Genomic DNA, 72,089 nt, shown 5'->3' with positions numbered 1-72,089 from the left:
TAAACTGTCAATACATCCTGGTACAAGTAAAATGTACTATGATGTAAGAGCTGATTGTTGGTGGCCTGGATTAAAGAGAGACATTAGAAGATATGTACAGGAATGCTTAGTATGCTTACAAGTCAAAACAGAGCACCAAAAGCCTTACGAAACCCCAGAAAGTCTTAGTGTTCCTGTATGGAAATGGGAAGAACTGTCCATGGATTTTATTACCAAATTGCCAAAGACTGCTAGACAGCATGATAGCATTTGGGTAATCGTCGACCGCCTGACTAAAAGCGCTCATTTTCTTGCCATGCGTGAAACGGCTTCAATGGAGAAATACGCACAAGTATACTTGGATGAAATTGTTGCAAGACATGGTGTGCCACTAAAGATCATTTCCGATCGTGATACTCGCTTCACTTCTCACTTTTGGGCAAGTATGCAATGTGAATTGGGATCTCGAGTTGCTCTCAGCACAGCTTATCATCCCCAGACAGATGGTCAGACGGAGAGAACAATCCAAATAGTAGAAGATATGCTTCGTGCATGTGTCTTGGAGTTCGGTGGTAACTGGGATAAATACTTACCTCTTGTCGAATTTTCGTATAATAACAGTTACCATGCTTCAATCAAAATGCCACCATATGAAGCATTATATGGTCGCAAGTGTCGTACTCCATTATGTTGGCGTGAAATAGGACAGAAAATCCTTGGAGGCCCTGAAATGATTCGAGACGCCACCGACAAGATTCAAATTGTACGAGAAAGAATGAAAGCCGCCCAGGATCGACAAAAGTCCTAAACGAAAAAGAGGAGGCGACCAATAGAATTCCAGGTGGGAGATTTCGTAATGTTGAAGGTTTCCCCATGGAAAGGTCTTATGCGATTTGGAAAGAAGGCAAAACTAAGTCCTAGATTTGTTGGTCCTTTCAAAATCATCCAGAGGATTGGTAAACAAGCATACCGCTTGGAATTGCTTGAAGATTTGGCAGGTATTCATGATGTCTTCCATGCGAGTTATCTGCGCAAATGCTTGAGCATCTATGATGAGACAGTTCCATTATCCGAGGTGAAACTGGATAATAAGTTAACTTATGTAGAAGAGCCTGAAGAGATCGTAAACGAAAGAACGACTAAGCTACGTAATAAAGAAGTAGAGTTGGTGCCTGTCAAGTGGAAACACCATCAAGGCCCGAACTATACTTGGGAGAATAAGAATGAGATAAGAGCGAAATATCCCCATTTATTTTAATCGATGTAATTTCGGGGACGAAATTCTCAAAAGGAGGAGGTATTTGTAACATACACGTTTTGAAATCGTGTTTTAAGTAAATAATATTATGAAATATTATGTGATATTGAGTATAGAGTTCTAACAGATAGTTTTTACTAGAAATGAAGTAAAACTATGTTTAGAATCACTCGGAAAATATTTGAAGTCTTATGAGATTCCAATTAAAAGTTAAAATATCGAAATTTAACGAAAATATAAAATTTGAAATAAGTAAAATTTTATTATTGAAAGTTGTAGATAATCTCGTTAGAAACATTTAGGCGAAAACCTCATCGAAATCTGAGTTATAACGGAGAAGTGAGTTTTTGATAAACTACTTTTTAGCCTTAGTGACGTAAAAAGTGAGTTTTTGATAAACTACTTTTTAGCCTTAGTGATCTGAATGAAAGTCGTAGTATTCGTTAAACCGAGAATTTTGATAAAAAGAACGCCAAAATCTGACTTCGTATGAGGAAGTTATGATTTTTCTAAGTTTCAACTTAGCAGTAGACAACTAAAAACTCGAATTTTAGATCGAGTGATTTTTAGCCGACACAACCTAAACGAGAATCGAAGGTCTCGTCAATAGTAGTACAACGGTATAAAGTCTGACGAAAACGGACGTCGGATGAAGAAGTTATGAATTTTTAACGGATTTTCCTGTCCCGATCTGTTAAAAATAATAATATTAAAAATAAAGTCAAATTTAGCCGACAAAGTCTAAACGAAAGTCGTAGAGCATAATTTTCCCTACGCGTGCATATAAAGAACGTCAAAAACGGAGCCCGTATGCGAAAGTTATGGATTTTAGAAGGATTGGGTGCAATTTTCGAGAAATCCGCATGGATTGGAGCCGGTCACGTGATCCTCGCATGCATACCCCGTGCCCGACATGTGTGTCGCTTGCTGATTTGACCGAGGGTGTGGTCCAATGACCTTCCGACGTGCCTCGCTTCTGACTTCGCCCCGTGTCCGAAGTGCTAGACCAATCCGAAGTTGGCACGCAGCCATCTCGCATCCGAGCCTCGCCCATGCTGCCATGTGTTCCGAGCCTCGCAGCCACCTGCCCTCTCCCCCTCGCTTCGGCTCCGGACCTCGCTACTATAAATAGTAGCTACAAACCCTCCCGAGAAAATGTTAGAAAATTGGCAAATTTCACCCCTTAGCCTATATTTCGTACATTCCGACTTCCCCCGAAGCTGCGGTATTAATTCCAACGCCCGAAACACGCCCCGAAATTCCCGAGAAGCCCGAAAAATTTATCTTTTTGGTTTCGAAGCCCAACCCTCGCAGGGCCCGGTTTTCAAGAAAACTTCTGATTTTCAACGAAGAAAGCTAATTATAGTAACGAGGTGCTGCCCAAATTACTATTTTAACCCCCGGTTATTTCACGGTGAGTTTAATATATAGGAACAATTGTATGTTATGTGTTATATGTGCTATGTGCTTTTCCATGTTATCATCTCGTGTTATTATTTCTGCTATTTTTATAGCAAGGTTATACCTCTAACCATGAAGTGTGTATGACATAGGCATCACTTGGGTATTGGTATGTACCGTTGACCATCAAGTGTATGACATAGGCATCACTTTGGCTTCGGCAGTATGCTAAGATAAGGCTGAAAGCCTGAATATTCTAGCAAAATGATATTCCTGAGTATTTTCTCTGACAATCCGAAATTTTTATCTTATACACTTATTCAAATCAATGAAGGTTAGACTCGTTTTTGCTATTTTATAGCACTGTTTAGAGTCAATTAGAGTGTTTAAAATATAGTATAATCAGGGTAGGAGTCGTGGGATGAGTTTTGTGAGTGTAACACCTTGCAAATGAGCCAAACACACCAACACAAGGTGTGTGCAGCCGCACACCCGAGTGTGCGGCCAGCCAGCCGCACACAGCCGACCGCACACCCATCCCAGCCGCACACTCCCACCTATATATAGAACACTTAGTCATTTTTGAACACTTTTCCACTTCTTCAAAGCTAGAACTCGAAATCCTCTCAAGTACCATCCAAATCTTCATCTTGATCTTCATAAAAAGGTAGTAATCCTTCCTTTTATTTGTTCATATATGACCTTAACTAGCAAAACCCTTTGGTTTGATCCATGAAAACATCCATTTTTAGTCAAGAACACCAAGAACACCAAGAACACACACTAGTTTTGGACCTTAATCACCCTTTCAAGCCTCTATAACGTGTATACTCTTATAATAACTTGTTATATGCTAAGAACACTTGATGATATACTACAAAATCACGATTTTATCACCTTCATAAAGGGTGTGCGGCCGCACACATCATAGTGGCCGCACACACCCTTTTTAGGTCCAAAAATGGCAATGAACTCCATATAAGGCTAAAGCATGGAGTAAGAAACCTTCCTAGATGAGTTCTAAAGTCTTAAAATACGTTTTGGCACATTCCATAGGGAGTGTGTGGCCGCACACACACCCTGGCCGCACACCCTAGCCGCACACACTCAAAAGTTGTGCATTTTGACCATACACTCCCTTGTATAGCCATATACCCCTTATATACAATCATATATGGTGGTAACACTTCAAAATAAGTGTTTACTAGTCCCTAAGGTGGTCTCAATTCAATTAATTAGTTGTTTTAAGCACTAATTATATTCATATATGTATCATTATATGTTAAATAGGATCCGCGTGTGTGTTCAAGTCTTCACTTGACACTTAGCATCCTATACCATCCGTGCATCCAAACCACTCACTACAGGTGAGTTCATACCCCTTAATTAACCTTTTAAATGTTTTTAAATGCTTTTATGGGGGGGGGAGGAATACAGCTTGAACTATTATAGTTATTATATCAATCACATGTGATTAATAACTACCAAACAAGTGGATTTCTTACTTTCCAAACTGTGTTATCAAACTGTTTTTACTTCAAACTGTTTTACAAACTCTTTTACATGTCAATTACTTTTATTAAACTCTTTTAAACTTATATCCTGATTAATTGTGTATCTATATATATAGTTATATAAGTAGGATTGAAAGGACTTAGGACTGATAGCTCACCTCACTTCCTGTTCCTTGTTTGGTTGTGGACTTAGGGTATTCAGGTTATTTGTCCGAAGGTCGTTTGAATCCTAGTTATATATTATGTATATTTCATAGATATAAAGGTTCCTTCTTTCATTCAGTTCAATACCTTTGGGTAGCAAAGGTATACACACATGTTCATACATTCAAACAACATTACTAGTAAGCTATAATAGGTATAGTTTAGGGAGATACTAATACTATTACTAGAACAGTGAAACATACAAAGAGTCGGTTCATACATGAGTCAATACCATACAGAGAGAACATACAATACCATACAGAGAGAACATACATGCTAGACAGGGAGAGAACACACAATACAGCTAGCACATACATATACTAGAACATTACTACAGTTATGTGAGCCACGTAACGGGGCATGGCATCACCTGTCATGGCCCGTTTTGTATCTAGAATCTCCTTAAGTGGGGAGCGTCTGAGTTTGTGTATAGATCTATACTGGATTGACTATCCTACACCTTGATGCTCGCTACAGTGGGACTTGCAAGTCTACGGGTGCCAAACGTCATTTCTTCCGACGTCTTACATCGTCGTGTTTATAGTCGGTAGCAGGGTACAGGTCGATCACATGGTACTTTAAATAACAATTGGTTTAAGGTAGTTAGTACAGCAGTAGTTACTTAATACAACACTACAGTACTATTTTATTTCCCCATTGCATTCACTTTGTGATCTTCACACAAGGAACTGTAATGCAAAAAACTATATTTTTGGTTAATGATAGTCAGATTTGGGAAAATACACACTCTTACAAGAGACACACACACAGTTACTTGATGCCTTGGTAGAAGGCTACTTTTAGTAGGAAACATAGGGTTTTCTAGGAGATTCAAACCTTTTACAAACATTCACAAACTTTTACAAATTTACACATCACATACTTACAAGCACTTTCATACAAATACAGACACTAAAATACTTATGATCTCACCAGCTTTAAAGCTGATACTCTCTTTCAAAATAACTTGTATCTTCAGGTCACCAGTAGACAGGTACCGATGCAGGGTTTAGACAAGATGGAGCTCGTTCAAGACTCATCTTTCATTTTGATTTATATTTTGGTGTCTATTAAACTTGACAGAACACACTTGTATTAAAATTATATTATTAATGCAATGGATGATGTTGTTGCTTGTTTACTACTATTCATTGTTGTGATACTGTACATGACGTCCTCCGCCCCAGAACGTTTCTGCCGTTCTTGGTTTTGGGGTGTGACATTTTCTGTGCCACTTGTGCTGAAACTTTATTGATTGTATATCAAGTATGGAAATTGTTATGTCTCATTGATTGATATGGAAATCTTTTCGCATTATGCCTTTGTTGTTCCTTGTTCCTCTTTGCTTCTGCCATATTGAAGTATATATATGGCATAACGTTATATTGTATCTATTATTGGACTCACTAAGCGTCACCGCTTACCCTCTCAATGTTTAACAAATTGCAGGAGATAAGCATCCAGTATATTTATATATTGATAGAAGATTTTTGAATAGTTTGAAACTATTGTATTGATAGAAGACTTTTGAATAGTTTGAAACTATTGTATTTTGTACTCCCATATGTATAAAACTGTAGAATCCTGGGAAGTTATGTAATATATAACACTTTGAAATAGTTGGTTTGTATCCAGTAGTTTGTAATCACTTTATCAATATAAAATATTGTTTTTATGAATATGCACGTAGCATGTTTCGGAGTAACAATTGTCAAATATGAAAGTGTGGGTCTTTCAATCATGGTATCAGAGAAGTGGTTTAAGTGAACTAAATTCCACGGATTGGGATTTAGACTTAAACTATTGGAAGTTCAATATATTAACTTAATCATTGTAAGTATAGGGATACAAACCATAGGAAATATTTAAGTAAAAGTATTAGGTAATAATAAACCCTAATGTTCTATAATACAAAGTTACTCCATATTGCAGAGCAATGGCTGAACAGGTTAGTAGCCATACCCCTGAGGTTGGTGGAGGTCCTCAACCTGAGGAAGTGAATACTCCAGTATCTCCTCGTGAGGAGCGACTTTTGAGTAAACTTGCCGGTGTTATTCAACAGACTCTCGAAGAACACAAAAAGAATGGTGATAAAGGAAAAGAGAAAGCCACTGGAGAATCCTCAAGAAGAGAGGTGAAGCGTCCCTCGTTCAAAGATGTCGGAGTTTATAGTGAATTGAGTATATCAACCCATAAAAGATATACAGACTATAAATACAATGGGATTAAAATACTCTGACCAAGAGTTTATACTTTTAAATAATAAAATATTTAACTAAGTATACATGCCTGCATTCATACTAAAATCAGTGTCACTAGGACAGAACAAAAGTATTACGATTGTTGGGCAGCACAAGTAGACTTAGAGACATATAGTCAAAGCTGGGAAGATATAGCCTGATCAACTATATTATCCGAGGATTGGCTAGCACGTGCCTAAGTGTGGTTGTGAGGTTGCAACAAGTCTAAAAACTTACCAACACTACCACAACGAAAACCTTAGAACAGAACATAAACCTAAAATACTATAGGGGTATTTTGCGTTACTATAAATTACTTATGTGCTTATTTTTATATCCCTTTTCTCGCGTAGATAATATGGTTGGATTCCATCCCCACGGCAACTTGTACATCCCTAACCAAGGTAATGAAGGAGGGTTTGAAGCCGAGCCAGAAAATGATCACCCAATCCCTGTGGATGGTCACCAGGCTGAAGGCTTTGTAGATGGTTCTGACTCCGAGCCTGAAGTTGAGAACCTACCCCCAATGGCTCTTGTCCCAAATCCTAACCCTCGTCCGGCTTTTCAAGGCCCGAAACCTCCATGGGTAGAAAGCTTGGAAACATGGAGCCAAGATCAGAATCAGCCCATACCATTCAACGGAGACCGAAGCTTTTATGACCTGAGCGAAGGAGGCTCAGCAGACCGAGTCTTGCCAATCCTGGTCCGCGGAGTGGCCAGAAACGAGATTCAAGGCAGGACAGCCCTCCATCGAATCACGAAAGTTGACACCAATACGAGAATGCATACAATCCCCACCATTCGTCTGGAAGATGCTCGTGAGAGATCTAGAGTAGATCATGAGACCCTGCAGCAAGAACTAGATGAAACTCGAGCTGAAGTCATAGAGCTCAGAGTACGCCAAAGGGTGTACGAAAGGTACCTACTTGATATGGAGCGTCAGCTGGCTGAACTAAGGGTTCACCCACGGGATAACCGTCCCCAGTAGGAGATATTCTACCTTTCTTTCCCTGGTTGAAAGAATAGTCTTCCTATATATGCTCTAAGTACCACTTTTCTAAGTAACTAACTTTGTACTGTAAGTACTTTCTAGTTAGGCCAGTATGTAGTCAAAACTTTTGCTACTTCGGATATGATGTAAGACCTACTCCAAGGTCATTTTTCCCAAACGTATTACATCTTAAATATCAATGATATTGACAGTCGGCAAACTTATGTGCCAATCCTTGTTCAATTACTTCCGTTTTGCTATCATTAGAATCCTATCTAAACACTCACTTCGTCAAATTATTGAGCTGTGGTGAATTAGCTCAATGATTTCTTCCAATTCTTGTCAAAAGTCGGATCCAGTTATCCACCAACCAATGATAGTCTAGTGCGAAATAGCAATTGTCTAGTAAACATTCTACGAACTTACTTCAACTCTTTTCCAGGACTGCACCATAGGGATGTAGGTCAAACCCTCGAGAACTTACTCCTACTCTTTACATGAATGGTCGAAATACATCTAAGTTCAACCATAATCACTCACGAACTCATTTTCTTTTGCATAACAGAATCATGTCGTCACCCAGAAATAACCAGCCGAGCAACGAAACCCCTATCCTTCATATCGACGCCGCTACTTTCCAAGCCGCGGTATCAGCTGCCATGGCAGCTGTCCTTGCAAACCTCAGCACTAACAACGCAAGCAAGGCTGGCAAGGGGGTTGACAATTCTGATCGTTGTATCAACCCGGGAAGCCAACAAATGATAGCAGTCACAGATTTGCAAAGCCGTAAAACCGAGAAAAGGAAACAAAAGCGCCGAGCCCAAAAGGAGCGCAAGCGATCCTAAAGACTTGCCATGCAACAGCAACAAGTGGCAACCACTGCCATCCCAGAACCGATCAGACCATACGAGGGAAAACTTCTGAAGTGTGACAAGTGTAGCTTTCATCATAATGGGACTTGCAATGAAATGCAATGCTGTAATTGCCACAAAATAGGGCACCATGCTCGTAGCTGTGGGGCACCGACACGACCTATCGCTCAAGTCCCTGACATCAGAGTCAACCAGGCTTGCTCTGGTTGCGGTGAAATCGGACACCCTAAGAGGAATTTTTCGAAAAGGAGGAGAAACGAAAGCAACCGTGTCCACATAAATCCGACCCGACAGATCACTTCCACCACCAATGCGTGTGCAAGCCAGATATGTCATTTATGTGGTGAGATAGGACATCTCAAGAAGGATTGTCCAATAACGAAGAACTCAGGCGCAGACGGGAAGATACTAAGGATCACAGCTGCATGAGAGACTACTCCGGACCCATGTTGAAATATTAGGGCGTTTCGTTTTAGTAGACTTAAAAACTGATAAAAACTAGTGCAACTCGAGTCTTATCTTTTTGCGAGACCCCGTCAGTCAAGGGACTCTCGTGCTGCGTGTACTTGCTTTTTGTAGTATTCCTGTTCGCAGCAGTAGTCTTATAGATAAAACTAAAGTACTTAAACTCTGTAAAAGTTGCACCGTTATGTTTTGTAACACCTTTATCATCTGGTCTAACGCCCTTTTATTCCGAGTAGTCCGACATTATCGTTTAACTTGAGTAAATTCGATCCTCACAATGCCAGTTTCATGCGTAGATTCTTTTCTCCAAAATCGCCTTTCTAGCGAAGCCGTCATTCCAGAACTCCGAGGTACTCATGCAGAGAGTACCTTATGTCTCGTATCCTTCCCGAAGACACTTCAGCAAAACTCCCCGAAGTACCACTCGTACAGTACGTCAAGTTCAACCCGAATATCCATAAGGTTGATCTATCGCTGGAGAAGGTATACGCAAGGGTGGTATATAATCAAGGTTCTAAAGGCTTAGAATTGATGATTCTGCTTTAACTTCTTTTCCTTGTTTGGATGTGAGCTTAAGGAAGAATCATTTATTCGACTGCCTTTTTAGTCTTAATTATATACGACTCGTATACACGAAGCTGTGATTGATGAACCAAATATGACTTCTGATATGAACTCTACGACGGAGACTGCCCAAGACTACGAGTGATCGTACTGCCATGCGGATAAACTTAGAATCCAATCAGATGTTTTTCCCACCAATCGAGACAATAGATTCAAATAGAACAGAAAACCCCCAGGATTACCTCCGCAACGTCAAGTCAAGTTCAGAATCGACTTAGTTCCAGGGGCTACTCTAGTAGCCAAATCGCCCTATCGTCTAACACCTGCAGAGATGCAAGGACTGTCGTGTAAACTTAATGAACTGCTCAGCAAGGGCTTTATAAGACCAAGCTTCTCACCCTGGGGAGCTCTAGTCCTGTTCGTCAAGAAGAAAGATGGATCGTTTCGTATGTGCATCGACTACAGGGAACTCAACAAACTGACCGTCAAAAATCGTTATCCTCTGCCTCGTATAGACGATTTGTTCGACCAACTGCTAGGGGCGAATTACTTTTCGAAGTTAGATCTGAGATCCGGGTATCGCCAGTTGCGAGTCCAAGTGGAGGATGTTCCGAAGACAGCCTTCCGAACTCGTTACGAACACTACGGGTTTGTAGTAGTACCATACAGATTAACTAATGCGCCCGCAATATTCATGGAATTAATGAATAGGGTATGCCGTCCTTACTTGGATCAGTTAGTCATCGTCTTCTTAGATGACATACTTATCTACTCTAGTAGTAAGGAAGAGCATAGTAAGCATCTACGTCAGGTTCAGATGAGATGTAGATGGATCTTAAAAAGCTATACTGGTGGCCTAACATGAAAGCAGAGATTGCTACCTTCGTGAGTAAATGCCTTACTTGCGCCAAGGTCAAGGTCGAATACCAGAAACCCTCCGGTCTTCTACAACAGCCGGAGATACCGGAATAGAAGTGGGAGCGGATCACTATGGACTTCATAACCAAGTTGCCCAAGACAACGGGTGGACTTGATACCATATGGGTCATTGTCGACAGATTGACCAAGTCCGCCCACTTCTTGCCTATCAAAGAAACAGACAAGATGGAGAAGCTTACAAGAACTTACATACGGGAGATTGTACGACTGCACGGTGTTCCCATATCCATTATCTCAGACAGAGATAGTTGGTTCACTTCGAGGTTCTGGCAGTCGCTACAAAGTTCCCTAGGAACTAGGCTGGACATGAGTACAGCCTACCATCCACAGACCGACGGGAAAGTGAGAGGACTATCCAAACCTTGGAAGATATGTTGCGACCCTGTGTGATCGACTTTGGGAAAGCATGGGATACTCACTTACCCCTTATCGAATTTTCCTACAACAACAGTTATCACACGAGCATAAAGGCTGCTCCATTCGAGGCCCTCTATGGCCGAAAGTGCAGATCCCCTCTGTGCTGGGCTGAGGTGGGTGATACCCAGTTAACTAAAGGACGAGTTCCTGAAAGCACTCTCACGGGTCCGGAAATCATTCGGGAAATGACAGAGAAGATCGTTCAGATTCGTGAACGATTGAAAGCCTCTAGAGACCGACAGAAAAACTACGCTGATAAACGAAGGAAACCGTTGGAATTCCAGGTAGGCGACCGTGTTCTATTAAAGGTCTCACCCTGGAAGGGATTGATACGCTTCGGAAAGCGTGGAAAGCTAAATCCAAGGTACATAGGGCCTTACGAGATTCTTGCCAGAATCGGCCCTGTAGCTTACAAACTTAACTTACCGCGCGAACTCAGTAGCGTACATTCTACTTTCCACGTCTCGAACTTGAAGAAGTGTCTGTCCGACGAGACTCTTGTAATCCCACTCGACAAGATCGAGATCAACGAGAGCCTCAACTTCGTGGAAGAACCTGTAGAGATCATGGACCGGGAGGTCAAGCAAACGAAACAAAGTCGTACCCCAATAGTGAAGGTTCGCTGGAACGCCAAGAGAGGACCTGAATTCACTTGGGAGCTAGAGGATCAGATGAAACTGAAATATCCTCGTTTTTTTACTTAGTTATTTGTAACTACTTATTTGCTTAAACTCTAATTTCGGGACGAAATTCTCTTTAACGGGGGGATGATGTGACAATCCGAAATTTTTATCTTATACACTTATTCAAATCAATGAAGGTTAGACTCGTTTTTGCTATTTTCTAGCACTGTTTAGAGTCAATTAGAGTGTTTAAAATATAGTATAATCAGGGTAGGAGTCGTGGGATGAGTTTTGTGAGTGTAACACCTTGCAAATGAGCCAAACACACCAACACAAGGTGTGTGCGGCCGCACACCTGAGTGTGCGGCCAGCCAGCCACACACAGCCGACCGCACACCCATCCCAGCCGCACACTCCCACCTATATATAGAACACTTAGTCATTTTTGAACACTTTTCCACTTCTTCAAAGCTAGAACTCGAAATCCTCTCAAGTATCATCCAAATCTTCATCTTGATCTTCATAAAAAGGTAGTAATCCTTCCTTTTATTTGTTGATATACAACCTTAACTAGAAAAACCCTTTGGTTTGATCCATGAAAACATCCATTTTTAGTCAAGAACACCAAGAACACCAAGAACACACACTAGTTTTGGATCTTAATCACCCTTTCAAGCCTCTATAACGTGTATACTCTTATCATAACTTGTTATATGCTAAGAACACTTGATGATATACTAGAAAATCACGATTTTATCACCTTCATAAAGGGTGTGCGGCCGCACACATCATGGTGGCCGCACACACCCTTTTTAGGTCCAAAAATGGCAATGAACTCCATATAAGGCTAAAGCATGGAGTAAGAAACCTTCCTAGATGAGTTCTAAAGCCTTAAAATACGTTTTGGCACATTCCATAGGGAGTGTGCGGCCGCACACACACCTTGGCCGCACACCCTAGCCGCACACACTCAAAAGTTGTGCATTTTGACCATACACTCCCTTGTATAGCCATATACCCCTTATATACAATCATATATGGTGGTAACACTTCAAAATAAGTGTTTACTAGTCCCTAAGGTGGTCTCAATTCAATAAATTATTTGTTTTAAGAACTAATTATATTCATATATGTATCATTATATGTTAAATAGGATCCGCGTGTGTGTTCAAGTCTTCACTTGACACTTAGCATCCTATACCATCCGTGCATCCAAACCACTCACTACACGTGAGTTCATACCCCTTAATTAACCTTTTAAATGCTTTTATGGGGGGGGAATACAAGTTGAACTATTATAGTTATTATATCAATCACATGTGATTAATAACTACCAAACAAGTGGATTTCTTACTTTCCAAACTGTGTTATCAAACTGTTTTACAAACTCTTTTACATGTCAATTACTTTTATTAAACTCTTTTAAACTTATATCCTGATTAATTGTGTATCTATATAGATATAGTTATATAAATAGGATTGAAAGGACTTAGGACTGATAGCTCACCTTACTTCCTGTTCCTTGTTTGGTTGTGGACTTAGGGTATTCAGGTTATTTGTCCGAAGGTCGTTTGAATCCTAGTTATATACTATGTATATGTATATAGATATAAAGGTTCCTTCTTTCATTCAGTTCAATACCTTTGGGTAGCAAAGGTATACACACATGTTCATACATTCAAACAACATTACTAGTAAGCTATAATAGGTATAGTTTAGGGAGATACTAATACTATTACTAGAACAGTGAAACATACAAAGAGTCAGTTCATACATGAGTCAATACCATACAGAGAGAACATACAATACCATACAGAGAGAACATACTATACCATACAGAGAGAACATACATGTTAGACAAGGAGAGAACACACAATACAGCTAGCACATACATATACTAGAACATTACTGCAGTTATGTGAGCCACGTAACGGGGCATGGCATCACCTGTCATGGCCCGTTTTGTATCCAGAATCTCCTTAAGTGGGGAGCGTCTGAGTTTGTGTATAGATCTATACTGGATTGACTATCCTACACCTTGCTGCTCGCTTCAATGGGACTTGCAAGTCTACGGGTGCCAAACGTCATTTCTTCCGACGTCTTACATCATCGTGTTTATAGTCGGTAGCAGGGTACAGGCCGATCACATGGTACTTTAAATAACAATTGGTTTAAGGTAGTTAGTACAGCAGTAGTTACTTAATACAACACTACAGTACTATTTTATTTCCCCATTGCATTCACTTTGTGATCTTCACACAAGGAGCTGTAATGCAAAAACTATATTTTTGGTTAATGATAGTCAGATTTGGGAAAATACACACTCTTACAAGAGACACACACACAGTTACTTGATGCCTTGGTAGAAGGCTACTTTTAGTAGGAAACATAGGGTTTTCTAGGAGATTCAAACCTTTTACAAACATTCACAAACTTTTACAAATTTACACATCACATACTTACAAGCACTTTCATACAAATACAGACACTAAATACTTATGATCTCACCAGCTTTAAAGCTGATACTCTCTTTCAAAATAACTTGTATCTTCAGGTCACTAGTAGACAGGTACCGATGCAGGGTTTAGACAAGACGGAGCTCGTTCAAGACTCATCTTTCATTTTGATTTATATTTTGGTGTCTATTAAACTTGACAGAACACACTTGTATTAAAATTATATTATTAATGCAATGGATGATGTTGTTGCTTGTTTACTACTATTCATTGTTGTGATACTGTACATGACGTCCTCCGCCCCAGAACGTTTCTGCCGTTCTTGGTTTTGGGGTGTGACATTTTCTGTGCCACTTGTGCTGAAACTTTATTGATTGTATATCAAGTATGGAAATTGTTATGTCTCATTGATTGATATGGAAAGCTTTTCGCATTATGCCTTTGTTGTTCCTTGTTCCTCTTTGCTTCTGCCATATTGAAGTATATATATGGCATAACGTTATATTGTATCTATTATTGGACTCACTAAGCGTCACCGCTTACCCTCTCAATGTTTAACAAATTGCAGGAGATAAGCATCCAGTATATTTATATATTGATAGAAGATTTTTGAATAGTTTGAAACTATTGTATTGATAGAAGACTTTTGAATAGTTTGAAACTATTGTATTTTGTACTCCCATATGTATAAAACTATAGAATCCTGGGAAGTTATGTAATATATAACACTTTGAAATAGTTGGTTTGTATCCAGTAGTTTGTAATCACTTTATCAATATAAAATATTGTTTTTATGAATATGCACGTAGCATGTTTCGGAGTAACAATTGTCAAATATGAAAGTGTGGGTCTTTCAATCATGGTATCAGAGCAGTGGTTTAAGTGAACTAAATTCCACGGATTGGTATTTAGACTTAAACTATTGGAAGTTCAATATATGAACTTAATCATTGTAAGTATAGGGATACAAACCATAGGAAATATTAAAGTAAAAGTATTAGGTAATAATAAACCCTAATGTTCTATAATACAAAGTTACTCCATATTGCAGAGCAATGGCTGAACAGGTTAGTAGCCATACCCCTGAGGTTGGTGGAGGTCCTCAACCTGAGGAAGTGAATACTCCAGTATCTCCTCGTGAAGCGCCCCTCGTTCAAAGATTTCAAGAGTAGTGGTTCTACAGAGTTTTCTGGTGTTCTTAATCCCATTGTTGTTCTTACCTGGATCCAGAACACAGAGAAAGTGTTTTGTATTTCTCATGTGGATAATGAAGACAAGGCTAATTATAGTTTTGTAATGCTCATCGGAGAAGCCTTGGTCTGGTGGGAAGCAACCTATGAAGCTCTCAACGGGTTTGACCAGGAGAATTTATCCTGGGAAATGTTCAAAACTCGTGTGCTAGAGAAGTATTGTCCTCTAGACATGAGGAGGAGATTGGAGAAATAATTCCTCGAGCTTAAACAGGGAGGAATGACTGTGAATGAGTATGAAACTCAGTTTAATCAAAGAGCAAGGTTTGGTACAAAGTAAATCCCAACTGAAGACGAGAAAATTCAGTTATTCATGGAGGGACTACGACACGAAATCCACGATTTTGTTGCCAATCGGGAGGTTCTATCATTCGATAAAGCCGTTGAGTATGCTCGAAGGCGTGAGCATGACTTAGAGATACGTGGTGCCACTCTTAGTGTTCCGAAACATCCACGTACTGAAAGGACTGCTCCTGCTTCCTCTATTCCACCAGCTCAATCCGTTCAATCTGAACCTAGCAAGCAAGTACAATCTCAGAGTGCTTTTCGTGGTCGCGGCAGGTCACAATCTTTTTCTCTTCAGTCGCCAGCTTGTCGAAATTGTGGAAAGAATCATCCAGGTGAATGCAGAATAGAGGAAGGATATGTGGTCTGTTATGGATGTGGAGAAATAGGCCACAAGAGGCCCGTATGTCCAATGAAAGGTGTTACATGCTTTGCATGTGGTGTTACTGGCCACATGAAGCGTTTCTGCCCTACTCTTACTAGTCAAAGGGCGGGGAGTCAAGCTTCTGTTCAACAACCGGCGAGAAGTCAAGCTCCTGTTCAACAATCAAGGGGTACTCTAACTAAAAAGGAGGAGGTTCCAAAAGCTAAGGTTCGTGCATTCCAGATCACCACAGAAGAGGCACGTGAGGACCCGAATGTTGTGATGGGTACATTTCTTGTTAACTCTAGACCTGCTCACATCTTATTTGATTCTAGTGCCTCAGATTCTTTTGTGTCTTATGAATTTGCGCATTCTTTTCAAATTGCTTGCTATGCACTCGCGCAACCATTTCACGTAGATACTGCTGGAAGTATATCATTACTTGCCGATAAAGTCTATAGGAATTGTGTTATAGAAATTGAAGGCTACAATTTTCTTTCTAATCTAATTCCTATCTCCTTGCCCAACTTTGACATTATTCTCGGCATGGATTGGTTGTCAAAGAACCACGCAGAACTCTTGTACTATGAAAAGATAGTATGTATTCCCATTGAAGGGGAGAATCCTATCTATGTCTACGGAGAACAAAGAACCTTAAAAATAATATCTTTCCTCAAAGCTCGTAAATTCATATCGAAAGGGTGTTCTATCTATCTGGCCTACACAGTCGATGTCTCAAAAGAGGAGAAGAAAACGGTGAATGATGTTCCCATTGCTAAAGAATATCCAGATGTTTTTCCCGAAGAATTGTCTGGACTTCCTCCGGACAGGCAAGTAGAATTCCGAATTGACCTTGTGCCTAGTGCTGCTCCGATTGCAAAGACTCTTTATCGTCTCGCGCCAGCAGAGATGAAAGAAATGATGATCCGGCTACAGGAATTACTTGACAAAGGCTTTATTCGACCGAGTACCTCTCCCTGGGGTGCTCCGGTATTGTTTGTCAAGAAGAAGGATGGATCGATGCGGATGTCCATTGATTATCGTGAGCTGAATAAGGTGACTATCAAGAACAAGTACCCACTACCTCGCATTGATGATTTATTTGATCAACTTCAGGGTGTTAGCTATTTCTCAAAGATTGATCTAAGATCTGGCTATCATCAGTTGAAAGTTCACGAGCAGGATGTACCGAAGACTGCTTTTCGTACTAGATATGGGCATTATGAATTCCTTGTCATGCCGTTTGGTTTAACAAATGCTCCTGCTGTATTCATGGATATGATGAATCAGGTATGCCGCCCAATGCTCGATAAATCTGGCATCGTATTTATTGACGATATTCTAATCTATTCCAAGTCTGAAGCTGATCATGCCATTCATATTCGTGCGGTATTGGAACTTCTTCGAAAGGAGAAACTATATGCTAAATTCTCTAAATGTGAATTTTGGCTTCGCCAAGTTTAATTTCTCGGCCATGTTATTTCTGGTGACGGTGTATCCGTAGATCCTACTAAAATTGAAGCTATTCAAAATTGGGAAGTGCCCCGTAATGCTTCCAAAATTCGTAGTTTCTTGGGTCTCGCGGGATATTACCGGAGATTTATTAAAGACTTTTCTCGTATAGTCGTACCTCTCACGAGTCTTACACGAAAGGAAGTGAAGTTCGAATGGGGTGAAGCCCAAGAAAAAGCTTTCTCAACTCTAAAAGATCTTTTGACTCATGCTCCAATCTTATCACTTCCAGAAGGTGATGATGATTTCTCTGTATATAGCGATGCTTCAAGATTGGGACTCGGTTGTGTGTTGATGCAACGTGGTAAAGTGATAGCCTATGCCTCAAGACAACTGAAAGATTATGAAAAGAATTATCCCACTCATGGTCTCGAACTCGCTGCAGTGGTATTTGCCCTAAAACTTTGGAGACATTACCTTTTTGGTACAAAATGTCAATTGTATACCGACCACAAGAGTCTCAAGTATATATTCAGTCAGCAAACTCTAAATATGAGACAACAACGAGCCATGGAGCTGATCAAAGACTATGACTGTGAAATCCTATATCATCCTGGAAAGGCTAATGTAGTTGCCGATGCACTTAGCAGAAAGGTTTATCGTAATAGTATGTGTTATGCTATTACTCACACCACAGTAAAGTTCACTATTCTAGATGAACTAGAGAAATAGCAAGTAGAGGCCCTAAAGCCAGAAAATGTGAAGAAATAAGGGATGATACATTATACCGATGTTTTACTTAATGATCCCCAAGCATTGAAGGTATTCAAGAATCGACTATGGATTCCAAAGATTGGTGGATTAAGAAAGAAGATTTTAGATGAAGCCCCTAAGTCTAAACTGTCAATACATCCTGGTACAAGTAAAATGTACTATGATGTAAGAGCTGATTGTTGGTGGCCTGGATTAAAGAGAGACATTAGAAGATATGTACAGGAATGCTTAGTATGCTTACAAGTCAAAATAGAGCACCAAAAGCCTTACGAAACCCCAGAAAGTCTTAGTGTTCCTGTATGGAAATGGGAAGAACTGTCCATGGATTTTATTACCAAATTGCCAAAGACTGCTAGACAGCATGATAGCATTTGGGTAATCGTCGACCGCCTGACTAAAAGCGCTCATTTTCTTGCCATGCGTGAAACGGCTTCAATGGAGAAATACGCACAAGTATACTTGGATGAAATTGTTGCAAGACATGGTGTGCCACTAAAGATCATTTCCGATCATGATACTCGCTTCACTTCTCACTTTTGGGCAAGTATGCAATGTGAATTGGGATCTCGAGTTGCTCTCAGCACAGCTTATCATCCCCAGACAGATGGTCAGACGGAGAGAACAATCCAAACAGTAGAAGATATGCTTCGTGCATGTGTCTTGGAGTTCGGTGGTAACTGGGATAAATACTTACCTCTTGTCGAATTTTCGTATAATAACAGTTACCACGTTTCAATCAAAATGCCACCATATGAAGCATTATATGGTCGCAAGTGTCGTACTCCATTATGTTGGCGTGAAATAGGACAGAAAATCCTTAGAGGCCCTGAAATGATTCGAGACGCCACCGACAAGATTCAAATTGTACGAGAAAGAATGAAAGCCGCCCAGGATCGACAAAAGTCCTATACGAAAAAGAGGAGGCGACCAATAGAATTCCAGGTGGGTGATTTCGTAATGTTGAAGGTATCCCCATGGAAAGGTCTTATGCGATTTGGAAAGAAGGGAAAACTAAGTACTAGATTTGTTGGTCCTTTCAAAATCATCCAGAGGATTGGTAAACAAGCATACCGCTTGGAATTGCTTGAAGATTTGGCAGGTATTCATGATGTCTTCCATGTGAGTTATCTGCGCAAATGCTTGAGCATCTATGATGAGAAAGTTCCATTATCCGAGGTGAAACTGGATAATAAGTTAACATATGTAGAAGAGCCTGAAGAGATCGTAAACGAAAGAACGACTAAGCTACGTAATAAAGAAGTAGAGTTGGTGCTTGTCAAGTGGAAACACCATCAAGGCCCGAACTATACTTGGGAGAATAAGAATGAGATAAGAGCGAAATATCCCCATTTATTTTAATCGATGTAATTTCGGGGACGAAATTCTCAAAAGGAGGAGGTATTTGTAACATACACGTTTTGAAATCGTGTTTTAAGTAAATAATATTATGAAATATTATGTGATATTGAGTATTGAGTTCTAACAGATAGTTTTTACTAGAAATGAAGTAAAACTATGTTTAGAATCACTCGGAAAATATTTGAAGTCTTATGAGATTCCAATTAAAAGTTAAAATATCGAAATTTAACGAAAATATAAAATTTGACATAAGTAAAATTTTATTATTGAAAGTTGTAGATAATCTTGTTAGAAACATTTAGGCGAAAACCTCATCGAAATCCGAGTTATAACGAAGAAGTTATGACCAATCGAAGATCTGCGACAAAACCGTCACGGCGCTGAATGACGTAAAAAGTGAGTTTTTGATAAACTACTTTTTAGCCTTAGTGATCTAAATGAAAGTCGTAGTATTCGTTAAACCGAGAATTTTGATAAAAAGAACGTCAAAATCTGACTTCGTATGAGGAAGTTATGATTTTTCTAAGTTTCAGCTTAGCAGTAGACAGCTAAAAACTCGAATTTTAGATCGAGTGATTTTTAGTCGACACAACCTAAACGAGAATCGAAGGTCTCGTCAATAGTAGTACAACGGTAAAAAGTCTGACGAAAACGGACGTCGGATGAAGAAGTTATGAATTTTTAACGGATTTTCCTGTCCCGGTCTGTTAAAAATAATAATATTAAAAATAAATTCAAAATTAGCCGACAAAGTCTAAACGAAAGTCGTGTAGCATAATTTTCCCTACGTGTGCATATAAAGAACGTCAAAAACGGAGCCCGTATGCGAAAGTTATAGATTTTAGAAGGATTGGGTGCAATTTTCGAGAAATTCGCATGGATTGGAGCCGGTCACGTGATCCTCGCATGCATACCCCGTGCCCGACACGGGTGTCGCTTGCTGATTTGACCGAGGGTGTGGTCCAATGACCTTCCGATGCACCTCGCTTCTGACTTCGCCCCGTGTCTGAAGTGTTGGACCAATCCGAAGTTGGCACGCAGCCATCTCGCATCCGAGCCTCGCCCATGCTGCCATGTGTTCCGAGCCTCGCAGCCACCTGCCCTCTCCCCCTCGCTTCGGATCCGGACCTCGCTACTATAAATAGTAGCTATGAACCCTCCCGAGAAAATGTTAGAAAATTGGCAAATTTCACCCCTTAGCCTATATTTCTTACATTCCGACATCCCCCGAAGCCCCGGTATTAATTCCAACGCCCGAAACACGCCCCGAAATTCCCGAGAAGCCCGAAAAATTTATCTTTTCAGTTTTGAAGCCCAACCCTCGTAGGGCTCAGTTTTCAAGAAAACTCCCGATTTTCAACGAAGAAAGCTAATTATAGTAACGAAGTGCTGCCCAAATTACTATTTTAACCCCCGGTTATTTCACGGTGAGTTTAATATATACGAACAATTGTATGTTATGTGTTATATGTGTTATGTGCTTTTCCATGTTATCATCTTGTGTTATTATTTCTGCTATTTTTATAGCAAGGCTATACCTCTGACCACGAAGTGTATGACATAGGCATCACTTGGGTATTGGTATGTACCGTTGACCATCAAGTGTATGACATAGGCATCACTTTGGCTTCGGCAGTATGCTAAGATAAGGCTGAAAGCCTGAATATTCTAGCAAAATGATATTCCTAAGTATTTTCTGTGTCAATCCGAAATTTTTATCTTATACACTTGTTCAAATCAATGAAGGTTAGACTCGTTTTTGCTATTTTCTAGCACTGTTTAGAGTCAATTAGAGTGTTTAAAATATAGTATAATCAGGGTAGGAGTCGTGGGATGAGTTTTGTGAGTGTAACACCTTGCAAATGAGCCAAACACACCAGCACAAGGTGTGTGCAGCCGCACACCTGAGTGTGCGGCCAGCCAGCCGCACACAGCCGACCGCACACCCATCCCAGCCGCACACTCCCACCTATATATATAACACTTAGTCATTTTTGAACACTTTTCCACTTCTTCAAAATTAGAACTCGAAATCCTCTCAAGTATCATCCAAATCTTCATCTTGATCTTCATAAAAAGGTAGTAATCCTTCCTTTTATTTGTTGATATATGACCTTAACTAGCAAAACCCTTTGGTTTGATCCATGAAAACATCCATTTTTAGTCAAGAACACCAAGAACACACACTAGTTTTGGACCTTAATCACCCTTTCAAGCCTCTATAACGTGTATACTCTTATCATAACTTGTTATATGCTAAGAACACTTGATGATATACTAGAAAATCATGATTTTATCACCTTCATAAAGGGTGTGCGGCCGCACACATCATGGTGGCCGCACACACCCTTTTTAGGTCCAAAAATGGCAATGAACTCCATATAAGGCTAAAGCATGGAGTAAGAAACCTTCCTAGATGAGTTCTAAAGCCTTAAAATACGTTTTGGCACATTCCATAGGGAGTGTGCGGCCGCACACACACCCTGGCCGCACACCCTAGCCGCACACACTCAAAAGTTGTGCATTTTGACCATACACTCCCTTGTATAGCCATATACCCCTTATATACAATCATATATGGTGGTAACACTTCAAAATAAGTGTTTACTAGTCCCTAAGGTGGTCTCAATTCAATAAATTAGTTGTTTTAAGCACTAATTATATTCATATATGTATCATTATATGTTAAATAGGATCCGCGTGTGTGTTCAAGTCTTCACTTGACACTTAGCATCCTATACCATCCGTGCATCCAAACCACTCACTACAGGTGAGTTCATACCCCTTAATTAACCTTTTAAATGTTTTTAAATGCTTTTATGGGGGGGGAGGAATACAGCTTGAACTATTATAGTTATTATATCAATCACATGTGATTAATAACTACCAAACAAGTGGATTTCTTACTTTCCAAACTGTGTTATCAAACTGTTTTTACTTGAAACTGTTTTACAAACTCTTTTACATGTCAATTACTTTTATTAAACTCTTTTAAACTTATATCCTGATTAATTGTGTGTCTATATAGATATAGTTATATAAGTTGGATTGAAAGGACTTAGGACTGATAGCTCGCCTTACTTCCTGCTCCTTGTTTGGTTGTGGACTTAGGGTATTCAGGTTATTTGTCCGAATGTCGTTTGAATCCTAGTTATATATTATGTATATGTATATAGATATAAAGGTTCCTTCTTTCATTCAGCTCAATACCTTTGGGTAGCAAAGGTATACACACATGTTCATACATTCAAACAACATTACTAGTAAGCTATAATAGGTATAGTTTAGGGAGATACTAATACTATTACTAGAACAGTGAAACATACAAAGAGTCAGTTCATACATGAGTCAATACCATACAGAGAGAACATACAATACCATACAGAGAGAACATACTATACCATACAGAGAGAACATACATGCTAGACAGGGAGAGAACACACAATACAGCTAGCACATACATATACTAGAACATTACTACAGTTATGTGAGCCACGTAACGGGGCATGGCATCACCTGTCATGGCCCGTTTTGTATCTAGAATCTCCTTAAGTGGGGAGCGTCTGAGTTTGTGTATAGATCTATACTGGATTGACTATCCTACACCTTGCTGCTCACTACAGTGGGACTTGCAAGTCTACGGGTGCCAAACGTCATTTCTTCCGACGTCTTACATCGTCGTGTTTATAGTCGGTAGCAGGGTACACGCCGATCACATGGTACTTTAAATAACAATTGGTTTAAGGTAGTTAGTATAGCAGTAGTTACTTAATACAACACTACAGTACTATTTTATTTCCCCATTGCATTCACTTTGTGATCTTCACACAAGGAACTGTAATGCAAAAAACTATATTTTTGGTTAATGATAGTCAGATTTGGGAAAATACACACTCTTACAAGAGACACACACACAGTTACTTGATGCCTTGGTAGAAGGCTACTTTTAGTAGGAAACATAGGGTTTTCTAGGAGATTCAAACCTTTTACAAACATTCACAAACTTTTACAAATTTACACATCACATACTTACAAGCACTTTCATACAAATACAGACACTAAAATACTTATGATCTCACCAGCTTTAAAGCTGATACTCTCTTTCAAAATAAATTGTATCTTCAGGTCACCAGTAGACAGGTACCGATGCAGGGTTTAGACAAGATGGAGCTCGTTCAAGACTCATCTTTCATTTTGATTTATATTTTGGTGTCTATTAAACTTGACAGAACACACTTGTATTAAAATTATATTATTAATGCAATGGATGATGTTGTTGCTTGTTTACTACTATTCATTGTTGTGATACTGTACATGACGTCCTCCGCCCCAGAACGTTTCCGCCGTTCTTGGTTTTGGGGTGTGACAGATTGGTATCAGAGCATTGTTTATAGTGAATTGAGTATATCAACCCATAAAAGATATACAGACTATAAATACAATGGGATTAAAATACTCTGACCAAGAGTTTATACTTTTAAATAATAAAATATTTAACTAAGTATACATGCCTGCATTCATACTAAAATCCTTGTCACTAGGACAGAACAAAAGTATTATGATTGTTGGGCAGCACAAGTAGACTTAGAGACATATAGTCAAAGCTGGGAAGATATAGCCTGATCAACTATATTATCCGAGGATTGACTAGCACGTGCCTAAGTGTGGTTGTGAGGTTGCAACAAGTCTAAAAACTTACCAACACTACCACAACGAAAACCTTAGAATAGAACATAAACCTAAAATACTATAGGGGTATTTTGTGTTACTATAATTTACTTATGTGCTTATTTCTTATATCCCTTTTCTCGCGTAGATAATATGGTTAGATTCCATCCCCACGGCAACTTGTACATCCCTAACCAAGGTAATGAAGGAGGGTTTGAAGCCGAGCCAGAAAATGATCACCCAATCCCTGTGGATGGTCACCAGGCTAAAGGCTTTGCAGATGGTTCTGACTCCGAGCCTGAAGTTGAGAACCTACCCCCAATGGCTCTTGTCCCAAATCCTAACCCTCGTCCGGCTTTTCAAGGCCCGACACCTCCATGGGTAGAAAGCTTGGAAACATGGAGCCAAGATCAGAATCAGCCCATACCATTCAACGGAGACCGAAGATTTTATGACCTGAGCGAAGGAGGCTCAGCAGACCGAGTCTTGCCAATCCTGGTCCGCAGAGTGGCCAGAAATGAGATTCAAGGCAGGACAGCCCTCCATCGAATCACGAAAGTTGACACCAATGCGAGAATGCATACAATCCACACCATTCGTCTGGAAGATGCTCATGAGAGATCTAGAGTAGATCATGAGACCCTGCAGAAAGAACTAGATGAAATTCGAGCTGAAGTCCTAGAGCTCAGAGTACGCCAAAGGGTGTACGAAAGGTACCTACTTGATATGGAGCGTCAGCTGGCTGAACTAAGGGTTCACCCAAGGGATAACCGTCCCCAGTAGGAGATATTCTACCTTTCTTTCCCTGGTTGAAAGAATAGTCTTCCTATCTATGCTCTAAGTACCACTTTTCTAAGTAACTAACTTTGTACTGTAAGTACTTTCTAGTTAGGCCAGTATGCAGTCAAAACTTTTGCTACTTCGGATATGATGTAAGACCTACTCCATGGTCATTTTTCCCAAACGTATTACATCTTAAATATCAATGATATTGACAGTCGGCAAATTTCTGTGCCAATCCTTGTTCAATTACTTTCGTTTTGCTATCATTAGAATCCTGTCTAAACACTCACTTCGTCAAATTATTGAGCTGTGGTGAATTAGCTCAATGATTTCTTCCAATTCTTGTCAAACGTTGGATCCAGTTATCCACCAACCAATGATAGTCTAGTGCGATATAGCAATTGTCTAGTAAACATTCTACGAACTTACTTCAACTCTTTTCCAGGACTGCACCATAGGGATGTAGGTCAAAACCTCGAGAACTTACTCCTACTCTTTACATGAATGGTCGAAATACATCTAAGTTCAACCATAATCACTCACGAACTCATTTTCTTTTGCATAACAGAATCATGTCGTCACCCAGAAATAACCAGCCGAGCAACGAAACCCCTATCCTTCATATCGACGCCGCTACTTTCCAAGCCGCGGTATCAGCTGTCGTGGCAGCTGTCCTTGCAAACCTCAGCACTAACAACGCAAGCAAGGCTGGCAAGGGGGTTGATAATTCCGATCGTTGTATCAACCCGGGAAGCCAACAAATGATAACAGTCACAGATTTGCAAAGCCGTAAAACCGAGAAAAGGAAATGAAAGCGCCGAGCCCAAAAGGAGCGCAAGCGATCCCAAAGACTTGCCATGCAACAGCAACAAGTGCCAACCACTGCCATCCCAGAACCGATCAGACAATACGAGGGAAAACTTCCGAAGTGTGACAAGTGTAGCTTTCATCATAATGGGACTTGCAATGAAATGCAATGCTGTAATTGCCACAAAATAGGGCACCATGCTCGTAGCTGTGGGGCACCGGCACAACCCATCGCTCAAGTCCCTGACATCGGAGTCAACCAGGCTTGCTCTGGTTGTGGCGAAATCGGACACCCTAAGAGGAATTGTTCGAAAAGGAGGAGCAACAAAAGCAACCGTGTCCACATAAATCCGACCCGACAGATCACTTCCACCACCAATGTGGGTGCAAGCCAAATATGTCATTTATGTGGTGAGATAGGACATCTCAAGAAGGATTGTCCAATAACGAGGAACTCAGGCGCAGACGGGAAGATACTAAGGATCACAGCTGCATGAGACACTACTCCGGACCCACGTTGAAATATTAGGGCGTTTCGTTTTAATAGATTTATAAACTGATAAAAACTAGTGCAACTCGAGTCTTATCTTTTTGCGAGACCCCGTCAGTCAAGGGACTCTCGTGCTGCGTGTACTTGCTTTTTGTAGTATTCCTGTTCGCAGCAGTAGTCTTATAGATAAAACTAAAGTACTTAAACTCTGTAAAAGTTGCACCGTTATGTTTTGTAACACCTTTATGATCTGTTCTAACGCCCTTTTATTCCGAGTAGTCCGACATTATCGTTTAACTTGAGTAAATTTGATCCTCACAATGCCAGTTTCATGCGTAGATTCTTTTCTCCGAAATCGCCTTTCTAGCGAAGCCATCATTCCAGAACTCCGAGGTACTCATGCAGAGAGTACCTTATGTCTCGTATCCTTCCCGAAGACACTTCAGCAAAACTCCCCGAAGTACCACTCGTACAGTACGTCAAGTTCAACCCGAAGATCCATAAGGTTGATCTATCGCTGGAGAAGGTATACGCAAGGGTGGTATATAATCAAGGTTCTAAAGGCTTAGAATTGATGATTCCGCTTTAACTTCTTTTCCTTGTTTGGATGTGAGCTTAAGGAAGAATCATTTATTCGACTGCCTTTTTAGTCTTAATTATATACGACTCGTATACACGAAGCTGTGATTGATGAACCAAATATGACTTCTTATATGAACTCTACGACGGAGACTGCCCAAGACTACGAGTGATCGTACTGCCATGCGGATAAACTTAGAATCCAATCAGATGTTTTTCCCACCAATCGAGACAATAGATTCAAATAGAACAGAAAACCCCCAGGATTACCTCCGCAACGTCAAGTCAAGTTCAGAATCGACTTAGTTCCAGGGGCTACTCTAGTAGCCAAATCGCCCTATCGTCTAACACCTGTAGAGATGCAAGGACTGTCGTGTAAACTTAATGAACTGCTCAGCAAGGGCTTTATAAGACCAAGCTTCTCACCCTGGGGAGCTCTAGTCCTGTTCGTCAAGAAGAAAGATGGATCGTTTCGTATGTGCATCGACTACAGGGAACTCAACAAACTGACCGTCAAAAATCGTTATCCTCTGCCTCGTATAGACAATTTGTTCGACCAACTGCTAGGGGCGAATTACTTTTCGAAGTTAGATCTGAGATCCGGGTATCGCCAGTTGCGAGTCCAAGTGGAGGATGTTCCGAAGACAGCCTTCTGAACTCGTTACGAACACTACGGGTTTGTAGTAGTACCATACAGATTGACTAATGCGCCCGAAGTATTCATGGAATTAATGAATAGGGTATGCCGTCCTTACTTGGATCAGTTAGTCATCGTCTTCTTAGATGACATACTTATCTACTCTAGTAGTAAGGAAGAGCATAGTAAGCATCTACGTCAGGTTCAGATGAGATGTAGATGGATCTTAAAAAGCTATACTGGTGGCCTAACATGAAAGCAGAGATTGCTACCTTCGTGAGTAAATGCCTTACTTGCGCCAAGGTCAAGGTCGAATACCAGAAACCCTCCGGTCTTCTACAACAGCCGGAGATACCGGAATGGAAGTGGGAGCGGATCACTATGGACTTCATAACCAAGTTGCCCAAGACAACGGGTGGACTTGATACCATATGGGTCATTGTCGACAGATTGACCAAGTCCGCCCACTTCTTGCCTATCAAAGAAACAGACAAGATGGAGAAGCTTACAAGAACTTACATACGGGAGATTGTACGACTGCACGGTGTTCCCATATCCATTATCTCAGACAGAGATAGTTGGTTCACTTCGAGGTTCTGGCAGTCGCTACAAAGTTCCCTAGGAACTAGGCTGGACATGAGTACAGCCTACCATCCACAGACCGACGGGAAAGTGAGAGGACTATCCAAACCTTGGAAGATATGTTGCGACCCTGTGTGATCGACTTTGGGAAAGCATGGGATACTCACTTACCCCTTATCGAATTTTCCTACAACAACAGTTATCACACGAGCATAAAGGCTGCTCCATTCGAGGCCCTCTATGGCCGAAAGTGCAGATCCCCTCTGTGCTGGGCTGAGGTGGGTGATACCCAGTTAACTAAAGGACGAGTTCCTGAAAGCACTCTCACGGGTCCGGAAATCATTCGGGAAATGACAGAGAAGATCGTTCAGATTCGTGAACGATTGAAAGCCTCTAGAGACCGACAGAAAAACTACGCTGATAAACGAAGGAAACCGTTGGAATTCCAGGTAGGCGACCGTGTTCTATTAAAGGTCTCACCCTGGAAGGGATTGATACGCTTCGGAAAGCGTGGAAAGCTAAATCCAAGGTACATAGGGCCTTACGAGATTCTTGCCAGAATCGGCCCTGTAGCTTACAAACTTAACTTACCGCGCGAACTCAGTAGCGTACATTCTACTTTCCACGTCTCGAACTTGAAGAAGTGTCTGTCCGACGAGACTCTTGTAATCCCACTCGACAAGATCGAGATCAACGAGAGCCTCAACTTCGTGGAAGAACCTGTAGAGATCATGGACCGGGAGGTCAAGCAAACGAAACAAAGTCGTACCCCAATAGTGAAGGTTCGCTGGAACGCCAAGAGAGGACCTGAATTCACTTGGGAGCTAGAGGATCAGATGAAACTGAAATATCCTCGTTTTTTTACTTAGTTATTTGTAACTACTTATTTGCTTAAACTCTAATTTCGGGACGAAATTCTCTTTAACGGGGGGATGATGTGACAATCCGAAATTTTTATCTTATACACTTATTCAAATCAATGAAGGTTAGACTCGTTTTTGCTATTTTCTAGCACTGTTTAGAGTCAATTAGAGTGTTTAAAATATAGTATAATCAGGGTAGGAGTCGTGGGATGAGTTTTGTGAGTGTAACACCTTGCAAATGAGCCAAACACACCAACACAAGGTGTGTGCGGCCGCACACCTGAGTGTGCGGCCAGCCAGCCACACACAGCCGACCGCACACCCATCCCAGCCGCACACTCCCACCTATATATAGAACACTTAGTCATTTTTGAACACTTTTCCACTTCTTCAAAGCTAGAACTCGAAATCCTCTCAAGTATCATCCAAATCTTCATCTTGATCTTCATAAAAAGGTAGTAATCCTTCCTTTTATTTGTTGATATACAACCTTAACTAGAAAAACCCTTTGGTTTGATCCATGAAAACATCCATTTTTAGTCAAGAACACCAAGAACACCAATAACACACACTAGTTTTGGACCTTAATCACCCTTTCAAGCCTCTATAACGTGTATACTCTTATCATAACTTGTTATATGCTAAGAACACTTGATGATATACTAGAAAATCACGATTTTATCACCTTCATAAAGGGTGTGCGGCCGCACACATCATGGTGGCCGCACACACCCTTTTTATGTCCAAAAATGGCAATGAACTCCATATAAGGCTAAAGCATGGAGTAAGAAACCTTCCTAGATGAGTTCTAAAGCCTTAAAATACGTTTTGGCACATTCCATAGGGAGTGTGCGGCCGCACACACACCTTGGCCGCACACCCTAGCCGCACACACTCAAAAGTTGTGCATTTTGACCATACACTCCCTTGTATAGCCATATACCCCTTATATACAATCATATATGGTGGTAACACTTCAAAATAAGTGTTTACTAGTCCCTAAGGTGGTCTCAATTCAATAAATTATTTGTTTTAAGAACTAATTATATTCATATATGTATCATTATATGTTAAATAGGATCCGCGTGTGTGTTCAAGTCTTCACTTGACACTTAGCATCCTATACCATCCGTGCATCCAAACCACTCACTACACGTGAGTTCATACCCCTTAATTAACCTTTTAAATGCTTTTATGGGGGGGAATACAAGTTGAACTATTATAGTTATTATATCAATCACATGTGATTAATAACTACCAAACAAGTGGATTTCTTACTTTCCAAACTGTGTTATCAAACTGTTTTACAAACTCTTTTACATGTCAATTACTTTTATTAAACTCTTTTAAACTTATATCCTGATTAATTGTGTATCTATATAGATATAGTTATATAAATAGGATTGAAAGGACTTAGGACTGATAGCTCACCTTACTTCCTGTTCCTTGTTTGGTTGTGGACTTAGGGTATTCAGGTTATTTGTCCGAAGGTCGTTTGAATCCTAGTTATATACTATGTATATGTATATAGATATAAAGGTTCCTTCTTTCATTCAGTTCAATACCTTTGGGTAGCAAAGGTATACACACATGTTCATACATTCAAACAACATTACTAGTAAGCTATAATAGGTATAGTTTAGGGAGATACTAATACTATTACTAGAACAGTGAAACATACAAAGAGTCAGTTCATACATGAGTCAATACCATACAGAGAGAACATACAATACCGTACAGAGAGAACATACTATACCATACAGAGAGAACATACATGCTATACAGGGAGAGAACACACAATATAGCTAGCACATACATATACTAGAACATTACTACAGTTATGTGAGCCACGTAACGGGGCATGGCATCACCTGTCATGGCCCGTTTTGTATCCAGAATCTCCTTAAGTGGGGAGCGTTTGATTTTGTGTATAGATCTATACTGGATTGAGTATCCTACACCTTGCTGCTCGCTACAGTGGGACTTGCAAGTCTACGGGTGCCAAACGTCATTTCTTCCGACGTCTTACATCGTCGTGTTTATAGTCGGTAGCAGGGTACAGGTCGATCACATGGTACTTTAAATAACAATTGGTTTAAGGTAGTTAGTACAGCAGTAGTTACTTAATACAACACTACAGTACTATTTTATTTCCCCATTGCATTCACTTTGTGATCTTCACACAAGGAACTGTAATGCAAAAAACTATATTTTTGGTTAATGATAGTCAGATTTGGGAAAATACACACTCTTACAAGAGACACACACACAGTTACTTGATGCCTTGGTAGAAGGCTACTTTTAGTAGGAAACATAGGGTTTTCTAGGAGATTCAAACCTTTTACAAACATTCACAAACTTTTACAAATTTACACATCACATACTTACAAGCACTTTCATACAAATACAGACACTAAAATACTTATGATCTCACCAGCTTTAAAGCTGATACTCTCTTTCAAAATAACTTGTATCTTCAGGTCACCAGTAGACAGGTACCGATGCAGGGTTTAGACAAGATGGAGCTCGTTCAAGACTCATCTTTCATTTTGATTTATATTTTGGTGTCTATTAAACTTGACAGAACACACTTGTATTAAAATTATATTATTAATGCAATGGATGATGTTGTTGCTTGTTTACTACTATTCATTGTTGTGATACTGTACATGACGTCCTCCGCCCCAGAACGTTTCTGCCGTTCTTGGTTTTGGGGTGTGACATTTTATGTGCCACTTGTGCTGAAACTTTATTGATTGTATATCAAGTATGGAAATTGTTATGTCTCATTGATTGATATGGAAAGCTTTTCGCATTATGCCTTTGTTGTTCCTTGTTCCTCTTTGCTTCTGCCATATTGAAGTATATATATGGCATAACGTTATATTGTATCTATTATTGGACTCACTAAGCGTCACCGCTTACCCTCTCAATGTTTAACAAATTGCAGGAGATAAGCATCCAGTATATTTATATATTGATAGAAGATTTTTGAATAGTTTGAAACTATTGTATTGATAGAAGACTTTTGAATAGTTTGAAACTATTGTATTTTGTACTCCCATATGTATAAAACTGTAGAATCCTGGGAAGTTATGTAATATATAACACTTTGAAATAGTTGGTTTGTATCCAGTAGTTTGTAATCACTTTATCAATATAAAATATTGTTTTTATGAATATGCACGTAGCATGTTTCGGAGTAACAATTGTCAAATATGAAAGTGTGGGTCTTTCAATCATGGTATCAGAGAAGTGGTTTAAGTGAACTAAATTCCACGGATTGGGATTTAGACTTAAACTATTGGAAGTTCAATATATTAACTTAATCATTGTAAGTATAGGGATACAAACCATAGGAAATATTTAAGTAAAAGTATTAGGTAATAATAAACCCTAATGTTCTATAATACAAAGTTACTCCATATTGCAGAGCAATGGCTGAACAGGTTAGTAGCCATACCCCTGAGGTTGGTGGAGGTCCTCAACCTGAGGAAGTGAATACTCCAGTATCTCCTCGTGAGGAGCGACTTTTGAGTAAACTTGCCGGTGTTATTCAACAGACTCTCGAAGAACACAAAAAGAATGGTGATAAAGGAAAAGAGAAAGCCACTGGAGAATCCTCAAGAAGAGAGGTGAAGCGTCCCTCGTTCAAAGATGTCGGAGTTTCGGACGGTGAGATTCCATAACTCTTGCTCCATTTTCTAAACCTCGCCACGTGGGCAGTATTCAACCATTAGCATTTCCTTCAATTCCGTCCATGGCATGGCATTAGCCACCGGAAGAGTCATAGCCTCCACATGTCCATTCCACCAGGTGAGGGTTTGATCAACAAAGGTACATGTTGCAAACTTCACCTTGAATTCCTCAGGGCATCCGCATATCTCGAACACCGATTCCACCTTTTCAATCCATCTTTTCAGGGTTATCACTCCCCCTGTGCCATTAAAGGTTCGTGGTTTGGCGTTGGTGAAATCTTTGTAAGAGCATGTCTTGGTAGGTCCTTGGTTCATCCCGTTGTTTGAACTTTCGGCCCCCTGTCCGTTGCCTCCACCATTGTTCCCATTGTGGATCTGCGTCAGTGCTGTTGTGACTACAGCAGATACAGCTGCTTGAAATGCAACTGAGTTGATTTCTGGTGGCGGCGGTGGTTGATTGTTTCCACTGTTTGGTCTTTGCGGCATCTTGCTATTATGAAACAGAAAGATGTTGAGTACGTATTGTATTTAAGTTGGGAATTTCGTGAATCGATTTTGCATCTAAGTGATTCCATATATTTACACCAAAACATAAGAATATAAAACACATAGCAGATAACAACATCACGATAAAACACATAATATTTTCCACTAATAATATCCGTACTTTGATACATGAAAATTTACCCGAAAGGGCATACATAAGGGTACAAAGTTTGGCAGCATAACGACTCTATGAGTAGTGTAATCACTTAAACATGGAGTCGGTAGTACATAACATGGTAAACATAAGAGAACATAGCACTAGTAGTAGGTAAAGCTGGTCCTAATCACGACGAGATGCATCGGGGGAGTGGTGCTGTAGATGTGGATGCTTCCTGAAGTCGAGCCACCTGTCTCTTGTCTCGAAGGCCTCCCATATCTCTTGTCTCATGTGGAATTCCCTGATAACTTCCTGTGTTTCCTGCTCGGCCCTTGCAACCCTCTCTCGCATCTGATGCATGTGGTCAGCAGTGTTCTGAGCTAAGTTGCCGATATCCCTCAATCGTATTACCACAACAGGAAGTTCTCGGTCTGCCGGTCCTCCATCCCTCAGATCATAGAATTCCCTCGCCATGCCGTACGGGGGTCGCTGACCTTGCTGCCTACTCCATCTCCAAATGTCAACTCCCCATGGGGGTGTAGGGCCATTAGGGCATGTGATAGTTGTATTCTGAAGGAAATATAGTTGATCAGGCTACATTCATCCCTAATACAACTGTGAACAGTCCTGGCTTAACCGAGATGTCAGGATTTTCCCAATGTCTTATTTGAATTGTTATTATGTTTATTTGTTTTGTTCAGAGTTATTTAGTCCCTCTTTGGGTTTATAGTTGCATATCAATGTGTGGTTAGATATGCCAGTTCACTATAAACAGAGCTCTGATACCAACCTGTCACACCCCCGAACCAGACGGCAGAAACGTCTGAGGGCTCGTGTGGCTTAAATTGAAATATCATCACAATGAATATACATGAAACATAACATTAACATCACCATGCATTAATACATTACAACCGTCATTGTTCACATCAAGTACATTGTTTACATTGCATAATCCAAAACATAAATTGTTTATCGATTGACATCACACGAAAGACGTTTCAGAAACACGCTTGATAATTCTTCATTCTAACGGTTACCTGAGAACACAAGTTATTTTGAAAACGGTCAACATATATAATGTTGGTGAGTTCATAAGCAGGTTTGATGGGAAATGTTTTGTAATGTTTGTAAAACCCAGAAAATCCGATATTTTATGTAACAAAAATTGTTTACAAAAAAAAAGTGTGATGATCCATAAGTATACGTGTATATGATTTCAAAACATGTAAAAGTGAAATGCCTTTCATAATAGTTCATTGTATTATAGTTGTTGTAAGTAGAAGTGAATAATGTTGTTCCCCGGAAAACCCGATGTTTTTCGATATAAATAGTATGATAGTTTTGTATTATTGTATAATCACTTTGCATTGTCGCAGCGTATGAATATGATTTCCCATGATTACTTAGATGGTAATGGATCTCTATGTGAGTCGTTATAACCATGCATAATAATGACTAATTCGCCTGTCTTGGCATTTTATCTAATGTCGGTTTTGAATTAAGATTTTGTCACCCTAGACTGGCCGAGTCTAACTGTGGCGAACAACTCAGGTGTGGGGGAGTCACCCCCATATAGATCTATACACAAACTCTCGCTCTCCCTCCAGGAGACTCTGATTATAACTACAAGCTACGGCCGACACTTATTAATGTCGCCCGTTATTTCTCACTAAATCCCAATGAAATTGAATAACCTTGTTTTACAACCCGAATGATGTTTACATGAATGTGAAGTAAGCCTAACAGACATGAAAGAGGACAACGATGGTCCACTAATTATGTATGTTATTATAGACTGTCGAGTATGCTACAGACACGTTATAGCCCATTAAGCATATTATGAATGTTTAGGGTCTTATTGTTGGATATAGTGTCTAAGTCCATAACTATATTTGGTATGTACTTGACCCGACCCGGCATGGTCCATTTGGGTTGCACTTCACCCGAACAATTTATGGATAATCGTTTGAGAATAGTATAAGTTATGATTTATTAATATATTATAAGTCCTAATATATTAATATAAAATCATATTATTGAATTAGTATTGATCTATAATTAATTTAGAATTAATTTAGAGATCAAAAGTATGACTAATTAAATATGGGCTCTTGTATTTATATAGTGTGGGCTAATGCTTATTTGGAATGGGCTAGGCTTGCATGGAAAGTCCATGGATACTCCATGGAGCTTTAACCCATGGATCTCATGGAAATGAAAAGACATGGGTATTAAGGTTTACATGGATGTAACCCTAATCCACCACACTATATAAAGGAGGCTTTGGTTCTTGAAATGGCACTAGTTGATGTGTGTAAACTAAGAGGGCCGATTTCAAGAAGTTTGTGACTATTCTCTCAAGTTTCCAAGTTTGTGGTGATTTGTGACTTCCATTTGAGGCATCCACATTATTGGTGCTAGGCTCTCAAACTCCAAGCAATCAACTACTACTACAAGGTAAGTAATTCTACTAGTTTTATTTGATTCAAGTACTCCATGTCATGCTAGTTAGGATAAGAACCTTGGAAAAATAATTATTTGCATGTATCTTAGTCAAACATAGATCCAAGGTTTCTAGGGTTGCATGTACACCATAGGAGTGTTAGAATGCAGAAAATCCATCAGTGGTATCAGAGCCAGGTTTGTTTATTTGATACTTGATGCCAAAAAAAAAAAAAAAAAAAAAAAACTTGAAAATCGAAGTTTTGTTCAAAAGCTCGTATCAAAATTTCAAGTTTTGTATATGTTCTTACGATTCTTGAAATTTTTTATATGAACATTCATAAACATATGAGTTTAGAAGATCATAGAAATTATGTGCTAATAATTGATTAGATTAATTCTTGATCTTTATGTGTTTTAATGGAGTCCATAACTAGTTCTTAAGTTATGGATAACCAAAAGTCACATTTATAAATAACCATTAAAAGAACACATAGGTTACAAAAAATAAAGAGTCTTCATTTTTAATAACCATTAACTCATAAGTTATGAGAAATGAAAAGTTTTGAAAGTTTACAAAACTTGCCCTCAAGTTTTGGAACATGTAAAGTCATATTAAAAACTTTAGTTCCAACCCCTATAATTTTAAAAGTTAAAGTTCAACCATTATACTTTATAATATTATAAGTTTAATAATATTTATATATGTATAAGATCAAGTCGTCTTACCGCTAGTACGCCTCATTCACGAAGCCGGTCTATAAGGGGGGTATAAGGTTGTTGCCTATAAAATGGCAACTTAATGGGTGTCCACTCTCACCCACCGCTTCCTTGATCGGTGGAGGGTCGTTAGCCGAACGAGTAGGACAAGGACTTATAAATTCTCATTAAAAGTATAATGATAATACTAAAGTAACTAAACTTTATTGAATTCCCAATCTTAGTTATTTTAGGAAAATGTGAATAAGGTGCTAATCCATGAAATTACACTTTACACTTTGTTTAAGTCGTTAGTGGAGCGTGTATGGTTAACCGGCACACTAACTTGAACTTAACAAGGTAGGTAAAGGGTGACTTAATGTTTATCATAGTATCGATGGAGCGTGTGTCGTTAACCGGCACATCGATTGAGGGGTAATACATTAAGGGTACCAAGTAATTTGCATGGTTACTTCACACCTTGTTTTGTGATCCTCGGCATCCTAGTCACAAAACTTGAAGGGCACACTCGAGATTAAAACATGCCATTGAAGAAATTTCAATGAATCTCAAAGAATCTAGGAGTTTCTAAACCAATTAAAACCTAATTAAATATTTCGTTTTTCATGGTGGAAATTGGTGAATCGTCATTCACCTACCTTCAAATATCTTATAGCTTAGATTACGGCATCCCTCTTCTAAGTTATAAAATATTGTGTTGGGTCCTAGCCTTAATATTACATTTGGGTGTTTTGTTAAGGACTATCTCTATATCTAATCTAATCTATTACCTCTTCTTTTCAGATGTCTTCCAATAACAATGCTTTTGGCTCAAACCCTACTAGCTCCTTCTCTCTCATGAATCTTTGTGGGAGAGTCATCTTTGATGGGTCCAACTTTACAGATTGGATCAGAAACATCAGGATGGTCACTCGGTATGAGAACAAAGAATATGTTCTCGACAAGGAGCTGAAGGTACCCGAGCCAACTGCTAATCCTAAAGAGCTTGCTGAATATGAGGTACATGAAAGAGATGCTACAAAAGTGGCATGCATCATGATGGCCACCATGACAGCCGAGCTCCAAAAGTCCTATGAGGACTATTATCCTTTCGAGATGCACCAGGACTTGATGGACCGCTACCATCAAAGTGCTCGTCAAGAGCGATATGAAATAATCTCCTCCATGATAACAACCCGAATGAAGGATGGTGAACCCATCACGGGCCACATGCAGAAAATGCAAAGGTATGTGGACCGTTTACTGAAGCTGAATGTGAACTTCCCTGAGGAGTTAGCAATAGACATCATTTTGCACTCCTTGCCATCGTTTTATGATCAATTTCGCATGACATATCACATGAACAAGGAAGAAGTCACCCTCAGCAAACTTCAAGGACTCTTGAAGACCGCCGAAAGTGGTCTAAAGGGTAAGTCGGTTGTTACTACTCCTACTCCTACTCCAATTGTGGCCAATGTCTTGGCAATCGGCAATGGCAAAGGGTACAAGAGAAAGAACCCTTCTAAGGGTACCAAGGGTAAGACCCTTGAAGGCTCCTCTTCAAGCAAAACCAAGAAAGGTTTTGTCACTCCTTCTGCTAACCCTAATGAGGCTGAATGCTTCTATTGCCATGAAAAGTCGCACTGGAAGTGAAACTGCCCAAAGTACCAGCAAGATTTGAAGGATGGGAAAGTAAAATCCAACCATGCAGGTATATACACTATATTGTCTAATAACTCACCTCATTCTAAGTCTTGGGTCCTTGATACAGGTTGTGGTATTCACATATGTTGTGATTTGCAGGGACTAAAAAGAAGTGAGAATGTGGAGCAGGGAAAGATAAACTTGTTCATGGGAAACAGGAAAGCTTCACCTGTCACCAAGATAGGAGTTTATTCCTTAGTGCTAAATAGTGGGTTTACATTAGATTTGAATAAATGTTATTATTCGCCAGAAATGGCAAGAAATGTTATTTCCTTTCATGCATTGTATAAACAAGGTTTTACCTTTTATTTTGATAATAATAATGGTAGTATTGATGCTTTCTTTAATAATGTTCTTTATTTTAAAGCATTTCGTTGTGATGGCGTGTATGAAACTATATCTGTTGTAGATAATCTAGGAAATAATGTATTGTGTATTAACTCTTCCACTAGCTTAGATAAAGCATCCTTATGGCATTGTCGTCTTGGACATGTAAGCAAGAAACGCATAGGCCAACTCCAAAAGGATGGAGTCTTAGAGTCATTTGACCTAAAGTCAGATGATATTTGTGAATCTTGTTTGCTTGGTAAAATGACAAAGTCACCTTTTACTGGCACTTGTGCTAGGGGTGAAGGTTTGTTGGACCTCATACACACGAATGTGTGTGGACCCTTCAGAACCGCCACAAGAGATGCTAATCGGTTCTATGTGACTTTTACTGATGATTTTAGTAGATATGGATATGTCTACCTAATCAAGCATAAGTCAGAAACCTTTGAGAAATTCAAAGAGTTTAAGCAAGAAGTGGAGAATCAGTTGGGCAGGAACATTAAGATGCTTCGATCTGATCGTGGTGGTAAGTATCTTAGTACTGAGTTGCTTGACCATCTTAAGGAATGTGGGATTGTCTCACAATTGACACCTCCTAGGACACCACAGTTGAATGGTGTAGCTGAGAGGCGCAATCGGACCTTGTTGGACATGGTTCGTTCCATGATGAGTCGAGCTTCACTACCAATCTCATTTTGGGGGTATGCCTTAGAGACTGCCTCCCATATCCTTAATCTAGTCCCTACAAAGAAGGTTGCCAAAACACCTCACGAGTTGTGGACTGGAAAAGTTCCTAATCTAGACCACATCAAGATTTGGGGTTGCGAGGCTTTCGTGAGACGCGAGACTCACGATAAGCTCGAACCCCGAAGTGAAAGGTGTATTTTCATCGGCTACCCACAGAAATCCTTTGGTTACATCTTCTACAGACCCAGTGATAATGTGGTCTTTGTAGCAAGAAGAGGATTCTTTCGAGAGAGAGAATTCATGAGCCAAGGAGACAGTAGGAGGCAAATTGACCTTGAGGAAATTCAAGAGTCAAGTGGTGAAGGAACCTCAAACCCTAGCACTCAACCTGAGGAGGAAACTCCTGTTGAGCAGACTGAAGAATCTATACCTCTGAGGCGTTCCACCAGAGTTAGGACTGCACCTGAGCATTATTATGGTTTCCATATTACTGCAGAAGGTGAGACACTTATCAGTGATAACACACTGACAAATCTGGATGAGCCTAACAGCTACACGGAAGCCATGGCAGGCCCTGAGGCTGCTAAATGGAAAGAGGCTATGGATAGCGAGATACAGTCCATGTATGACAATCAAGTTTGGAACTTGGTTGACAATGTACCAGATCGTAAGATAGTTGGGTGCAAATGGATCTTCAAGAAGAAGACCGACATGGATGGTAATGTACACACTTATAAGGCACGACTGGTTGCAAAGGGTTATTCTCAAACTCTGGGAGTTGATTATGATGAGACCTTTTCACCAGTGGCCAAGATTAAGTCTATTAGGGTTCTGTTAGCCATTGCTGTATTTCATGATTATGAAATATGGCAAATGGATGTCAAAACCGCTTTCCTTAATGGAAAGTTGGCTGGAGATGTTTACATGGTTCAGCCAGAGGGTTTTGTTAGTACAGAGTACCCCAGTAGAGTGTGTAAGCTCGAGAAATCCATTTATGGATTAAAACAGGCACCTCGCAGATGGAATCTTTGCTTTGATGAGAAAGTCAAAGAATTTGGCTTTTCAAGGAGTGAAGATGAATATTGTGTCTATATCAAGGCTAGTGGGAGTATAGTCATCTTTTTGGTATTGTATGTGGATGACATACTACTCATAGGAAATGACATCCCAACCCTGCAGGAAGTAAAGTCCTGGCTTGGGAAGTGTTTCGCTATGAAGGACCTTGGAGAAGCTGCCTATATCCTAGGGATAAGGATTTTGAGAAACAGGAGTAAAAGACTAATTGGACTTAGTCAAAGCACCTATGTGGACAAAGTGTTGAAAAGGTTCAACATGCATAACTCCAAGAAAGGAGAGTTACCCATCCAGAGTAACGCCAGATTGAGTAAGACACAAAGCCCTAGTACTGAGGCTGAGATAGCAGAAATGAGTCGAATACCTTATGCTTCAGCTGTAGGATCGATCATGTATGCTATGACGTGTACTCGACCTGATGTAGCCTTTGCTTTGAGCATGGTTAGCAGGTATCAGGGGAACCCTGTCAAGGCACACTAGACTGCGGTAAAGAATATCCTCAAGAACCTACGGAGGACTAAGGACTGGGTCCTTACCCTCGATGGCAGTGAGGACTTGAGAGTTGTAGGGTACAGTGATGCTAGCTTTCAGACTGACAGGGATAATTTCCGCTCTCAGTTGGGCTGGGTCTTTACTCTAAACGGAGGGGCAATTACTTGGAAAAGTTCCAAGCAGGAGACAGTGGCTGATTCCACTTGTGAATCAGAGTATATAGCAGCAAGCGAGGCAGCAAAGGAGGCTATATGGCTAAAGAACTTCATCGGAGACCTTGGAGTTGTACCAGCTATAAAGGAGCCAATGGAGATTTTCTGTGACAGCAATAGTGCGGTTGCCTTAGCCAAGGAACCAAGAGATCATGGGAGATCCAGACACATTGACAGAAAATATCACTTCATTAGACATCGAATAGAAGAAGGAATCCTCGTGGCAAAGAGGGTATCATCGGATGAGAACCCAGCAGATCCCCTCACGAAGGGACTGACTCGGGCTAAGCATCTCCAGCATGCTCGAAGCATAGGGCTGAAGGATGATATTAGTTTTAGTAGTTAGATAATCTTGAAATTTGTAAAATGTAATTGACATTTGATGATAAATAAAAGCTGTTATTTATGAGTAAAGTGTTGCTATCTCTTGTCAAACGTGTACTATTATTTCTTTTTGCATGTTTTGACTTCCAGAATAATTATGTTATGGTTTATATCATATTATTCAAACTCTCCACAGTCGGTCATATGTTGGAAGTAGATATGAATCAAGACTGTCATGGGTTGGCTTGTAGAGGTCTAAGATGTTAGACAAAGCGGGGCTACAGCACTCATGAGTGCTCATAAGTTCTGAGTATTGGATTCAACCCACGCTCACTTGTATCACTTCATGGAATTTATCTCGAGTGATCGTGAGACGGTAATATCATATAAGTCTTCAAACCTAGAGATATGATTTGTTGCCTATGAGTTGGTTATGCATTGATTGCACGAAAACGCATTGGTAACTCGATGTTATAAACCGTGCTTTTGTGTGTAATTCAACAAGTAGTAGAGCAAACATATGAGTCGAAGTTTATCTGTTCCTTCTAGGATTAGAAGCGATATCTGGGCCCCTCGATGATTTTGTTTTGACCTATGTACCGGGCCCGATCAGAACTAAATTGATGTGTTCAGTTAAGTTCTATGTCAAACAAATCGGAAATCGGGAAACAAATGCTGGACAATAAGCAAGACCATGTTCCATGTATTTGTCCGGCTGATATCTAGAACAGAGGATTATATGATCACTTATCTAAAATGACGCTTCATAGTTCAACAGAGTTTAAAGAGCTACGATTGTTGATCGGTTCCTGAAGTCATACTTGCAACTATAGTTATTAGACTTATCCAAGTGGGAGACTGTTGGATATAGTGTCTAAGTCCATAACTATATTTGGTATGTACTTGACCCGACCCGGCATGGTCCATTTGGGTTGCACTTCACCCGAACAATTTATGGATAATCGTTTGAGAATAGTATAAGTTATGATTTATTAATATATTATAAGTCCTAATATATTAATATAAAATCATATTATTTAATTAGTATTGATCTATAATTAATTTAGAATTAATTTAGAGATCAAAAGTATGATTAATTAAATATGGGCTCTTGTATTTATATAGTGTGGGCTAATGCTTATTTGGAATGGGCTAGGCTTGCATGGAAAGTCCATGGATACTCCATGGAGCTTTAACCCATGGATCTCATGGAAATGAAAAGACATGGGTATTAGGGTTCCCATGGATGTAACCCTAATCCACCACACTATATAAAGGAGGCTTTGGTTCTTGAAATGGCACTAGTTGATGTGTGTAAACTAAGAGGGCCGATTTCAAGAAGTTTGTGACTATTCTCTCAAGTTTCCAAGTTTGTGGTGATTTGTGACTTCCATTTGAGGCATCCACATTATTGGTGCTAGGCTCTCAAACTCCAAGCAATCAACTACTACTACAAGGTAAGTAATTCTACTAGTTTTATTTGATTCAAGTACTCCATGCCATGCTAGTTAGGATAAGAACCTTGGAAAAATAATTATTTGCATGTATCTTAGTCAAACATAGATCCAAGGTTTCTAGGGTTGCATGTACACCATAGGAGTGTTAGAATGCAGAAAACCCATCACTTATTAGCAATGCAAATGGACCACTAAGGCCCAATAGCATGTTAAAGCTGATAAAGGCCCATTGGGTATGTAATTGGGTCACCGGAAGCCCAATAAACATGTGTGAATATATTGGGCCCAATAATCATGATATTGGGCCACAAAGACCCAATAGCACGAACAGAAGATTTTTGAGCCCAATCATTGAATCATTTATAGTTCATCGATTTTAAGTTCGTAGTGTAGGTATTTTTTGTTGTTAGCTAAATGTTTATTCGAAGTGTTAAAATACTTTGACGTTTGATTTATAACGAAGCTTGGTTATATATATATATATATATATATATATATATATATATATATATATATATATATATATATATATATATATATATATATAACATTTTTAAAAACCATGCGTTATAAACTTGATATTTTTAACCCAATAATTTAATATTTGCCTATTCGGCCCAAAAACATTTAGTTTGACCATTGCAGCCCCTTTATCTATAAAAATGGCACTTTTAGTCCCTTTTTATGAAAATTGACATTTTTGGTCCTTAAACCATTTTTCTTGACATTTTCGACCCAAACTTTATTTAAATAATAATTTCAGCCCAAAACTATTGTATTTGCCATTTCCAGCCCTTATTTGTAAAAAGTTTACACTTTTGGCTCAAATTCTGTAAGTTTTACAATTTTGACCCCGAAATAAAAAACTTTGCATTTTTAGTCACATTTTTTTGCATCAAAGTCATTTTCAGCCCCTAAAATAGTTTATTCACGTTTTTGTAACATACACGTTTTGAAATCGTGTTTTAAGTAAATAATATTATGAAATATTATGTGATATTGAGTATTGAGTTCTAACAGATAGTTTTTACTAGAAATGAAGTAAAACTATGTTTAGAATCACTCGGAAAATATTGGAAGTCTTATGAGATTCCAATTAAAAGTTAAAATATCGAAATTTAACGAAAATATAAAATTTGAAATAAAAAAAATTTTATTATTGAAAGTTGTAGATAATCTCTTTAGAAACATTTAGGCGAAAACCTCATCGAAATCCGATTTATAACGAAGAAGTTATGACCAATCGAAGATCCGCGACAAAACCGGCACGGCGCGGAATGACGTAAAAAGTGAGTTTTTGATAAACTACTTTTTATCCTTAGTGATCTAAATGAAAGTCGCAGTATTCGTTAAACAGGGAATTTTGATAAAAAGAACGCCAAAATCTGACTTCGTTTGAGGAAGTTATGATTTTTCTAAGTTTCAGCTTAGTAGTAGACAGCTAAAAACTCGAATTTTAGATCGAGTGATTTTTAGCCGACACAACCTAAATGAGAATCGAAGGTCTCGTCAATAGTAGTACAACGGTAAAAATTCTGACGAAAACGGACGTCGGATGAAGAAGTTATGAATTTTTAACGGATTTTCCTGTCCCGGTTTGTTAAAAATAATAATATTAATAATAAATTCAAAATTAGCCGACAAAGTCTAAATGAAAGTCGTAGAGCATAATTTTCCCTATGCGTGCATATAAAGAACGTCAAAAACGGAGCCCGTATGCGAAAGTTATGGATTTTAGAAGGATTGGGTGCAATTTTCGAGAAATTCGCATGGATTGGAGCTGGTCACGTGATCCTCGCATGCATACCCCGTGCCCGAAATGTGTGTCGCTTGCTGATTTGACCGAGGGTTTGGTCCAATGACCTTCCGACGCGCCTCGCTTCTGACTTCGCCCCGTGTCCGAAGTGCTGGACCAATCCGAAGCTGGCACGCAGCCATCTCGCATCCGAGCCTCGCCCATGTTGCCATGTGTTCCGAGCCTCACAGCCACCTGCCCTCTCCCCCTCGCTTCGGATCCGGACCTCGCTACTATAAATAGTAGCTGCGAACCCTCCTGAGAAAATGTTAGAAAATTGGCAAATTTCACCCCTTAGCCTATATTTCTTACATTCCGACTTCCCCCGAAGCCCCGGTATTAATTCCAACGCCCGAAACACGCCCCGAAATTCCCGAGAAGCCCGAAAAATATATTTTTTCAGTTTCGAAGCCCAACCCTCGCAGGGCCCGGTTTTCAAGAAAACTCCCGATTTTCAACGAAGAAAGCTAATTATAGTAACGAAGTGCTGCCCAAATTACTATTTTAACCCCCGGTTATTTCACGGTGAGTTTAATATATAGGAACAATTGTATGTTATGTGTTATATGTGCTATGTGCTTTTCCATGTTATCATCTCGTGTTATTATTTCTGCTATTTTTATAGCAAAGATATACCTCTGACCACGAAGTGTATGACATAGGCATCACTTGGGTATTGGTATGTACCGTTGACCATGAAGTGTATGACATAGGAATCACTTTGGCTTCGGCAGTATGCTAAGATAAGGCTGAAAGCCTGAATATTCTAGCAAAATGATATTCCTGAGTATTTTATGTGCCACTTGTGCTGAAACTTTATTGATTGTATATCAAGTATGGAAATTGTTATGTCTCATTGATTGATATGGAAAGCTTTTCGCATTATGCCTTTGTTGTTCCTTGTTCCTCTTTGCTTCTGCCATATTGAAGTATATATATGGCATAACGTTATATTGTATCTATTATTGGACTCACTAAGCGTCACCGCTTACCCTCTCAATGTTTAACAAATTGCAGGAGATAAGCATCCAGTATAGTTATATACTGATAGAAGATTTTTGAATAGTTTGAAACTATTGTATTCATAGAAGACTTTTGAATAGTTTGAAACTATTGTATTTTGTACTCCCATATGTATAAAACTATAGAATCCTGGGAAGTTATGTAATATATAACACTTTGAAATAGTTGGTTTGTATCCAGTAGTTTGTAATCACTTTATCAATATAAAATATTATTTTTATGAATATGCACGTAGCATGTTTCGGAGTAACAATTGTCAAATATGAAAGTGTGGGTCTTTCAGTTTTAGACTCATATTTTGATAAGTTTACCACTTCAGCCCCCAAAACTCTTCATTTTTCGCAACTTTGGGCCCAAAAACCCATGAGGCCCAAATGTAAGCCCAATAAGCTATAATTTATGATTTTGACCCCTATAAAAGTGTTATTTCCATAAAAGTCAGATTTTTATGTAAATAATACTATTTTATCCTTATAAAACCGAAAATATCATATTTTACCGAAATCTTTGTTATTTTTGCAAAAATGACACTTATAAGGATTTTTGACTTTGTTTTCACTTCTTAAGCCTAAAGACTCTTAGATCTTTGAAGTATGTTGTTTATTATGTTATTTGTTTATGTATCCTTCACACTTTAGCCATAGTTTTCAAGATATAGCAAATAATATCATATGTTCACAACACAACCCAAAGAAATCACATATAACAAGCATACAAACATAGATCAACACATAGCACTTATATTCTCCCCCCCCCCCCCAAAAAAAAAAAAACAAGTAAAAACCGAAAACAAGGGGATATGAACTCACATTGGGTTTGTTGTTTCGGTTTTGAAGCAAAGATGAAGGAGGTTTGTATGGTTTTTCGGCCCTAGCAAGCTCCTTGAAGAGACCTTCGGATTTGAAAAGTTCTAGGGAGTATGATCAAGAATTTAAGGTGGTAAGAAGAGTGATTAAGTGTAGAAAGAAAGTATGTTTGCAAGATCTTACCACTAGTTTGTAACTTGAAGTGATTTTTGGATGAAAACCTTCTTGAAGCTCTTATGATTCTCGAAAATTTGGAGGAAGGAAGGAGATGTTCTTGAGAGAGTTTGAAGAGAAATTTTGAAGATGGTGGTGTGGTTGTGATCCTCGACCGAGAAGAAGAAGAAGAAGAGAGGAGAGAAGGAGTGAAATGACATGCATGGAAATCCACCATGTAATAAGGAGGTGGCTAACCATCCTTAATTCTCCTAATTTCCTTTTAATTCTTTTTATTCTTCCCTTTTTTTTACTTGGGCCGAAATGGGCCTAGTGAAAGAAGGTATGGATTAATTTTGGCCCACTTCTAGCCTATGTTCGAAACTATGAGGTTCATGGAGAAGGTTTTCGGCCCATTGGGCTCCTTTGGATGGTTCACGACCCAATTAGCATAAGAGAATGGGTTTTATGGCCCATTAAAGCTAATTAGGTTAGTTATGGCCCAATAAGGTTAATTAGGCTAGTTATGGCCCAATAAGGCTTATTGGAGTAGTTTGTTCCATTTTAGGCCCAATATGGCCCAAAATGTCAAGTCTTGTGAAGGTGGGTTGAATTAGGGCCCAATTAAGGGTTCTAAGCCCAAATTAGTCAAATTGGAGGCTTATTGGTCCATTAGGCCCAATAAGAAAATCCTAGTCCATATTGGACTTAAACTGGGATTTTTAGGGTTTCCAATCCTTTGTTGACTATTTGAAGTGTTTGTATAGAGTGTTTGATGGAATTTTGTTGTCATTGAATAAACATCATGCATGCTTTCAAGTTTTAGTTACAAATGTTATCCTTGTTAATGTTTACAAAAGCATTAGAATTTCCTGGTTGTGACATGATGGGTCATTCAAAGTGTTGAAACGGATCAACGATAACGCGTACAAGATAGATCTACCCGGGCACTATAATGTGTCAGCCACGTTCAATGTTGCTGACTTGTCCCCATTCTTGCCTGATTTGGACGATCCATTTGACTCAAGGATGAGTCCTTTCGAAGTGGGGGACGATGATGCAGTTAGGCCTCGTCAAGACCCGGGCCCGTCCATATCGGGTATGGGATCTGATTGAAGGGAATCATGTGGGAATCAAGGTATTTTATCTTATCTTAGTTTTAAAATAGTTAGTTATTATCATATTAGTTTAGGATAATCGTGAAGGGTTAGTTCCCTTTTCACAGATAGTTTTAGCCTATTAATTGTTTTTGTTTTTCTGTTTTACGATCAATTGATCTTTTCTTAGTTTGAGAAATAAAAGTGATTCCCATTCCTAAATCTGGTGGCTCGTGATTACTTACAGGAAGAACTACATTAGATACTTTCATCAACAAGTTACATCTGAGTTGGTTGAGAAGTTCCAACCGGTCATGGGATGTCCATAAGATGTAAAACGATTTATAAGCATTACAAAAGACCAATCAATATGACGCTCACTCAACACCCTATTATCTTTATGAAATACAGACTCAAAGCTACATTCCCCAAACTGAAAACTTTAACATACTTGCACATATATTTACAAACTCCGCTCATGGAAACCTTGGCAACTAGTCTCCCCAATATAGTGTCCACCGTAATTAATCTGGATTGTTTTTGATTTATTTCTAGCAATCCTTTTAGTATAGTCAAGATTAACTCGAGAAATGCTAACTTCATGTTTGGCTATAACCCAAGGTTTGAGGTATGGAGTGTATACTCGGATAAGCTAAGATAAACTCGGATTCACGGGGATCGAGGGCAACGCCCTTAGTAGGGTTCCAAGGGGCATCGTCCCTAACGGTGTTCTTGTTGCAAGGTCATTGGAACCTTTGTTGTTGGGTGGGGGTAACGGTTGACCCAAAACCAAATCCATATGTAATAAACATAGCCGATAGTTAAGTTCCCGTTAAAACCAACCATCAAAATTGTTTGAAACAGTTGTGATGTTTCCTCCAAAATTAACTGATTTTAATTTTCATCTTCTCCTACATATAGAGATGTTTGGTTCTGCAGAGTGATATACGAAAAATATATTGTTACTTTGCCAAATTGCTGTCTCACCAAGTATCAAACAATAGAGGTACTTTTGTGTTGAACTATCTGATTTTTGTCTGAAATCGAAATTTCTTCTTCTAGGATCATCCCAAAATTGGTTTCCCGATACTCCAAACTATAGGTCGAAATCATATATTTTGAAAAGTATTTCATAGATAAACCTAAGTTTTTATTGATATTCTTACCTAAAATCTAACATGGATCCCAATGTAGAGAAACGGATAAAGAAAGAAAGAAGACACAGTGATGATCGCTGCAAAGAAGATAAGTAAGAGTATGCGGTACGGGTCCAAACGAGAAGAAACGCGGATGAGGTGGCACCCCTCAACGGCGTTACGACGAGCTGCACACCCCCCCCCCCATCTCGTTGTTGCTCGTTGTGTTGATTCTCGTTGCCATGGAAACGAAGTGTAACGCTGAAAAAAATAATCGTTGTTACTTTAGACCGTTTGAAAACGGTCAAATTCAAAAAAAAATTACCTTTATATATATATATATATATATATATATATATATATATATATATATACTCATTTTATTTCAAATTTTTATTAACCTTTCTCTCATTCTCTCTGTATCTTATACACATATTTTCTTAAAATTTCAAAAAATGGAGCAAAACCCAAACACCCCCCCTCCATCATCAAACCCAAACACAACCTCGTCTCTCGGATTTGCGGGGTATGAAAATTATTTCAACCTTTTATCGTCTCAAGGTTCACCACAAATCCCATACCAAGGCGCCGCTTTCAATCCCGCTTCACCGCCACTGCAATTTCCCAACTCACCTTACGTTCAACAAAATCAATTTGGTCAAAACCCAAATTTACAATAAAATCTTTTCTCTACTTTTGGTTCGATGCAACAAACAACCAACCAACCATCGCCTACAATACAACCATCAGTTCAAGTGGAAGCGGGAAGTAGTAAGAAAGGGAAAGGGAAAGGAAAATCGAAAGGGAAATCAATAGCGGTAGAAACAGAAAATGCAGACGTTCCACAATGGCGGACACCGGAGGAGGAATACGCTTTGACGGCGGCTTGGTGTGCTACTTCAAAAAACGAACTTCGCGGAAATGGAATGAAAAAAGGAGCTTATTGGGGGGCGGTGCTCGACAAGTTTCACGCTATTTTAAAGAAAAATTTGTATCGCAACAATGACATGTTGAGCAGCAAATGGGGTATGATAACTAAGCGGTGCAGCAAATTCAACGGTATTTACAACCGGCTTGAGGCGCAACAACAAAGCGGAACCAACGACTTCGATTTGTTCAAATCTGCTAAGGAACAATATCGGGTTGAAATGGGTCATATTTTCGACTTTGAAAAATCATGGGAATTGTTGCGAGCGGATCCAAAGTGGAATAAAACGCCTACATCGTCGGAGGTTCAATCCAAAAGGTCTCGCAATTCTAGCTCGGTCGACGTGTCGGACGCACGGACTAACATCGACCTAAACGCCGACGACGATGAGATCCCGGATGATATCCAAGAGATATCCCCACCACGACGACCGCCCGGACGCGACAAAGCGAGGCGCGCTGCAAGACATGCGGAGGAGGTGGAGACGAGAGCAAAAGATGCGGCGGAAATGAGAGCGAAATTCGACGAGCACAATTTATTAATAAAAGAAAAAAATGAGTTGAAACGTCGTCATTTGGAGTTCCTGGAAAGGCAGGCACGGGAGAAGCAGGAGCAAAAAGAGAGGGAACTAATGACACATCAGTTGTCAATTCTTCGGACGAGCGAGGAGGGTTTGGCGCCTGCTGATTTAGCGGTGCTACAAGCGATGAAGGAACAAATCAGGAAGAAATATTTGGGTTAATTAGGATTGTTATGTGGTTTTAGTAGTAATCTGAATGATATTTTAGTTATAATATTAGGTTTAAAATTATGTTTTTTTAATTGTAATCGTAATTTTAGATTTTAAATATTATGTCTTTTTTTTTTTTTTTTTTAAATTTTTTTTATAAAAAATATATTCATGTTAGTGATTAAAAAAATGCAAAAAGAAAAAAAAACGAAAAAGTAAAAAAAAAACGAAAAAGTAAAAAAAAAAAAGAAACCCAATTTCGGAAAAATAAATAAAAAAGAAAACATATTTATTTTCAAAAAGTTGGTGTTGTATCTTGTTGCCCATTTCCCCACTTGATGTTATAACACCACTTACTTATGTGACATGTGAGATGACACAACTTGATGTTGCATCTTGTTTTGTTGCCCGCATCTAATGCTATAAGAAACAAAGACAAATAATGATTAAACTTTCTACGTTATATCTGCGGGGTTTGAAACTCACAAAGCTTTAAAGTATGCATTATGATATTTTACCAAAAAGATGATTGAATTGTTATAAATAATTATTAAAAAAATCGTTTTGATGTATATCATGTGTCATAAATACTCATCAATACTCATAAATAAATAAATAATTTCCAAATAAAACATTTCCTGACAATTGACTCAATTAGCATATCCTTGGAAACCACATTTTTCCAACTTCCTTCTTCAGTCTTCACCCAAATACACCGACAACACGTGACTGTAAATCTAGAGAAGATAAATCCTTTAAACAGAGTTCATAAAGAGTACAAATACCCACAAAAAGTTTAGTATTATATTTTTCTTCAAAATAACCTTCTTTTTGTATCTTTCCTTCCAATCGTGGAGTAAAACCGCCGGCCGAGGGAAAACCAATGTTTATTACTTGCCAATGCCACCCCACTAAATTAATGACAAGAAAGTTGTTCCTCTTGGCATTATATGCGCATTACATTATATATCTGGATTAAGAAGATACATCAAGCGGATTCGGATGGATAATAGATGATTTCAATTAGGGCTTTCTGAATATGACGAAAAAGATGTCTGATTCGTTAAAATTTCCCATTTTTTCATGGGTATTTGTAGTTTGTGTTCTTCTTTCTTGTGAATTGATTTCTGGGTATGAAACTGGAAGTGGGATTGTTGAAGGGAAGTTGAATGTTCACTTAGTTCCACATTCACATGATGATGTCGGTTGGTTGAAGACAGTTGATCAGTACTTTATTGGATCGAATAACAGTATACAGGTTCATATATTTGAATTTTAAGTTAAAATGTCGATTCATACAGATTGATTATATTATATGATTTCACTTGAAATTGAATGTGTTCTTGATGATGTTTTGTTATAGGGTGCTTGTGTTGAAAATGTGCTCGATTCAGTTGTCATGTCACTACTCCGTGATTCAAACAGGAAGTTCATATTTGCGGAAATGGTATAAACCTCATTTGATGTAATCTAATAAAATTAAGAACAATTTCAATCAAACCATAAAAGTTTTTTTTTTACATTTTTCCAAATCAACGATTTTGATTTGTTATATACTTATATTATATTTCACCAGTAATTTTCCAAACTAACCATTACGATATGTTATATCAAACCAAAATGATTTTTATGGTATGATTGGAAAAAATAAAGTTTAAATTGTATTCCTAGAGTTAAAGAGACACATAAATTCTAATAAATGCTGCAGATGTCAACATTGATTGGTGTATTGATGTGCATTTAAACTGATTATTGATAACCAAATATTGAGAAAAAAAAAAAAAAAAGTAAAATTACCTAACTAACCTTAAGACTAAACAATGGGTTAAACGTAATTTCATTTCAGGCCTTTTTCCAAAGATGGTGGCTATTACAAAGCAAGAAGATCAAAACCCAAGTGAAAAAACTCGTTACTAAAGGCCAATTAGAATTCGTGTACAATCTTTATATATATTTATTTCCCTAATCACTAATCTTTAGCTACTAAAAACACTTCTTTCTAATGATCTAAATATTTTAATTAAATCAGAAATGGAGGGTGGTGTATGCATGATGAAGCAGCTACACATTACATAGACATGATTGATCAAACAAGTTTAGGTCATGCTTTAATAAAGTACAATTTCAATGTAACTCCTCGAGCCGGTTGGCAAATTGATCCATTCGGGCATTCGGCAGTTCAAGCTTATCTTTTAGGAGCCGAGGTATATATAATAATTCAATAATTCAAGATTCTTGATGTTACTATTTTTAATTTTATTTTTGTTATATACTTATATGATTTTTTTTTAAATGTTGATGTAGCTCGGGTTTGATTCATTGCATTTTGCACGTATTGATTATCAAGATAGAGCAAAGAGGAAGGTTGATAAAAGCCTTGAAGTGATATGGCGTGGCTCAAAAACATTTGGTGAATCCTCTCAAATTTTTACAAACGCGTTTCCTAGACATTATAGCGCGCCGGATGGTTTTAATTTTGAAGTTAGTGGAGACTTTGAGCCCATTCAGGTTATGTTTCTAACAATAGCAACGTACTTTTGTCTATTTGCTTTTAATAGCATCCTATTTTATTTTTTCTTTTTATGGCGTTGTGCTTTTGTTTTTCTAAGGCATTGTACTTTGAAAATTAACTGGCATCATACTTTCATTTATTTCTATTACAACATTGTACATTTGAATTTTTTTTCTTATACTTAAGGCATTCTATTTAATGTCTTCCTTATTTTGATATTGTACTTTGGAAAAGTAACCCGATTACATCTTTGAAAATTTCTTTGTATTTGAATAATGTTTATTTAATTTGGTGGAATTTTCAAAGTACAATCTTTTAATAAGAAAAAATTAAAAGTAAAATGCTATAATAAATATATAAATGAAAGTATGTTGTTGTTTCTTGCATTTATTTTCATTTTTTTGTTAGTAGGACATTATATTATGAGAATATACCCATTTACATCACTAAATATTTGCTTTGTATTTGGATGACATTGCTATAATCCGATATATTTTTAAGTAGAATGCTATGATAGGAAGATTAAGAAAGTAAAATGCTAAAATAAAACGAATCAATGAAAGTATATATATTGCTATTAATTGAATTTAACCCCAAATTATTCCCCTTCGTATAGATTTTGTATTTTTATATTGAAAAGATTTTATTTTATCTTGATGAAATCACAGGACAACCCTCTTCTGTTTGACCGAAATGTGGAGAAAAGAGTTAATGATTTCATTGATGCTGCACTAACTCAAGTAAGCATTTTCTTTTTTATTTCAAAGTTTTTTTACCACAAAATAATAATATTTTTGGAAATAAAACAAACAGGCAAATGTCACAAGAACAAACCATATTATGTGGACAATGGGAGACGACTTTCAATACCAATATGCAGAATCTTGGTTCAAGCAAATGGACAAACTAATTCACTATGTTAACAAGGTATACTTTAAAATTTAAATTCCCTTTTTTTTCTCCATTTTTTATGTTTACAATTTAAAACTCGACTTCAAAATTAAATTTAAATATGTTCATAATCATAGGATGGGAGAGTGAACGCGTTATATTCCACTCCATCTATTTACACGGATGCAAAACTTGCTTCAAATGTGTCTTGGCCACTAAAAACCCATGATTATTTTCCGTGAGCTTCTTGAGATTATTCATAAAGATATTTTTTTAATCATTAAAGAAATCAATTATATTTAAAAATTTTATTTCTTGTGTGTAGATATGCAGATAGTGGAGATTCTTATTGGACAGGTTACTTTACTAGTCGTCCAGCTTTGAAAGGATACATACGTTCATTGAGTGGATATTATTTGGTAAGAAAACGAATTATGTTTATGTTTATCTAATAAAGTGTTTCTTTCAATATTCAATTTTCTAGCGATTTCTTATCTGATTCTCTAAATTCGGTTATTATGATCCTAAATAATCAGAAAATCGTAATCATAACAATTTAACCTAAACAATCGAAACTGATTATTGCAACTTAAATTTCAATAATATAAATGTTACACCATTTTTTAGGCATCAAGGCAGCTAGAATACCTAGCAGGAAGGCGAACAAAAGGTCCCAACACTTTCAGTCTTGGAGATGCTTTAGGAATCGCACAACATCATGACGCTGTTACTGGAACTGCTAAACAACATACAACAAATGATTATGAAAAACGTTTAGCAATTGGAGCTCATGAGGTACAACATTTAATTAATTAATCTTTTATATCAAACTCTTAGTATTTATGTGTATATATTTATGTTCTTTAATTCTCAATAGGCTGAGGCTATTGTCAATTTAGCTTTATCAGATCTTACCACCTCTAAATCGAGAAGCATTAATTCCACCAGTCCCATATCAAGATTTACTCAGGTAATGCTTCAAATTTTTCATGAAAACGAGTTTTAATTAATTTTGAAATTTTAATGAAAATAACAAGGTTTGATATATAGTTCTTTTTTATATAACATGTGACAGTGTCCGTTACTTAATATAAGCTTTTGCCCACCAACAGAGAACATTCCTTCTGGAAAAAGTTTGGTAATATACAACGATTATAAATTTTATGATAATTTGAAATTTTGAATAAAGAATTCCGACTTTTTTTTATGTTTAAAATATTGGGTTTGGTTTTTTTTCAGGTTGTTGTCGCATATAACCCTCTTGGATGGAATCGTGTAGATATAATCAGGATACCCGTGAGTTTTATAAGTTCACCATTTTTTTTTATACTTTTCGAACCATTTTTATGCGATCTTTTGTTCAAAAATTCAGGGTTATTAATGACTAATACTAATAATCTTTTTGCATGACTTTTTAACAGGTCAAAGATGCTAACGTCATAGTCCAAGACAACAAGGGCAATAAAGTCGAAACACAATTTATAGAGTTCGATAATGTAAAAAGAAACTTAAGAAGCTTTTACACCGAGGCTTATTTGGGAATTTCACCTAAAGAAGTTCCAAAATACTGGCTTTTGTTTCAAGCATCTGTGCCACCTTTGGGTTGGAACACTTACTTCATCACTAAAACAACTAGTAAAGGTACTTAACACTCGCTCCATAACTCCTTTTTTCATATATGTAATAACCATTTGTGTAAAAGATATTCTCATATTAGAAAATATCCCTAAACAAATTTATGGGTCTCTTTCCTCTAAAATCTTTAACTCAGGAGGGTATATATCCACGGTAGACACTCCACAAGATGAATCCATTGAAATAGGTTCAGGAAGCTTGAAGATGTCGTTTTCTTTACAATCTGGACAATTGAAAAGAATTACAAATTCTAGAACAGGGGTAAGTTTCATTTTTAATCGTTACAAATAAATAAATCGGTAAATCCATAGCAAAAAAACTCTACATTTTTTTTATTTTGAAAGAAAGGTTGTAGACTAAACTTATTTATATGACCTTCTAGATTGATTTACCCATACAACAAAGCTATCTATGGTATGGTAGTGAAGCTGATATTCAGGTACGATAATTCAAGATCCATTCGTTTTGATAATTTGTCGTTTTCATTTTGTGGGTCCCACAAAATGATGAAGTGGATTTTTGACATGTGGATTTTATATGTATCTTTTGATAGCCTTCGGGAGCTTACATTTTCCACCCTAATGGATCACCCCCATCTATTGCTTCAAGATCTGTACCTATTAAAGTCATTCGTGGGCCACTTGTTGATGAAGTTCATCAGCAGTTCAACTCATGGATCTATCAGGTCAGAATCTTAATCTTTTTCATTAATCTAATAAATGATGTTTAAAAAATATTTTAGAAAATGATATTATTCTTTCGATTATATGTTTTCAGGTGACTAGAGTTTACAAAGACAAAGAGCACGCTGAATTTGAATTCATTGTAAGCATTCCATATTTCCCCATATAATTAATTTACACTTTATATATACAAGAATATATTTTAACAAAAGTTTCTTGATTGTAGATCGGTCCAATTCCTGTAGAAGATGGTGTTGGAAAAGAAGTCATTACAAGAATTACAGCCGATATGGCCACTAACAAGGTGTTCTATACCGATTCTAATGGAAGAGACTTTCTCAAAAGGGTAAAAAAAAAAAAGAAATACAAAACGAAAGTCTTTCTTGTGTTCATAAAATTGTATTTAATTTGTGATTTATTATTAGGTACGAGATTATAGAGAAGACTGGCCTCTTCAAGTTACACAACCCATAGCCGGAAACTATTATCCGGTAACTTTTTAAACCTTGTGACAAAAAAATGTACATGAGAGATTATTATATTTGATACTAAAATATCATTTAAATTTTTTTGTTCTTAGCTAAATCTTGGAATATTCACAACAGACAACAAAACCGAATTATCGGTTCTTGTTGATCGTTCAACTGGTGGGGCCAGCATCAAAGATGGACAAATGGAAATTATGTTCCATAGGTACTCTCTCACATGTGTTTCTCATTTTCAATAATCATAAAATCATTACTAAATATTTTTATTTTGTGAAGGCATATGTTGTATGATGATGGTAGAGGAGTGGGTGAAGCCCTTGATGAGACTATTTGTAATAAAACCACGTGTCAAGGACTTACGGTATGTTTGTAATATTATTTTTGGGTCTCATCTGCTCAGATGGGACCCAGAAATTAAAAGCAGATAAAATCAAATGAATATTAAAACCTTAAAACAAAATATGGTTTAGGTTCGAGGAAATTATTATATGAGTGCCAATGCGGTTGGAAGCGGATCGCGGTGGCGTAGAACAACGGGCCAAGAGATTTATTCTCCCCTCCTCTTAGCTTTTGCACATGAGGTATACTGTTTTTTATCTGTCTGAATAAAGTGTTGTCTGGATAAACGATATTTAAAATATATAATAGAAAATAATGGGACACTTTCAGGGAGTGATAGTTTGTTTCAATATGTGGCTTAACAAATAACAATTATTTACCCTACAGAAACAAAAAGATTATAAAGCTTCTCACTCAACAAGATCAACAACGATGGATCCAAATTATATTTTACCCCCAAATGTCGCGTTAATTACACTTCAGGAATTAGAGGACGGAAGTGTGCTCCTTCGTTTAGCCCATCTATATGAGGTAACACCAATCAAAGTGTTGTTAACTTTAACGACTTTGGTATAAATCCTCGATTTTTTCATTAATGATGTCTTAATGATTTAGTTTTTTGAAATCAACTTGTTCATGTTATGAATGTTGTTAGGTTGGTGAAGATGTTGCCTTGTCAACCTTAGTCAAAGTCGAATTGAAGAAACTTTTTGCTGCGAAAACGGTACACCAATATATGCCAAAAGTTGTAAAATTACCTAATTTTTGGTCATGTTATAAACTATGAGTTGTGTTAATTTTACAGATTAAAATGATACAAGAAACAAGTTTATCAGCAAACCAAGATAAGTCGGCTATAAAAAAGATGAGATGGAAGGTCGAAGGTGGAAGTGGTGGTGAGGTGGCACCGGTTAGAGGTGGGCCCGTTGATCCTTCGGCTCTGGTTGTTGAGCTTGCTCCTATGGAGATTCGGACATTTATATTAGGTTTGAAGTAATTGTTTGGAAATGATTATTGTTAGTTCAAAAATAAAAATCAAATAATAAAATAATTAGTCAATAATTTTACATGTATTCCTTTATCAAGGCCTAACATGTTCTTGATTCTATATGTTAAACGATAGAACAAAAATTGTATACATAAATATTTGAATAAATATAATAATATTCTAGAATGGTCAATGTCGTTATGTATTTATTCATACCCAAACTCTGAGTAACCAGTTTCACAGAACATTTTTTTATTTAACTTTAATTACACATGAAACCCCAATTTTAATTATACTATATATTAAACCAAAAGTTATTAGCAATAGTAAAGTTTAGACTTTATAATTTTGCCACCATACTTTCCTTTTTACTCTTTTGACACGATATATACTTTTGCTTTTACACTTTCGTCACCATACTTACACTTTTGCCACAATATATATGTTTGCTTCTTACACTTTTGTCACAATACTTTTGGCTTTTACAATTTTTCCATAATAGTTTCGTATGTTAGCAAGTTTAGTCTTTATGTAAAAAATAAATTACAAAAGTTATCCCTATAATTTATAGAAAATATCTTGTCCATTTTTTTACGTTTGGGTTTTCGACTTTGGTCACAATCCTTTCATATGGTGGTATGTTTTGTCCCTATGTAAAAAAAATAAGTTAACAAAATTGTCTATGTAATTTACATAAAATATCTATCAAAGCAAACATAAGTAGATTCCCAACTTACTTCCTTCGTGAAGCGGGGAAAGAGCAATATATATATATATATATATATATATATATATATATATATATATATATATATATATATATATATATATATATATATATAGGGGAGCGTTCAATCGAGAACATTTCTTATCACGAGAACAAATTTGAAAAACACAATTTTTTTAATTAAAACTATAAAATAATATTCATATAAATCAAAAAATAATTACAAACAATTAAAAAACTCACTAACTAACACCACTCACCACCCAACCAACACCACCCACCACGACCACGCGCCACCACCACCCATCACTAACCACCACCACCAACTACCACCCACCACTCATCACTACCCACCACCCACCACCACCCACCACCACCACCAACCACCACCACCCACCACCATCACCACCCAACCACCACCCACCACCCATCAACCACCAAAACCAACACTACTACCACTCGCCACCACAACCCACCACCATCACCTATCACCACCGCCCATTACCTATAGCCACTAACATTGTATGTGATTGAATACATATAATGGCATAAATCATGTGTGATTTTATGTACTTTTTTATATGTGATTAAATACATATAATCACATGTGATTATATGTATCTAATCATATATGATTATATGTATCTAATCACATATAGTTTAATCGCATGTGATGATATGTATTCAATCATATGTGATTTATTTGAAAAATATTTATTTTTAACGAATCTTGTTTATATAAATCATATGTGATTAAATATATATAATCACATGTGATTATATGTATAATCACATGTGATTATATCTATTTAATCACATATGATTTATGTGGATAATATTTATTACTCATTTTCGATTCAATAGTTGGTCTCGTGTATCTAATCATATGTGATTATATGTATTTAATCTCATATCATTTGTATGGAAAATATTTGTTTCCGTATTCTTGATTCAATAATTGTTCCCGTGTATATAATCATATGTGATTATATATGTATGTAATCACATATAATCTATAGACAAAAGTTGTTTATGATTAAATACATTCACATGTGATTACATGTATTTAATCACATATGATTAAATTTGACAAAGAACAATTATTGAATCGAGAACGTAACAATGAATCTTTTCCACAAAAATCGTATGTGATTGGATACATATAATCACATGTGATTATATGTACAATCACATGTGATTATATGTATTTAATCACATATGATTATATGTGATTAAATACATATAATCTAATCACTTGTGATTAAATAATGAGAACAACTATTGAACCGAGAAAGCAAAAACGAACAATGTCCTCATAAATCATATGTGATTAGATACATATAATCACATGTGATTAAATGTATTTAATCACATATGATTTATATGTACAATATTCACATATGGTTAACGTTGTAAAAGAACAACAAATAAATCAAGAATACAAAAATAAATCATGTCTACATAAATCATACGTGATTAGATACATATAATCACATGTGTATTTAGTCAAATGTGATTATATGTATTTAATCACATGTGATTTATGTGGACATGATTCGTTTTCGCGTTCTTGATTCAATAGTTGTTCTCGTGTATTTAATCACAAGTGATTAAATGTATTTAATCAAATACGAATAAAATGGACAAAAAATAATTATTGAATTGAGAACGTGAAAATGAATCTTTTCCACATAAATCATATGTGATTAGATACATATAATCACATGTGATTAAATGTGATTAGATATATTTAATCGCATATGTCATTATCGCGCTCTCGATTCAATAATTATTTTTTTGTCAACTTTAATTATATGTGATTAGATACATATAATCACATATGATTATATGTATCCAATCACATATGATTTATATAAACGATATTCATTTTTGAGTTTTCGTTTCAATAAGTTTTCTCATATATTTAATCATATGTGATTATAAGTATTTAATCATATGATTATAAGTATTTAATTATATTTAATCATATGTGATTAGATACATAAATCATATGTGATTAGATTCATATTATCACATGTGATTTGATGTATTTAATCACATGTGATTAATGTGGATAAAGATTTGTTTTCGCATTCTTGATTCAATATTTGTTATCGTGTATATAATCACATGTGATTGTATATAGCTAATCACATATGATTTATATAGACAATATTCGTTTTTTCCAAATAAAATCATATATGATTAGAAGCATATAATCACATCTGATTAAATGTATTTAATCACGTATGATTAAAGCGGAAAAAAACAATTATTGAATCGAGAACGTGAAAATGAATCCTGTCTAGATAAATCATATGTGATTAGATACATATAATCATATGTGATTATATGCATTTAATCACATATGATATATGTGGACAATATTTATCTTTGTGTTCTCGATTCAATAGTTGTTCTTGTGTATATAATCATATGTGATTATACGTATCTAATCACATAGGATTTATATAGACATCATTATTTTTTGTCCGTATAAATCATATGTGACTAGATACATATAATCACATATGATTATATGTATTTAATCACATATGATTACAGTGGACAAAGAACAATTATTGAATCGAGAATGTGACAATGAATCTCATCCACATAAATCATATATAATTGGATACATATAATCACATGTGATTATATGTATTTAATCACATATGATTTACATGGACAATATTTGTTTTCACGTGTTGATTCAATAGTTGTTCTTGTGTATTTAATCACATGTGATTATATTTATTTAATCACATATGATTCGTATGGAAAATACTTATTCTTGCGTCGATTCAATAATTGTTCTAATATATTTAATCACATGTGATTATATGTATGTAATCACGTATAATTTGAGGTGGACAAGATTTATTTTTTCCTTCTCGATTAAATAGTTGTGCTCATGTACTTAATCACATATGATTATACATATAATCACATGTGATAAAATACATGAGAACAACTAATGAATCGACAAAGCAAAAATTAAATAATATGTGATTAGATTCATATAATCACATATGATTATATGTATTTAATCATATATGATTAATTTGGATAAAGATTTGTTTTCGCGTTCATATATAATTAAATGTTATTGTATGTATCTAATCACATTTGATTTAAATAGACAAGATTTGTTTTTTTCAAATAAAATCATATGTGATTAGAAACATATAATCACATCTGATTAAATGTATTTAATCACATATGATTAAAGTGGAAAAAAATGATTATTGAATCGATAACACGAAAAGGATCTTAGCCACATAAATCATATGTCATTAGATACACATAATCACATGTTATTAGGGTATATGTGAACAATAACATAAAACAAGTAATGCCTACATAATAGGAGAGTTAGTACTCACCTCATTGATCTTGAAAATTAGCTAGCATGAGCAAGATGGATCCTTTCCTTTCTGAGAACCTACACAAAAATTATAACATTATTTACCTTGTGTTTGTTGTATTAATCTTATAAAACTTATGTACATATTTCCTTATTTTCTCTTTGATTGTAGTCCACTGGTTGGGATATGTTTTCTTACCTTTCAACCCATTTTTAAATTTTGATAAAATTATACTGGTAAAGTTCCCCCTTTTATCTTTTCAGAAATATAAAGATCTCATTCTAATGATTTTTGGCTTATTTTATATTAAATTTACAAGTTGGTAACTTTTAGCTGTCATTTTTTGGACCACTCAACACTATTTGAATAAACTGTATCAATATACTAATAATTACATCAGTCCCTTTATATGTTGGAAACTATACATCCATATCTAACTATAGGCTTTGGAATTTTGACATTTGGAGCTCTGATGAATTTATTATGATTTTTTGAAGACAGTGCATGAAATCTGTGACAGCATGGACCAGCCTGAGAAGATTGCCAATTTTACCCCTCAAGGATTTGGAATTTCGAAATGTGATTCAAAGTTTGAAGAAAGTAGACACACTAAGATTTCCAGAAAACTAAGTCTCGTGATTTTTAGATGTTCGTATTGACTTGCACGGATTTTAGAAGTTGGAGGACAGATTTGGGAAAATTGATCATAATATCTTCTAAATCGTTTTTGGTGTTCTATTAAGGAATTAATGGTTAAGCCTTAAGTTTATCACTTTTAACATGATTGTTGGTTGCTTATATAGAGATGTGAAATTCAATTTAACCTAAGGGCCTTAATGTTTGGCTTAATGAGGGTTCAAAGTTAAGGTGTTGATAATAGGATTCCACTAAGCCCTAGAACAATCCATGAATCCAACTCCACTATGAAAAATTCTAAGAGGACTTTTATCAAACAGTTGGTGTGTGACACCAAAAACTCTTCCTCAATGTTAACTTTCACCATATAAGGATCCCATTTTTGTCGATTTTTTAACTAGCGTTAAGTTAGGTGTTGATAATAGGATTCCACTAAGCCCTAGACCAATCTATGAATCCAATCTAAAAGAGTTAACCGGATTCTTTCTCATAATTAATTGAGAGTAACTTGTGAAATCAAATCGATAAGTGTACTCACCTGGTGATTGATTATCAGAAATTTTCCATGAGAACAAGGGCTTCAGCTCCTTCGATCTAAGCGATTGACATCTCCTTTCCCTTTTTCGATCGATCCAATACTTCAATTATCTTCTTGATTTCATCAAAAATCAGCTTCTCGATTCCAGTGGTGGTAAACTCTGCTAGTGACTGATGGTGTCTTTCAGATTAACGGGAGTAGGCGGTATTGGGCGGAGGGAAGGATCGGAGTGGGGTGTCGCTGCTTTGTGCGAGAATAAGCAAAGCATGGAGAATAGAAATGTTAAATTAAACATAAGCCCTTCCTCTAAGTAAAACATAAATGACACACTTTTTTTCTTCATTTAACGAATAGGTGGTATAAAATTGTTCTCATTTGTTCTCAAATTTAGAATTGTTCTCATTTGAACATACCTATATATATATATATATATATATATATATATATATATATATATATATATATATATATATATATATATATATATATATAACATTAATTGCCATAGCATTACAAAATTTTCTAGTTTTAGTCTTGTCATTTACCAAATGTGTCCCCTTGACTTTTTGGCATATGAGTTTGTGGAGTTAGGGGCTGTTTTGCAGAATCTGAATTTTTTTAAGATCTGAATTTTTAAGAGATCTGAATTTCTAAGAGGGTCTGGAATTTTAAGAGCTGAATGTTTAACATGCTGTTTGATTGGGACCTCTAAATTGTTGTGCTAAATTATTGAAATGAACATTTTACCCTTCTGTTTTATTTTTTATTGAATTCAAGTGTTTGTTTAGAAAATAACATAATAGATTTCTTAAATACGTATTAAAAAAATATAAACACCATATAAAATCCAAATTTAGCATAAATCAAAATTAAACACAAATCCAAATCAAACATAAATATTTTTAAATCCACAAAATCATACTAAAATCCAAATAAAATCCTACAAATTTAATTTGACCGCAATTGATTCGCAATCTGGCCACGCAAATTATCCATGTATGCATTGCCTTGTGAACCGCATTCCATATCGTGTACGTTTTGGCCATCATTCTCCCCCCTTGTGCTTGACCATTGTTCTCTTCGAACGCCATAAATAACTCATCATGAATATCACATTTCCTTATGAAATTGTGGACTTCAAAACAAGCAACGACTATATCTCTTTGCACGGAAAAAGGAAAAGGAGTCATTTGCTTTAGGATTGGGAATCTCGCCTTCAAAACACCGTAAGCATGTTCAATAACATTTCTGAGTTGCACATGTGCATAATTGAATTTTTCTTCCTTAGTTAACGCACGTCGCCGTCGATAATCAGATAACGAATACCTCGTGTTGCGGTAAGGAGTCATAAATCCACGAGTGTTGGTGTATGCAGCATCGCAAAGGTAATATTTATCTATACACATGAGTGAAGGAAGTATTATATATAGAAATTTAAAATCGTATTTTAGAATAAATTTAAAAAGAATTACAAACCTGGAGCAGGAAACGGAAAGCCTGAAGTCGGGTTAAATGCAACTTCTTTCAAAACTTGCGAATCATGTGTTATACCCTCCCAACTGGCCCATACGAATGTGAATATCATATCAAAATCACAAATTCCTAAAACATTTTGAAAGCATTCACCTTTTCCACTTCACCTGTAGCGAGTTTGTTGATCAGCAGGCACAACTGCATGTACAAGAGTTCCATCTAACACACCTATTGCTCCAGGAAATATTTCTTTTAGCCTACGATGTCTCTATGAGGAATTCACCGCTATAAGAAAAGGGGCATCAGAGACTGACATATTCAGTCTTTGATGGTTAATAATCAGTCTCTAATGAGAATCGGGGACCGATTTCGCTAGTCCTAAGCTAGTCCCAGAAACCTAGTCCTAGATAGTGTTTTTTTTATATCCCGAAATGAAAATCAGTCCTTAATATGTAATAGTATCAAAGACAGATAATCAGTCTCTAATAATATCAAATTCAGTCTTAAATGTGTTTTCTTTAAATCCACGATTTCATATAAGATCAGTCCCTGATATAACTTTTGGGGACTAAAAATCAGTCTTACATACTATATCATTCAGTCTCCAATACGCTTCATTAAAATCCTTACTCAAGTCATATCAGTCACTGATAATATCTATTTAAGACTGAATATCAGTCTCAAATATTATCATCTTCTGTCTCTAACCTGATTTTTATTGACTGAATATCAGTCTCATATACACTTTCATTCAGTCCCTAACCCGATTTTTTAGTTACCGAATGTCAGTCTCAAATACATTTTCATTCGACCCCTAACCATATTTTTCAGTAACTGAATGTCAGTCTTAGATAGAATTTCATTTAGTCCTAACCTAGATTTTTAGTGACTGAATATCAGTCTCAGATACAATGTCATTTGCTCCCTAACCTGATTTTCCAGCAGTGACTGAATACTAGTCTCAAATATAATGTCATTCGGTCCCTAACCTGCTATAGTTTCAAACCAAAGTTTAGTCTTAAACTAACATTTATAGTGACTAATATAAACAATGCGCTTGTTAATACACCAAATGAACTAATACTAGATAAATAAATTGTAATTTGGACATCATATCCAAATTTAAAACAACAAACAAAAATGTCTAAGAAACTAGTCAATAACTAAACCATACGTGAAAGAAGTTCCAAATTTTAATGAACGGTCAAGAATGTTACGCTTGCTCTGATAGATCTGTTATGTCATCGTACACACGGGCTTCATCTTCATCGGGTGGACATAATATGTTTTGAGAATCCGGGAACTTCGAGATAATAAACTGGAACATTTTTCACATTTTTCCTCACTTTGTTTGACTTTTTGTTCGTTTATTCGAACCTCCTCCTCAAGTGCAAAAATCTTACTTTTCATATCTTCTTCGTCTTTTGAGGCTGATTGAGATGTTTCTGCGGTTGATAAGAGATGTATATCTTTTTTCCTCATAACAGGTCCACTTGAAGCCTCCCATCCAGATAGTAATGTTTTATGTTTGGCACAAATAGTTTTAATGACTTTTTTCTCTATGTCGTATTCCATTTCTTGAGTTATGCTTGTTCCCGCCGAAACGAATTTGGCGCATTCTTCCTCCTTGAGTTGGAGAATATTTTCCTAATACAACATAAAAACATATTATAATAACTTATAACACCAATATCAATATATTATAACTAAAAATCAATATTAGTCAAGAAATCATTCTTACGTATTGAATGCGTGACTCATCATTTATCAATTTGTTTATAGGATCAAAATACAACTTATGATATAATTCGATTGGGCTGGGGGCATCTGAGTCTCTTTATTTGTCTGCAATAATAATGATTAATATAAGTAAAGGTAAAAAATAATTTTTCTTGAATATATTAATTTAAATATGAATTAATTTGATAGTTTACCATGGCAAATTTGTGATTTGCTATCGATCGTGAGCCTCCTCTACTTGGAATAACAAGTTTTTCCCGATTATGTTTCATTTGTTCAGCATATTGCTACAAAATTTGAACTATACGTGGTTAATAATATATAAATAAGAGTTAATTACATAAAATGTGTGTATGTGCAAGATTAAGAGAATTTTTTTACAGGTGTATATTTTTGTGTAGTTGACAACGCATGTTTTATAATACTACAAGACATAGAATAAGAATTCTAAAATGAAATTATAAGGTTTATAGAATTTAATAATTATCTTCGCTTTATCCGATTCCCAATAATTGCACAAATAACCCCAATCTTCTTCGCTACGACAATCTGGCTTCATTTTAGATCTTGCAAATTATGGATCTGTCATTCCTCCATGTTTCTTCCAATAATCTTTGAAAATATTTCGTGTGTGTTTCCATTGCCTCCGCATTTGTTCATTTACATACTCCATCAGAACTTTATCTTCGTGCGGTAATTCAATTTTTTCCTACATTTAATACATAAATTAAAATTGAACGTTATTAATAAAATTTTAATAATAAATTACTTCCATTTATGAAGTTCAAATTTTGACAAAAAATGAATAGATTGAGGAAAATGATATATAAATTACACGTAATCTGTTAATCATTTCTTCTTTATTTTGTTTTGCTACTTTCTCCTATGTATGGAATTCCATTTGACAAAAGCTTCCCATCACAATTCCAACCTCTGTTGCAAAAGATATTGCTGAATCCCCAATGAATTTCTTTGTATAGGTATGTCTTGTCAAATTTATAAAATGATAATAAAAATAATTACTAAAAATACACTATAAAAATACCACAAATTGACAACATATCTTTTAAATTAGAAATATTATGCATCATTTATATAAAATAAAGGACGCTTGGATTTGTTGTTTAAAATTAAATTAGCGGCTAAGTGTTCTTTCGAAAAAAACATTCCCATGTTTACATGTTAACTAATATACAGAAATAGCTATATAAAACGGATGATTTATTGTCTCAAAATAACAATCGACACAATCCACTGGAACCTAAATAAATATTGAATGCTTTCACTTTCACTTTCACTGTGACGTTGTAGAACATAAACAAAAAGCATAATGAATTAAAAAATATAAATTTAATTATGTACAACATAATACATATTTAGTATAATATATTAAATATTATATGGTCTTAATACGTTAGAATTCAAATGAATGATTCCCAACAAGCACTTATAGCTTGATAGAAAAACATGATACAGAGTAGGAACTAATTCACTTAATGCACAAAGATTACTTATCTGAGAACTAATTCACTTAATTCACAAACATTATCACACAAAATAAACAAACATAGAAATCACAGCAGGACATGGACAGAAAAACATGATACAGAGGAGGAACAGGTGAAGAACAAAACAGTGGAAATTTTTTTTGAGAAATTTTGCTTGTACTCCAAGATTTGTTTAGAAAAATGTGAATAAAACTTAATTAAACCGTCATAGATACATATCCTATTCATACTAAACTAAAACAAATCCAAATCTAACACAAAAACTAAAAATGGGATAGTTTTTACCAAAATACCCCTGGGTCAAACCTGTCCTAGATTTTGATCATTCCAACAGATGCCATGAAAGGAGGTAACATTTATTGAGTAAGGATAGACAGAGACGAAGAGAGATAAACTGAATTGACGGAGAGAATTAATACAACAAATGAAGGATTTGTTTTCTTTTCAGTTGTCTTCTTTGGAAATCACAGTGGAATTCATGCTTGATTTTTTATGGGTTTTTTTCTGATAAAGAAAGAAAGGCTAAAGCTCTATAGATATGATTGATGAAAAGAAGTCTAAGTTTGGGTGTTCTCGTGTTCATCAAACAAAGTGGATATTGATGAAAGCTCTTTAGTTCTTTGTGATTCTAGTCTCTCTAAATCAAATAACACTGACCGAACAAAGAAGCCACGACCAACATGAAATCAAATAACAAAAGCTAATGAAGCAAGAGAGAAGACGATTACTTACCTCAGATCGACCAATGTTTCACGAATAAATGTATCTTGTAGCCTTGGATTTCGATGCTTGTAGAGTTCCTTTGGTAGCGGTTCCTCTCGTAAGGTATTGATAAGGTTTAGTGTTGGCTAAACCGTTCGTCTATAGATTTCATAATCATTGATTTTGGGAAGTGATTGTAGGCTCGTTAATTTCGCAATTTCATTTGATTCAGTTATGTGATCCATAATTCCATATGCACGCTTCTCTTTTCTTCTCTTTTTTTTTCAATTTTTATATGATTTTAATAAATACATGGATTTTGAAAATTGTTTATATAATTTTTCTAAATTTGTTAGTATTATGAATTGATTAAATTTTGAAAGTTAAACTTATTGAATCAATAAATTTGATAAAATTAAAAAGTTATTGAATCAAACTTCGCATTCTAAAATTCTTCAATTGTTTAAGGTAATATTATATTTCCGACTTATAAAATGGTTTAGGTAATATCATGTTTCCAATTTATAAAATGAAAATTGTAGCATACAATTGAAATATTTTTCTTATTATTTATAGATTACTTTCAATTTTATTCTTTAAATGAAAAAATGCACCATTTTGCCCCACCCAATTATTATTGTCATTTGACCGAACCCGACCATATAAATAACCACTAGTAACCCTATATAAAAAAATATAGATTTGCCATTGCCAATCCCCCCACCACTACCACCTAGCCCCGCCCTTACATACAAACCCACACGAACACCATACCCTATCCTACCATGTCCTAAACCCCCAAATACACCCACCCCTAACCACACCTACCCCTACCTGGGTGTACACCCACACACACCCACCCCCATATGTCCCTAGACCACCCTACCCTGACCCAAATACATATATCTTCCCGCTTTTACCCCATATACCCCATGTGTACCTCGACTCCCACCCCCACCAAACTAATGAAAGTATGTTGCTATTCACCCTCCTCGTTGCATTGTATGGGTTCCAACTCGAAAACTATTCACCAAAACGAATAGTATCATACCATCCCTTGCTTTGGGTAGTAAAATTCGTGACTGATTCATCAGTCTTTAATATACCATATATATACCATATATGTGATTAAGTAACATTTCTCAAAGACTAAATTTCAGTCCATAAGGATTTTCCCTCCAAAGTCAAAAATAGGTATTTTATCCTAGACGAAACTTCAGTCCCTAATAAGTTTCCTTCCAAATACTATTTGTGGCTGATTAATCAGTCTCTGATATATGGCATCTATGACTAACTACTCAGTCTTAGATACTAAAATACAGTCAGTTGTAAGTGTTCATTTGAATGTCAAATAGTAAATGTTTGATAGGAATAGAAATTTAGTCTTTAGAAAGTTTCTCATTCAAAGGAACAATCGATACACTTGTATTAGTGACTGAAATTCAGTCCCTAATAAGTTTCTTACACAATCAAAACTGACACAAGTCTATCAGGGACTGAAATTCAGTCCCAAATAACTTTCCGTCTAAAGTCAAAATTGGCGATAGCCTATTCGAGACTAAAATTCAGTCCCCAATGTGTTTCACACCAAATCTAAATCGGCGCAAACTGATTAAGGACCGGGTTTTAGTCTCTAATAGGTTTCATCAGTCTCTAATGAATCATACATTAAAATCAGTCCTAGATAATATCAAAGACTAATTCGTCAGTCCCAGATACATGGTATATAGGACTGATTAATCAGTCTCTAATATGTTAGTCACCGATGGCCCTTTTTCTTGTATTGCACGGTTGCATTAGAATTCGTTTGCATTATAATTTCTATTGCAAAAAATCATCATTGCAAAAAATCATCATTGCATTATAATTTCTTGTAGTGCACGGTTGCATTAGACTTGTGCTTTCAAACTACTCCCTTCACATCCATTGACCGTAACTTCACGTAAATAAGCTTCTAGAAACGTTTTCTCTACACCTTCAACCTTCCAACTAATCATATCCTTCTTTTCTCCCATTTCTTTGATCAATTCAACAAAAAAATGTATGTTTTAGCAACAAGTTAAGCATTACAAATACACGTTTTCAACAACAATTTAAGCAATATAAAGGCACATTTTCAACAACTACTTCAACAAAACAAATGCACAATTCAGCAAAACTAATGGATATTTCATGATAACAGCAAGAACATATATGATTTCACTATAACATCAAACACAAATATTATGTCAGCAACAACATTTCAGCATAATACTCAAACATAAAAACATTAAACATTAAAATTTGAGTATAAAAAATCAAACATAACATAAAAATTCAACATCAACATTTGATCATATCCATTGAACACATTCAGATTCGATCATATAACATCAAAATCGAGCATATAACATCATAATCGAGCATATAACATCAAAATCGAGCATAACATCAAATATTGAATTTTGATTGAACAAAAGAAACTGATAACATAACAATTTCGATGTTTGATTTTCAAGTTTGAGGGGAAAGAAGGAAGAAACAAAAGAAGACCAATGAATTCGAGGGGAAAGAAGGAAGAAACAAAATAATACATGTTGCGGTCGGCGGAAGAACGACTTGGAGATGGAAGACCTTACGGTGGCGGAGGAAGGCCGCATTGCTGGCGTCGTCGGTGGGCGGTGTCGTCGGAACTGAAGAGAAGAAGATGCGAAGCAAGCAGACGGGAAGGGAAGAAAAGAAAGGAGGCGGTCGATCCTTTAGGGCAAATAGAAACGAGCGCGTCTCTTTTTTTATTTTTCAGACTTTGTTTAATATCTGAAAAAATAAGAGGCATTATTAATTTTAAGAGGTAAAAAATAATACGCAAACAAACGCTCTGAATCTAAAATTTTAAGACATTACCTTTTAATTTTGCAATTAACAGGTAAACAAACGGCCCCTTAGTATTTTTGATATTCTACTTTTCTCAAAATATTATACACACACTAACTTTATGATGATTTAGATTTAACCTCAAAGCTTTCAAGAGTTTGTCATTTTTGGTCATTGGCATTTCCCAAATGTGACCTTTCAAGTTTTTGTCACATTAGTTTGTGGAGTTGACACTTTTGGTCTCCTATTTTCCTCAAAACCAAAGAAACGACGAAATATGTAAACATAAAAAAAGAATAATAATAATAATATTCGAACGGCCGCAAAGCACGGATCTTCTTCTTCTAGTTCAAATGATAATATACTAATCGACCCTAAAGTGGGCGGGTTCACGGGATTGTCAGAAACCTTTTCGGGCGGGTTTCAGGCCAAAGTCGGTTACGCGGTTTCTTTGTATTGGTCTACTCATAATCATCATTATTTTATTGATGACCAATAAGCAAACAAATATTCTAATTATGAACTTTAATAGAAAAGCTTTGCAACAAGACGTGAGAAGTAGGTATTATGGATTTTGTGAATCAAATTCCCATCAAGTGGTGTTATTATGTTGAATGTTACTCTATTTGACTTCTTATTCCAAGTCAATATAATATAAATAAATTGATTTTAAAAATGTAACAATAATATAAGATCCACAGGTATTTAAATGCATATTTTCATCGCCGTTACTGTAACAAGAATTATAATCGGAAATCA

General features: G+C 36.8%; 1 protein-coding gene across 1 annotated transcript; it reads left to right on the top strand.

Moving 5' to 3' along the window:
* The first annotated feature begins 51,018 nt into the window (after window positions 1–51,018).
* LOC145166741 (Glycosyl hydrolase family 38 protein) lies at window positions 51,019–57,971 on the top strand. Its single transcript, XM_079085771.1, has 26 exons — window positions 51,019–51,507; window positions 51,613–51,696; window positions 52,096–52,184; window positions 52,279–52,453; window positions 52,554–52,757; window positions 53,430–53,501; window positions 53,575–53,688; window positions 53,790–53,890; window positions 53,978–54,071; window positions 54,280–54,447; window positions 54,530–54,622; window positions 54,728–54,790; window positions 54,892–54,948; window positions 55,074–55,293; window positions 55,424–55,548; window positions 55,670–55,726; window positions 55,841–55,972; window positions 56,065–56,112; window positions 56,197–56,316; window positions 56,396–56,461; window positions 56,551–56,663; window positions 56,735–56,819; window positions 56,929–57,039; window positions 57,185–57,328; window positions 57,453–57,521; window positions 57,603–57,971. The coding sequence occupies exons 1-26, from the start codon at window positions 51,289–51,291 to the stop codon at window positions 57,792–57,794; spliced, it is 3,015 nt and encodes a 1,004-aa protein (XP_078941897.1). The 5' UTR covers window positions 51,019–51,288; the 3' UTR covers window positions 57,795–57,971.
* The last annotated feature ends 14,118 nt before the right edge of the window (window positions 57,972–72,089 follow it).

This window comes from Lactuca virosa, chromosome 3 (genome assembly GCF_052849685.1).
Source record: "Lactuca virosa cultivar CGN04683 chromosome 3, Lactuca_virosa_CGN04683_v6, whole genome shotgun sequence".
Classification (NCBI taxonomy): Eukaryota; Viridiplantae; Streptophyta; class Magnoliopsida; order Asterales; family Asteraceae; genus Lactuca; species Lactuca virosa.
The sequence above is the reverse complement of the archived record's forward strand: the minus strand, read 5'-3'. Positions and strand labels throughout refer to the sequence as shown.

Excerpts from the sequence above, each read along its gene's own strand:
- LOC145166741 (XM_079085771.1), top strand. The coding sequence starts at position 51,289 with ATGACGAAAAAGATGTCTGATTCGTTAAAATTTCCCATTTTTTCATGG. Across the intron at positions 51,697-52,095 it reads AGTTCATATTTGCGGAAATG|GCCTTTTTCCAAAGATGGTG; the intron begins GTATAAACCTCA and ends ATTTCATTTCAG. Across the intron at positions 52,758-53,429 it reads GAGACTTTGAGCCCATTCAG|GACAACCCTCTTCTGTTTGA; the intron begins GTTATGTTTCTA and ends ATGAAATCACAG.